The sequence below is a fragment of the Nyctereutes procyonoides genome, unplaced genomic scaffold (genome assembly GCF_905146905.1).
Source record: "Nyctereutes procyonoides isolate TBG_1078 unplaced genomic scaffold, NYPRO_anot_genome, whole genome shotgun sequence".
In the NCBI taxonomy this organism is placed as follows: Eukaryota; Metazoa; Chordata; class Mammalia; order Carnivora; family Canidae; genus Nyctereutes; species Nyctereutes procyonoides.
Window position 1 is genome coordinate 12,305,822 of NW_026575125.1, and position 72,089 is coordinate 12,377,910.

General features: G+C 39.6%; 1 protein-coding gene across 1 annotated transcript; it reads right to left on the bottom strand.

The window, feature by feature from the left end:
- Window positions 1–47,647: 47,647 nt before the first annotated feature.
- On the bottom strand, window positions 47,648–56,786 carry LOC129517823 (alpha-enolase-like). Its single transcript, XM_055337976.1, is given in 3 exon segments — window positions 47,648–48,441; window positions 48,443–48,722; window positions 56,774–56,786. Coding segments are annotated over 3 exon segments (894 nt in total). The 3' UTR covers window positions 47,648–47,840.
- Window positions 56,787–72,089: the final 15,303 nt, after the last annotated feature.

Genomic DNA, 72,089 nt, shown 5'->3' on the forward strand with positions numbered 1-72,089 from the left:
TCCCCTCTGGTATGCTTTAAGTACACTCAGTACACACCCTACACAGAGAAGAATCTCCCATTATAGTATTCTCTCATTTAACCCCTACCACAATCATGTGCCTTATAACCCCCCTTTGTGAAAAAGAATCAGAGATCAGAGAAGTTATATAACTTATGTGAGTTTACACAGCAAGCGGGTGGCAGGAGCAGGAAAGCAGAAGGCCCTGCTGTTTTGAAAGCCTACTCTTCTCCACGTGCCAGATTGCCTTTATAAACATGACATTAGCAGGATGGGATTGTACTGCAATGAGGTACATTCTTATTTACTTCAAAAACACTGTGGAAAATAAAAAAAGAGGTAAGCACAAAAATGAGAATTTTCTCTTAAGCTCTAGTGCTTCTTTCTATGGCTCTCTCCTTTATCTCCTCCTAGAGACCTGTACAGGAGAACAACCTGCCATTTACAGCAGTTAGCTTCATGCCTCTGCAGCGCTCACTTGAGTTTGTGAGATTCCTGCTGTGTCACATTAGATTGGTACTGCTGGGAAAGTTTCCCCGAGGAGGACTTGATTTCTCCAGGGATCACCTACCGTTTATCAATAGGTTAATGTATGTCTTATTCATGTACGTAGTCTCCTGGAGGAAAATTTGGCATGGCTTCTGTTTGCCTTTTAGGAAAGCCAATTTGTGTTGTTGTTAAGTTTTGTATATTCTTGTATGCTATATATGTGTCTGTGTGTTGAATATGCTAGCATATAACAAATTCTTCTTTGAAGCTAAAATAATTCTTCATGGTTACAATGTAGACTTAAACTCTCATAGCATAAAGGAACACTTTCTTGAAGCTAAGAAATACATCTCCTTGGGCTAGTGGATTAGTTTTTAATTTGGGATGTTTTCTTAAAAGATAAAATATTCTACATTTTTTTTGGTGAAGCAATAGTTTTAGAATGTGTTTCCAAATTGCATTGCCAATTCAAGTCTGGCAATAGTTCAAGTGGGCTGTAATAACCAGATGAAAAGGTTTGGAAGTGGGTGTGCCTGTTAAGGGCAATGGGACTGGAAGGGCTTTAAGTAAAGAGTGTTTCAGAACAGCTGTATGTCTGGGAGTAAAATCTTGGAATTCAAGGTGAAATGCTGACTAGACTGCTCATGTGATGCTGTATTGGATAAACACAGGCAGCCATGTACTTGGGAAGGTGAGTGTAGCTACATGCATCATTAACCTGACAACAGTCCTCTCTGGCAAGGTCGCCTTGGTGGGTTCACCGTGCAGCTAAAATAGGAATATGCAGTGAGTGCTGGAGGTGCAGGTTAGAATGTGGTTGCCAAACAGTTCATATCTTCGAGATGACCAGAAAAATGGTGCAATGATGGAAGATCCAGACAGATGTTCTTCTTATTTAAAAACTATTCTGTTTATCTATTGCTGGGTATCAAACCACCCCGCTATGGGGGCTTAAAAAATAGCCATCACTCATTTTGCCTACCAATATGAGAGTTGACAGGGCATAGCCAGGAAGTTTCTCTTGGGACCTATCAGGTGGTTTTGGTCACAGTGACTGAAGTTGGGGCCATCTCAAAGACTTCTTCACTCATGTCTGGTGCTTGTGCTGGGGAAATTCAAACAGCTAGGGACTGGAACAGATGGGGACCCCTGGGCATCTCTGTGTCTAAGTGGTCTCTCCAACATGGTGGTATAGGTGACCAGATTTATTGCAGTGTAGATGAAGGCCCTCCAAGAAAGTGTTTCAAGAGATAACATTTAAAAGGTGCCAGACATATAGTAGAGTACCTAATGGTAAATATTACATTCATCCAAAGGAATTTCGTGTTTAGAATTTCAGGCTAGCAGATTTCAAGTGAAACACATTATTCTCTTTATAGTAGAGTATATAAGGCTGGACTGTGGGATTAGGCAATGTGCGGTGTGTAGAGGTATGTTCGTGTTTGTGTGTGTGTATGTGTGTGTGTGTGTGTGTGTGTGTGTGTTGGGGGCACATAACCAATCTTATGATTCCTAGAACCTCCCAGAAGTTCCTCTTGCTCCTGGCTAGAGAAAAGAGAAATTCACAAGATCCTATCCCCCTCCACCTCCAGCCTCTTTGTAATCTGAAATTTTTGTGTGGCCTCTATCACCCTCAGTCCTTCATGAGAAAACATGTCTAACTACCAAGCTGTGGAGCAATAGTTGGATATACCATAGACAAGGCTATGCATTTTACTTGGGTCTAACCATGTGTAAGTGGCTCAGCCTTTAAAGCCTATGAACTTAGTTCAACTCAAACATAGGAAGGCATCTTATTTATTGCTAATTGGGATAAGATATAATTACTATAAAAGTAAAAAATATTTTGAGAGTCAAGCAAGGACTCCTTGGTCTAAATATGTTTTATTTGAAGGATAGGGGGATAGAATTCTTTTTTCAAGAAATATAAGAAAGATAAGCTAGGGAAATTGAACCTTGAGAGACCAGAGTTTAAATATATCATATACTCATTCAATTAACCCTTTTCATATCCAATTAAAGATTAACTTGTACATCCTGCTCTAGAAGCTTGTTTTATTTGCTCATCTTTAGTTTCAGTTGGTGTTTGTTTAGTTTTAAAAGCACCTTGGATGCTGTTCTTTGAACTTTCTTTGTGGTAATTATTAAGTTAATTGAGAGAAGTCAGGGCCTAAGTGTTTAAGAAATGAGATCATATGGTCATTAATTTGTGAAGTTCCTGATTATCTTCTCATTCAGGGAGTTTAAAGTTCATTTCAGGATCATAAATAAAGGAGAGATGACAAGTCTAGTTTTATGAACTAGGCACTGGCTTCAACCACTTAAGGAAATGATCCTAAGTCCAGTTTCTAACTGCCTTGATCCAGTTGCACAAATTACCCCCATTTATTTTTGATTTTTCATAATAATAATGGGCCACACATATCTTGTAAAGAATAGTTGACTTATTAAGAATATGGTTAGTGTTATTTGACCAAAGGTAATGTTCTGGAGAACTTATTTAGATAATTTCCTTGGTTTATTCCATCCTCTTGGCCTGGTATCTTCTTCCTGTTACTCTTTATCTCTTTGACTTTCATCTATCCTTGAAGATTCCACTTAGGCTCTGAAGGACACCCCCATTCCTCAGGTTGGGTTAGGTGCCTTGTTGCAGCAGGCATATGCCTGCAATGCACACATTCCTTTATGGTTTCTACCACTGGAAATGAAAGTTAATAGTTATCTGCTTTGATGTCTGTCACCTCACTAGATATTAGCCCTCGGATGGCAGGAACTTTCTTTTTCAACAGGGTACCCCCCCATACCCAAAGAAAATTATATATGCTAGAGAGAAATTGTGCCTCAAACTCAGGGCACATGATACATACCCAAAAATAAATGCTTATGGATTGAATGTGTACAAATATCCTGGATTTTCAAATGATGCTTTTCAGAAGCCCAAATCAATGCAACGTTGACTTGATAAAGGGAATTTTGAGCCATTTTGATGAGTGAAAAGCACAGTTTTGAATTCTGAAGAATAATTTGCTGATTCATATTGGAAACCAATCATTATGCTTAAAAATAAAGGAAACTATGCATTTTGTTATTGTTGGGTTTTATCATCTGCGAATCCTAGCTGATTGATAAATAATGTATGAGTTATCTATAGCTGTGTACAAATTACCCAACACTTAGTGGCTTACAACAATACATATTTATGACCCCACAGTTTCTGCAGGTCAGGAATCTGGGTATGGCTTAGCTGGATCCTCTGTTTCAGCATCTCACTGGCTGCAATCATCTCAAGGCCCCAACTGGAAAGGATCTACTTTCCAAGCTCAAACTCATGTGGTTGTTGGCAGGATTCAGTTCCTCATGAGTTGCTGGACTGAGCCCTCCATTCCTCACAAGGCCTGCCTTGGTTCCTTGCCATGTGGCCTCTCTATAGAGCATCTCATACATGGTGGCTGGCCTCATCAGAGGGAGTGAACAGGAGGACAGGAGAGGATGCTAGCAAGAGAACATGCACAAATCACAATGTTTTGTAAACTAATCTTGGAAGCAAGATCCTACTGCTTTTACTATATTCTGTTGGTTACTAGGTCCAACCTATGCTCAAAGGTAGGGGATTATATGAGAGTATGCATACCAGGAGGTAGAATCATTGGGAGCTGTATCAGAAGCTTCCTATTACAAATAATAAGTAAGGATTTAAGAAAATTACAAAATATATAACACAATATTGGGGAGTATAAAAAGAAAACACACTAGTGTGATTGAACTACTAACAGAATGGGTACATAGGCAAGACAAGGAAATTTAAACCCAAGTTTTTTAGTGTTTTATTCTTTAATCCATAAGCGTTAATTTACTGCCTACTTGGTGCCAAGCATCACAATACACTCGTGGCACCCCAGAAAGGAATAAAAGTTTGTTAATGACTGAAGGAGCTTAAAGATTCATGAAGGAAATAAGCGCAGAGGAAAAAATCATTAAGGAAAATTTCATAACACAAGTACTTCAATTCTGTTTTTGGAGCAAAGTACTAGAGTAGGTGTCAGGAAAATTTACTGTGTTCAGAGTTTCTGAAAGTTATCTGGGGAAGTGAGTGATGAGGAAGAAGTTCCTAAGCAGAGAGTAGTGGGAGGAAGAAGCACTTGTGTAAAGGAAGAAATACTGCTTATTTGAGATGAATGAAATCAAGATTTTGCTGATCATATAAGTACATGGAAACAAATCATTAAGAGTCTGGAAGAGAAATTATTCTAACAGTCCTCCAAGTCTCAACCTCAGTGCCAAGGGAAGCAGAGGTGGTTCAGTGCCCAGAGTGAGTAGAGATGACTTTGTGAGGAATAATCTTTGGCAAATGCTCTTGTCCCCTTAGAGATTAGTTGTGCTGAAATTTTCTGAATTCATAACTGGTCCTTTATGAAACTTTGAAACATGCACATTTTGTCATTTGGGACACAGTTGGAGCCCCTCTCCTGCTCTGTAGCTTTTCTCTACCCTCAGGAACTTGGTCAGTTCTGAGTAGCTTCTTGTCACCTGAGGTTCCACCAGGCAAATCTTGATAGGCAGTGTACCCACAGGGATCCCTAGAAAGTTCTCCCTCCTCTTACCCATTGGAACCTATTTAACATGTTTCCTCTCCAGACGGAAGTATAGGAGGAGACTTGGGGTCAGCATCCAAACTAGCAAAGAAGCTGATACCTATGTCACCTGATTTTAGGGCCAGCATCTAAGGCAGCAGCAGGAATTATCCATAGTGATGTGGGATGGGAGGTATGATTGACTGTAAAGTATATAGTTGACTGTTGAACAACATGGGTTTGAACTGTGCATGTCTACTTACATACAGTTTTTTTCCTGATAAATACAGTACATTACTGTAAATTTATTTTCTCTTCCTTGTGACTTCTTTCTTTCTTTCTTTCTTTCTTTCTTTCTTTCTTTCTTTCTTTCTTTCTCTTTCTTGAGAGCATGAGCTGGAGGGAAAAAGAGAAGGAGAGAGAATCTGAAGCAGACTCTGTGCTGAGCACAAAGCCCAACAGGGGGGTTGATCTCACAATTGCGAGATCATGACCTGAGATGAAACCAAGAGTCCGCCACTTAACTGACTGAGCCACCCAGGCACCCCTTCCTTGTGATTTTCTTAAGAACATTTTCTTTTCTGTAGTTTACTCTATTGTAAGACTATAGTATATAATGGATATACAATATGGGCAGAGTGCCTGGGTGGCTCAGTCGGTTAAGCATCGGACTCTTGATTTCAGCTCAGGTTATGATCTCAGGGTCATGAGATCAAGTCTTACATCAAGATCAGCATGGGGGGGGGGCGGGCAGCCCGCGTGGCTCAGCGATTTAGTGCTGCCTTCAGCCCGGGGCATGATCCTGGAGGCCCAGGATCGAGTCCCACGTCGGGCTCCCTGCATGGAGCCTGCTTCTCCCTCTGCCTGTGTCTCTGCGTCTTTCTCTGTGTGTGTCTCTCATGAATAGATAAATAAAACCTTAAAAAAAAAAAAGATCAGCATTGGGTTCCACACTGGGTGTGGAGCCTGCTTAAGATTCTCTCCCTCTCACCTCTGACCCTTGCTCTAATGCACACACTTTCTCTCTCTCAAAAAAAAAAAAAAAAGGAAAGAAACATACAAAATAGGTGTTAATTGATTGTTTCTATTATCAGTAAGGCTTCTGGTCAACAGTAGGCTATGAACAGTTAAGTTTGTGGGCAATCAAAAGTTATATGCCCATTTTCAACTGCACAGGGCATCAGTACCCCCAGCCCCCGTGTTGTTCAAGGGTCAACTATAATCGCATTGTTTTGCTTTTAATTATCTTATTTTTTGCTTTTGCTGCCACCTCAATTACATTTGTACAAATACACCTCTTTTCTTGTGACAGGAACATGTATTTATTTCTAAGTTTAATTGTTTTGGGCATCATTCAATTTTACATTCTTCAAAATAATAACTCTAGGATGCCATTATCTCATGATTGATGAATTTACTACTCTGCCAAGTCATTGTCTCATATTTAGGGTTTTGGCTTTTTTAAAGGTTAGGTTATATAAAAAAAATTCTGTCTACTAGAGAGAAACTATACATCAGACATGGTGACAGAACTGATATATGAACCTAAAGCCTGTGTTCTTTGCACCAAGCCAAGCAAAAGAGCCAGTAGATGAAATTATGGAATCCTTGAGGAATATGCAATGTCTGGGTGAGAACTTCTGGGTGGTAAGAGTTGGGCAAATGGTCTTTCTCTTTTCCAATCAGGAGGAACACTCTACAAACTATAGGTTGATTAGCTTGCTGTCAATCCTTGGAATGAGTAGATGAATAAAATAAGCTAGGAGAATTTATAAAAGGGAATGGCATTGACCTTCTGATCCTCTATACTCCCACAGCTATCAGCACTCTTTTCTGTAGCTTTTTGAATTTGCCTATTTATGACATCAGTATCCCCTTGCCTACTCAACAGTCATGAAAACCTTCTTCTGTGTCGATCACAACACAGTTCTCAGAAGCATCTTACTTTGTATATGAATATAAAGAAGGCCTTAAATTTCAGTGTTTTTAGCAGATAGGATTGATTACCCCAGCCTCTGATTGGTAAAATATTTCCCTTCTTTTTCCCCCACTAAATCTCTAAGGGCCATGGTCTGATTTTTAAATCCTCAGCCACAACAGCCACATGTGTGAAATTACACTATAAGTATATGCTTACATATCTATCATTCCTACTAAATTGGGAACTTTCTGGAAGTTGGAGTCCTGGGCCTTCATCTATGTGTACATTTATTTAATGCATTCATCTGCGTATTGAAATCTATGTAACAATGCTTGGCACCTAGCAAAGTGTAACAAATGCTTGTCCACATGAAGACATTCATTCAATCATATAGACTACTCAGTATCCCTGAACTTTACCTTCTTTATTCTTATTAGGAAAACAGTAAAAATAAATCACCTGGCAAATTGTCAGATACATAGTGGATACTCAATAGTGTGATATTCTTTCCTTCTATTCAAAGATGCAATCCATGAAACCTGAAGAGGTAGATATTTTTAGAGCAGTCAGGTGTTCTGGGCCATGTTCTTATCTGTTCTAAACTCATCCATGTTAGTTTCAAGTTTATCAGCCTATACTTAGCAGGAGAACAGAAGGAAAAAGGCTTCTTGGGCATCCTGCTTTCTCCATCTTACATGAACACAATTTGTGTACAGATTGTGAGTCTTGTTCCTTTTGCTGTGTGAACACAGCTATAAATAACCCCTAATCTTCCAGACATGATTTGATCTGGTCTGGGTCCCTTTTTTATTCATCCTTGATTAAACATCCTGCCTTCTAATTTTTTTAAAGATTTTATTTTATTTATTCATGAAAGACACACACAGAGAGAGAGAGAGAGAGAGAGAGAGAGAGAGAGAGGCAGAGACACAGGCAGAGGGAGAAGCAGGCTCCATGCACCGGAAGCCCGACATGGGACTTGATCCCAGGTCTCCAGGATCAGGCCCTTGGCTGAAGGCGGCGCTAAACCACTGAGCCACCTGGGCTGCCCCCCGCCCTTTTTTTAAAAGATTTTATTTTACCTGCCTTCTAATTTTTGTTTGTGACCTTTTTTTAATCTGAGTTCATCAATAACTTTATCGTTCATTTTCCACTTTGATCATGAGAGCTCAGAAATGTTTAATACTTACAAAATGGAGACATGATAAAATATCACACATCATTAATGTAGTCAAATTAGTACATGTGATTTGAAATCTTATCATTGCATTAAAGGACTTCATTTTGGCCCTATTTTTTAAAAGCAGACAGACTCATTAACAGAGGGACTTTGAAAAGGTGTTTTTTTGTTGTTGTTTTGTTTTTTTTAAGTGGTCCTGCTTATCAGGATACTGAGGGCCTAAATCTTGAACCTGATGAAAGAAGTTCAGGTCCAGGGCAGCCTGGATGGCTCAGTGGTTTAGTGCCGCCTTCAGCCCAGGGTATGATCCTAGAGACCTGGGATCGAGTCCCACATCAGGTTCCCTGCATGGAGCCTGCTTCTCCCTCTGCCTGTGTCTTTGCCTCTCTCTGTGTCTCTCTTGAATAAATAAATAAATAAATAAATAAATAAATAAATAAATAAATAAATAAATAATCTTTTTTAAAAAGTTCAGGTCCTTAGTTTCTTATCTGCAGTCCTGAAAATTCGTAACCTCTGAAAAGCAACAGTTTTTTGTAACATATTTGGTGACAAAGTTTGAAACTAAACCGGAGGAAGATTGTTATAGCCTCTACCCTACTTTGTGTGAATATTCATGTTTCATGGCAAAAATACCAACTTTTGCTTATTGTGAGCTGTCCCAAGCCCATTGCAAATATTATTTAATATATAGTTTATATTCTCTGTGACCTTCTTAAAATCTGAAAAGTCTAGATTTTGAAATATATTTAATCCCAAGAATTTCTTTGGAGGAAAGGACCATGGGCCTGTAGTTACCAAACTTGGTCCCTGGGTATTACTGTATGTATATAAACACTTGTGTGGAATTAAGTTCCATCATCTTTGATTATAATAGTTTCAAAGAATATTCAGAATAGTTTTATTTTATTTATGGATAAAATAACATAGTGTCTGGGATTTGTTCAAAATAATATGGGAAAGAGGAAGTGGATGTCAAGAACTCTGAAGAGTCTTAGGTTTTACCCTACTTGCAAGCTCATAAGTTAGTCTGCAAGTTTCATGGACACTGGCAGAAGATATGAAACCCTTGGGTCAGAGGTAAAGGACTTCATTAATCATTGAATAGCAAGCAGCACGACTTTCATGTTCACATCAGATCCCTCTTCCTTTCCAAGTCCCATGGGACAAAGTGAAGCAGCCCAGGTGGATGTTGGGCAAGCAGTGGGTTTGCATCACAGCTGGGGACCCCTGAATTTAGAGAGCCTGAATCTTTTATAATGGGAAGTAAGTACACCTGCCTGACCTTACCCCACAGGGAGATATCTTTGTTATAGTGGTCAGTTAAAAATATGCCCTCTGCAACGAAGAGATACACTATCTTTATCGTCCAATATTGTTTACTATACAAGCACCCTTGAAGAGTCCATAACAAGGCAGTCAGCATCTCTAATCACAAAATATGCAGAAACACAAGAGACCCGTGGAGAATTGTCCCCCAACAGTGGTGGTGGTAAGGGGGAGATGAAAAAAAATTAACTGAGTTGATGATTATTAAAACTGATTGATGGATATATTGAGATACAGTTTATTTTTGTATATTTTTGAAAATTTCAACAAACAAGTTAAAAATAGCAGCCACTATAAGTAAAGTGCTATGTGACACTCTCCATATAAATAACAATAGAAAAGACTGAGAGTGATTTTGTTAACTCTACACTCTCACAACTTTACTTCCCTAGCAAATGTCGGAGGTTTAGTAAATGTTCTTGGAGGCTAATTACATTATTGGTTTGTTAGAGTACTGACAAGTTCCATATAATTAACTGAAATCTCTATAGGTTAAATAACCGCCAACTGTGAAAGTTGGGAATATTGGGGAATGGTAGAAAATGATTTTTCAGGTTTCAATTTTTCAGAAGCACCATATACATATCATATACGTACACATCACGATATACATATAACATATACATATCACATGTATATCAGTGAGGTAGAGAAAACTTCATTTATTTACAAGGCCTTTTATTCACATGAATAGTAATCAGACTGTCAAAAAAGAAAATCTTGAAAATCATGCTAATGTAGATGTTTTTAGCAAATACATGTTTTAAATATATATGTATATATATATATATATATTTCACCAAAACATAAATAGATTCTTGTTCTAAAAACAGAGATGTCTAGACTAAAAAGTGAATGTCTTATTCCCCACAGAACAAGTACTATGCCCTCTCCATTTTCCCATTTGCCTCTAGAGAGGTAATTACTGTTAACAGTTCGGTGTATGTTCTTTCAAGGTAGTCTTTATAAATTTACATACATTAATATGTAGAAGTACAAATATAGTTTTAAGAAACATAGATGGAATTATACTATGCATACTTTAATATAGCCTGCTTTTTTCACATGAAAGTTTCTTGGAGATATTTCAATTTCAATATATATAAAACTATTTCCATTTTTGAAATGGTTGCATAGCATTCCATAGAAAGGATGTATCATTTGAAATATCCAATCTAAGCTCATCTTTCACTGCTGCTAAGTATTTTTCATTGTTATTATGAACACATATTACTATTACATTCTTACCAAGTAAGTTTCAGTCTAGTTCCTGCCCTCCTGAGTCTGTATAATCTAAGACAATTTCAATATAAACATGTGGCAAGAAGACAATTTCTGTACATGTCAAGAATTTTGAGACTGTTTTTTGTTAACACAGTGTTTATTAGTTTCAGATGTACAATATAGTGATTCAGCAATTCCATACATCACCCAGTGCTCATCAGATAAGTGCACTCCTTAATCCCTGTCACCTACTTAACCCATCCCCCTCCCACCCTGATCCCCTCTGGTGATCATCAGTTTGTTCTCTAGAATTAAGAGTCTATTTCTTGGCGCTCTCTCTCTCTCTCTCTCTTTCTTTTTTTCCTTTGTTTGTTTCTTAAATTCCACATATGAGTGAAATCGTATGATAATTGTCTTTCCCTGACTGACTTATCTTGCCTAGCATTATACTCTCTATCTCCATCTATGTCATCACAAATGGCAAGATTTCATTCTTTTTTTTTTTAAGATTTTATTTATTTATTCATGAGAGACACAGAGAAAGAGGCAGAGACATAGGCACAGGGAAAATCAAGCTCCCTCCGGGGAGCCTGGTATGGGACTCAATCCCAGGACCCCAGGATCATGACCTGAGCCAAAGGCAAGATGCTCAGCTACTGAGCCACCCAAGTGCCCCAATTTCATTCTTTTTTATGGCTAAATAATGTTCTACCATATATACATACCACTTCTTTATCCATTCATCTATTGATGGATGCTTAGGCTGCTTCCACAATTTGGCTACTGTAAATCATGCTGCTCTATACATAGGGATGCATGTATTTCTTTGAATTAGAGTTTTTGTATTTTGGGGTATATACCGAGTAGTGTGATTACTGAATCACAGAGTAGTTCTACTTTTAACTTTTTGAGGACACTCCATACTGTCTTCCACAGTGGCTACATGAGTTTGCATTCCCACCAATGGTGCGCCAGGGTTCCTTTTTCTCCACATCCTCACCAACACTTGTTGTCTTTTGTGTTTTTTATTTTAACCAGTCTGACAGGTATGAGGTGATATTTCATTGTGGTTTTGATTTGCATTTCCCTGCTGATGAGTGATGTTGAACATCTTTTCATGTGTCTGTTGGCCATCTGAATGTCTTCTTTGGAGAAATGCCTGTTCTTGTCTTCTGCCCATTTTTTATATTTTTCTTGGGTGCTGAGTTGTACAAGTTCTTTATATATTTTGGATACTAACCCTTTATCAGATATGTCACTTGTAAATATCTTCTCCCATTCTGTAGGTTGTCTTTTAGTTTTGTTGATTGTTTCCTTTGCTGTGCAGAAGCTTTTTATTTTGATATAATCCCAATAGTTTATTTTTGCTTTTACTTCTCTTGCCTCAAGAGACATATCTATTTTTTTTTTCAGAAGACATATCTAGAAAAATGTTGCTATGGCCCATGTCAAAGACTACCCCCTGGGTTCTCTTCTAGGATTTTTATGGTTTCAGGTCTCACACTTAGGTCTTTAATCCATTTTGAGTTCATCTTTGGGTATGGTGTAAGAAAGTGGTCCAGTTTCATTCTTCTGCATATAGTTGACCAGTTTTCCCAGACCCATTAGTTGGACAGACCATCTTTTTTCCATTGCATATTCTTTACTGCTTTGTTGAAGATTAATTGATCATATAATTGTATATTTATTTCTGGGTTTTCTATTCTGTTCCATTGATCTATGTGTCTATTTTTGTGCCAGTATCATATTGTTTTGATTACTACAAATTTGTAATATAACTTAAAGTCTGGAATTGTGATACCTCCAGTTTTGTTATTTTTCAAAATTGCTTTGGCTATTTGGGTCTTTTGTAGTTCCATATAAATTTTAGGATTTCTTGTTCTAGTAGTGTTAAAAATGCTGTTGGTATTTTGATAGAGATTGCATTAAATCTGTAGATTGCTTTGAGTAGTATAGACATCTTAACAATATTTGTTCTTCCAATTGATGAACATGGAATGTCTTTCCATGTCTTTGTGTTGTTGAGACTATTTTTTTTAATTGTGAGGCTTATTTTAAATTATCTTGCTAAATCAAGGAGGAAGAGAGCTTAATGAGGAATAGGATATTTACATAGTCTCAAAATATCTCCTCATTAATTCCTTATAAGTTACAAAAGAAAAAACCTATACACAGTGAAGGAAGCAGACTTTAACAAAATGGCTCAAATCAGCATCACCAATAAAGCCGAATGGGCATCATGTGTCTCTAGATATGAGACCCTGAGAAAGACACAACATCATTTGTGTAGTATTCCAGCCACATGTGTATTACTTGAATCAAATCATGAGAAAATATTAGATAAACCCATATCAAGGGATAGTCTATAAAATAACTGGCCCATACTCTTTACAAATACTGAATTAAATAAAAATATTTATGATCTTGATGAACACGGAGAAGTGTATAGAATTGTTGAATCATCACATTGTACACCTTAAACTAATATCATGCTGTAAGTTAATTATCCTTCAATAAAAAATAAAAATAAAAAATACTAAAAAAATATTGATGAAAGACAAAAGTAAAAATAAAAGGCTTAAGAATTGTTCCAGATAGGAGGAGACCAAATATACATGACAACTTAATGCAATGTATGATACTGGACTGGATGCTACACCAGGATGAAATTGCTGTAAAGTACATTGTTCAAACAATCGGTAAAATTAGAACATGGACTATAGATAAGATAAAATACTGCATCGGTGCTTATTTTTCCAGTTTCAACAACTGTAGTGTGACTATTTAAGATTATATGTTAGGAATATGTTAGGAAATATGGGAGATCCACACTGAAGGATTAAGGGGGTAAAAGGTTCGGGGGAAAAAAAGTGGAAGGTGGAGGGAGAGATTATGATAAAGCAAATGTGACAAATTATTTAATATTAGTGATATGGACATGGATAATGGGTACATGGAAATTCTTTTAATATTTTTCTTGCAACTTTTCTCTAAATATGAAATTATTTCAAACTGAAAATTGAAGAACATGTCTTGGTTTCCAGAATATACAGAGACCCGAAGTGGATAAATAACATGTTCAAGTGATGGTTATGTTGCCTGTTCAACTTCTTGCCTTCTTGGAGTGAGCTCTGGTTATAAGATTTTAGGCAATAGTTCTTTTTCAATAGATTTTCTTGAGGTATTTATTTCATATATCTCACAATTGGGAACTATCAAAACACTTTAGTTTCAAAAATACGAATAGCTGAATAGCTGTTAATTTTCAGAGACAAGATAGAAACTTGTATTTTAAAGCGTATGTTATTTTTAATAAAACATTGTCTTGCATCAACCTATTATACTAATTCTGCACCTGAGGCATTTCACTAAGCTGTGTTTATGCAGATAAAATCACTCTCACTTTTAATCTTTTACTTTTTGTAACACTAGTGGAGTTAGTGAGCAGTGGGTCATAGCTTTAAGTTTAGAGATGCATAAAAACATAGAAATTATTTTAACAGACCAGTAATCCTTCTTGCTTATCTGTCTCTGAATTGCTCCAAGGAGCTAGCAATAAAATTATTTTAACAGTTTTATTGAGATATAATTCACATACATACATTTTACCCATTTAAAATGTACAGTTCAATTTTTTTTATATATTCACAGAGGTGCAACCACCACCACAATATAATTTTAGAACATCTTCATCATCCCATAAAGAAATGCTGTGTCTATTAGCAGTCACTCCCCATTCCCTCCTCACTCGGTCCCTGGCAAACCACTAATGTATTTTCTGTGTCTATGGATTTGCCTATTCTGGATATTTCATATAAATGGAATCATACAATATGTGATCTCTTGTGACTGGCTTCTTTCACTTAGCATAATATTTGAAAGGTTTATCCCCATTATAGCATGTGTTAGTATTTCATTTCTTTTTGTTGCTAAATAATATTTTATTATGTTGATATACCACATTTTGTTTATCTATGCATCATTTGTCTCTTCGTGGACATCAGGGTTGTTTCTATTTTTAGCAACTTAGAACAATGCTGCTGTGAACATTTGTGTGGATATATGTTTTAATTTCTCTTGCATATGTATCTAAGAGTGCAGTTGCTGGGTCATGTGGTAACTCTGTGTTTAAGTTTTTGAGGAACAACAACAAAAAAAGATTTTAAGGAACTACCAAGTTTGTTTTCTAAAGTGACTGCACCATTTTACATTCCCTCCAGCAATATATGAGCGTTCCAATTTCTCCACTTGTTATTATCTGTCTTTTTGATTATAACCATCCTACTGGGTGTGAAGTGGAATCTCATTGTAATTTGGATTTGCATTTCCATAATGACTAATGATTTTGAACATATTTTCATGTGCTTATCAGCCATTTTTATGTCTTCTTGGGAGAAAAGTCTATTTAGATCCTTTGCCAATTTTTAAAATAGGGTTATTTGTCTTTTTATAAATGAGTTGTAAGACTTCTTTGTATATTCCAAATACAAATTACTCATTGGATATAAAATTGGCAATAGCAATTTACACAGGTTGACCATATTTGGCTGCTTTTTTTCACTTAAAATTCCTTGGATATATTTCAATTTCAGTATATGTGAGGAAGCCTCAATTCTTATTTTATTTTTTATTTTTTTTAGAGAGATAGCATGTACAAATGGGAGTGGGGAGGGGCAAGGGGAGAGGGAGAACATTAAGCAGACTCCACATTGAGTGTGGAGCCTGATAAAGGGCTTGATCTCACAATCCTGACATCATGACCCTGAGATCACAACCTAAGGTGAAACCAAGAGTTAGGCATTTAACCAACTTGCACCACTCAGGTGCCCCACAAGTCTCAATTTTTTTAAAAAAAACTGCCGAATAGGGATCCCTGGGTGGCGCAGCGGTTTAGCACCTGCCTTTGGCCCAGGGCGCGATCCTGGAGACCCGGGATTGAATCCCACGTCGGGCTCCCGGTGCATGGAGCCTGCTTCTCCCTCTGCCTATGTCTCTGCCTCTCTCTCTCTCTCTCTGTGTGTGTGACTATCATAAATAAATAAAAAAATTAAAAAAAATAATTTAAAAAAACTGCCGAATAGCTTTCCATATTTAAAATATCCCCTAATAATTGCCACCTGAATGAGGTCTTCTGTTTATATATTCTTATAGGACATATTCTGAACCACACTCTTCTCTCTTCCTCATTTTGAAGGTATTGGTCAAGTCCACCCTACTAGATTTATGCTAAGATTGAGGAACATGTATTCTGCATCTTTTTAAATGTATGTGTGGTTCCTCACCATAGCATTTAGCATATACTACTCTTCTGATTTGTAAATTTAGAATAGATGACTTCCACTGGTTCATTATTAACTCTCAAGGGAGAAGACTTTTCCCCCTTGGGTCCTACTTATAATGCTACAGAATACATAATCTTAAAATTGGAAGGGACCTCGTGGATCATGTAATCCAGTAGAACTCAAAGTGTGATCCACAGACTGGTGCCAGTCCACAATCTCTTACTAGGCCATAATGATTGAGTACAGAAATGGAGAGTAAATGCTTAGAAACTTTTATTGTATTTGATATTGCTGTGAAAACCAAGTATGTGGTATTGTATTAGACAAAAATGTGAGATTACAATTGATAGGAAATTTTTTAAAGTTCTAGTCAAAGACAACTGAGAAATACTTTTATAGTCCAATCTATCAGCCACAACCAAAATGCCTTTTGCATTCAATCAACTAGAATTTACTTAATTCATTTAGTTTATTAATTCAAAAAAGATTCATTTAGCCCTTACAACATGTTGTGAAGTGGTTGAGCTTGCATGTCCATATCCTGGTTTTTTATTTACTGGGTGTGTGAACATGGGGAGGGTTCTTAATCTTTCTGGGCCTTAGTTTCCCATTTTCCACCTATATAAAATGGGAGAAATTAGAGTACCTAATCTCAGAGTTGTTTTGAGGAATGTGTGTGTGTGTGTGTGTGTGTGTGTGTGTGTGTAGTTCTAGAATAGTTCCCAGTACATGGTAATATTTCCATAAATGTTAGTGAAGTTAAGGATGATGTTAACGATGTAATTGAAGCAGAAGTTGATGGTTTGAAATAAGGTAGTATCAGTGGGAATGGAAAAAATTAGATGGATCTGGAGAGTGTCCTCAGGACTTGCAGACTGACGGGGTAGGGAGAAATGGTAAGGATGAGGGAGAGGACCAGGATGACATCTTGCCAGCCATTTTCTGAAATGGGGAACCTGAAGGAGGAAGGTTTGGGTTGGGGGAGGGCCATGGTGGGGGATTATGATTTTATGATTTCAAGCTTGGCCACATTGAATTTCAGGTGACTCTGGGGTTTTCCAGTGAAGCCTTCCGGTTGGTTTTTGCAGATAGAGACTTAGATTTCAGAAGAAAGAAAGTTACCCTGGAAGTAAGATGTCACAATGCATAAGTGGCATTTAGAACACTAGAAGTCATAGAAAGAGCAGAGGATACCATGTAAAAAAAGGACAGAGTAGACCCAGGACAGAGCCTGGTGGAATATCAGTGAACATCAATGTGTGTTAGATGTGAGGGAGACCACAGGGAGGCTTAGAAGAGTGACTGGAGGAGTCTGAGAGGTGTCAAGAAAAAAGTGTAATACTGGAGAAACCAAGGAAAGATTATTTCAAAAAGGAGGATGTGGTCAATAGTGTCATGCAAGAGAAATTGCAAAGAGCATTTGTCCACAGTGACATTATAAAGATTTGTTTGGGTGGCTTGGGGTGGGGCAAAAGCCAGGCTGGGTGGACCGACGGGGAGTGAAGGCTATGGCAGGTAGATCACAAGCACATACCACTGTCTCAGAAGGCCAGGCTTCAAAGAGGATGGGAGAAAGAGGCAGTAGTTTGGTGGTATGTGAGGCCAAGGAAGTTTACTTCATGTACATGATGGGAAAAACCTATGCACGATCACCAATGAGAAGATGGGTTAGGCAAAGGTAAAAGTGAGAAAGGACATAATTAATGGAGGTAGAAAAGGAATCAAGAGCATCCATGGATAGGATTAGCTTTGAATATTAGTTCTCTTTCCCACAAGCTATTTCCTTTGTGTACAGCTCTACATATAAGAACTATATTTCTTATACTGAGGAGAAATATGTTTTCTTGTAACTCTCATCTATGAGTCTTATTTCTGTTCCTCAACTTGTACACAGTTGCAATTCTGTTTCCTCTTCAGTTTCTTTTATAAACATCCATAGTTCCTTCAACCATTTTTCATATGATTTGATTTCAAGGTTTCCTTTGAGTAATGTTCAGCTTAAAATGTCAAACCCGGAACTGCCAAAAAAATTTTCCAGATGCAGTTTGGCATGTGTGATACCAAGCTCACTGTTTACGTTTTCTTTCTCAATCTGGGTGCTATATATTTATTATTGCTCTGTAAATTACATTTTGATTTTTTAAAATTGCATTATACAAACATTACTTATTGTGCTTATAAACAATTAAAACCCAAGTCTTTTTTCCAGGAACTGCTTCTAAGCTAGTTCTCCTGTGTTAAAAGCTAAGTGTGGGTCTCAGGTTTCCTTCTGGTACTTTTGACTTATTATTCTAAGCTGTCATCCTTTTGGATAGGATATGAATTCTGACATCCAACATATATCCTCTTTTTCAGTCAGTGCAGTCAGCTTCAATATGCACAAGTTTGTTGTGAGAGGCAGTGTTCTTAGATGATTCCCATGATTCCCACCCCCCTGGAATCCATACCTTGGTGTAATCCTCTCCTTTGAGTGTGGGTAGAGCCTGTGACTTTCTTTGAACCAATATAATATGGCAAAGGTGAAGGGATTTTGCAGATGTAATGAAGGTCCCGAAGCAGTTATCTTTGAGTTAATCAGAAGGGAGAAAATCCAGGGTAGGCTTGATCTAACCAGGGGAGCTCTATAAACGAGAGTCCAGACCTTCCCTAAAAAAGGAGACTTGAAGCAGGCGAGATGCTCTCCTCCTAGCCTGGAAGAAGCAGATAGCCATATTGTGAACAACCCATGGAAAGGGATGGCCTCTAGGAGCTGAGAGCCTCTGTCCTCCAACTTCAAGGATCTGAATTCTGCCAACCACCTGAATGAGCCTGGAAGAAGTCCACGAGTCTCAGATGAGACCCCTCTTCCCACCAACACTTCCATTGCAGGGGACCCAGTTAAGGACCCATGGAAACTGTGGGATAATAAATGTACGTTGTTCTAAGCCACTTAGCTTGTGGTAATTTGTTCTGCATCATAAAAAATAAATGCACTTGTCTTCAGCATTTTACCTTCAATATATTGGATAGGACAGTTGGACTACACAGGGAGAAAGCACCATCTATCAAGACTCGATCCTCCACTCCTCACCTGTGGCTTCCATAGCATCCTTTCTGCTCCTTGCCCACCAGGTTAATGCACTTTGCTTAGTGAGAGGTAGAAAACATCAATACAGTGGGCCACATATCAGCTTCTGAACCAAAAGAAAACTGCCTTTGTAAAAATAGAGAACACATTGAAAGCCAGTATTGTTCATGCTGTGTACTATTGCAGTACTTATTAACAGCTCTGCTGATGCATTCTGTGACAAAGCATCTGAATCAGACATTAGTGGATCATCTCTGTTGTGAGAGAGCCATTTGCCTTGGAATAAAAACTGTCTGTTAATATTCTGGGCACGCTCGAGACTCTTGTGTAAGAGGCCAATCCTGCCCTCTCATTAGTACTTTGTGGGTGTCAGGGCCTTCATTAAGATTCCACTTCCTTTAATGTGGTCACCTTGGCATGTTTTTTGAATGACCTCAGTGGCTTAGGGAGGACTGGTTTTTCCAAACAATAGGAAGAATGCAGAAAGTAATTGGATTTGGCATACTTTGTAGCATCTTATTGGATTGCTTTTAGAAGAGCCCTTTTAAAAAGGCTTTATTTAAATCAGAACAAAGAGGAAGATTTGGCTGGAGACACTGATGAGCTTCTGTAAGATTCAGTGACTAATGCTGTATATCAACACCGGGCTTCCATGTAGAAGGATGTTATGACATCAATGTGTATAGATTTCTTAATGCTGAGGGAAGAGGGGAAGACAAAGCCACCTCACCCTATTCCAGAAAGTCAGTAAGAATATAGTGGGAATCTAGGAGGCTGAAAGGATTCTATGTTGGTTGATGGACAAATGAGCAGAAAATTTCAGTTTCTGGGGTGATTTTGGATCTCAGAGATGCCCTTAGGCAATAGCTCTGAACCTGACCTAAAGCAGGCTTTCTCAACCTTGGCGCTGTTGACATTTGGAACAGAATAATTCTTTGTTGGGTATGTGGCAGGGGATACTGTCCTGTGCATTGCAAGATGTTCAGCACCGTCACTGGCCTGTACTCACTAGATGCCAACAGCACCCTTCCTGGCCCCCACCCTCTCGAAGTTGTGACAACCACAAATGTCTCTCTGGACTTTAGCACATGTGGCCTCAGGACAAAAATCACTTCCAATTGAGAATCACTGACAAAATCACTTAGTTTTTTTGTCCAATGTCTGTTTCTTATGATGCTTTAATTTTCTAAAGTCAATTTAACCAAAATGGTTGCCATGAACTTGCCATGAACAAGTGCACAGAAGTGTACTGCATGCTGGGAAGAGGTTCTGCCCTCATATCTTTCTCACCTAGAACTGACTAACTGCAGGCCAGAGCTGTTTTAGTTTCTTTTTTCTCTTCTGCCAGAATGTTTAATGGGATAGTCAAGACTAACCTACAAATGCCCACCTAGAGAGGACAGGACCCCAAATTTAGAAATTACCACGTTGTGACCTTTTCCAATCCTGTTATTAAAACCATATTATACTGAATAACTACAGGAATATTTAAGTTTTTAAAGGAAAGGGGCACCCAATAAATGTTTAATTTCTATCACTTCTAAGAACTTGATCGGGATCCCTGGGTGGCTCAGCGGTTTAGCGTCTGCCTTCAGCCCAGGGCATGATCCTGGAGACCCGGGATCGAGTCCCACGTCAGGCTCCTTGTGTGGAGCCTGCTTCTCCCTCTGCCTGTGTCTCTGCCTCTCTGTTTCTCTCATGAATAAATAAATATATATATATATTTTTAAAGATGAATTGGTCAGAAAGCCACAGACTACCTCTTCTTGTTTAGGGGTATGAGTGGTATTTCAAAGTTTGAGAACAGTGTCCCATAAGGAATTACCTAATCACAGAATAATTTGCTTTTGAGTCCGTTCTCTTCCATAGAAAATCCCTTTTTTTTCTCAGTCATAAGCAAATACATGTTCACTAAAATGATATGAAAAATAGAGAAAAGTATAATAAAGAAAGTAAAAAATACTATGTTACCCTGTGTACCAGTCACTGCTTTTCCTTCCCTTCCAGGCACATGTTGGGTAGCATTTCCCCACCCCCTTGAAGTTAGGCACAGTCATGTGATTTGCAATGGCCAATGAATTATGAGTGGAAGTTCATGTGTCACTGATGAGTAAGAGCATTTAATTGCCAGTGTCTGAGTCCCCACCTCTCTCTCTCCCTGCCTCAGTGATCATGGAAACCCACACTGGTATGGCTATATAACAGTGAGCCTTCAGATAGAGGACAGGTGTCTAAGAGAGTCACCTACAACCATCAACAGATCCTGGATGATTAAGAGGAAACCTTTGCTGTTTAAAGCCCTTGAGATACTACAGTTATTTGTTACTGCAGCAAGACCTAGTCTGTCCTACCTGAAATAATATCCATAATCCTACAACTAAAAAATATTTTTTATTAATATTAAAACATTTTCTTCAAGGATATTTTATATAGTTGGGATCTTAATATTTTATAGTCTAACTTTTACTACTAAACAAATTATGAGGGCAGCCCCGGTAGCCCAGTGGTTTAGCGCCACCTTCAGCCCAGGGTGTGATCCTGGAGACCCTGAATCGAGTCCCATGTCAGGCTCCCTGCATGGAGCCTGCTTCTCCCTCTGCCTATGTCTCTGCCTCTCTCTCTCTCTTTCTCTCTCTCTCTCTCTGTCATGAATAAACAAATAAAATATTAAAAAAAAATAAAGTCTAAACAAATTATGAGAAGACATTTCTTTGCTTTCTAATGCTTCCAGTGCATCACATTTTCTCCTTCTTAGCACTTACCACTTTGTGAAATTATCTTTATTCGCTTGCCAATTTCCATGGCTTTTGCTGTTTCTCTCCTTTGGAATATAAATTCCAAGAGGGCAGGGATCAGGGATCCTTTTGGTCTTGTTCACTTTTGTTTTCCCTAGTATCTGGAAAGTGCTTGGCACATAGCAAGTGCCTAATAAACATTTGTTGACAGAATAATGAATGAATATTCCATATGAATTTGCCATGTTATCTAAAAATTTCCCTATTGCTGGACATTTTCATTATTTTCATTTTTTCCCTTCGAAGACCAAACTTTTACAGAAATCTTTTTTTTCAGCCTTATTATAGGAGAGATATGATTAAGAGCATGGTTGCTCAAGAGTCGCTACCACACCAAAAGACAGGGGATTGAATTGTCATTGAACCAATTAGTTTCTGCCAATAACTGGCAAGAGCCTGAGATATCAACAAATCAAATATACAGAGAGAAGGCTAGAAAGCAAGATCTGAAATTTCATCAGTTTGCCCATGGATGTTCAGTTAATTATTTGCTATGAGAGGTAATTTTAAGTTCTTCAAAAAGCACTATATATGTTCAAAAGGATATTCCTTTAGAGGAGGTAAAGTACCATGTTTTAACTGAGGGAAGCAGCCTGGCTAAGCTAGCAGATGGAAGTAAGAGGCCAAATCCATTTACAGAACTTAGTTTCCTACTGTTCATTCCATGTTGCCCAAGCTTCCTGATAGTAATGAAATTATCTTCAAGTGAAAGACCAAGACTTACAAGAGAAATTGAGCACAGAAAATCAATACTAAGTTTCAGTGGTTCCTGACCAGAACATTAAGCTTATTTTTACAGCACAGAGAGAAATGGATCCAAGGGACTCAGTCCTACCTCCTCCGTCGGTGGGCAACATCACAAACAATATTAGATTTGGGTTTCTTTAAAAGCTATATAAAAAAAATCATTCAAATCTGAGAGGTTAGCCTTTTTTCTTCAATGGTGTTAATACTAACTCAAGATTTTCATCTTTAATTGAGTTAGCATTTTAATTAGGTATTACCGTGCTCTGTGCAAATGAGGATGAAAGGAATTATTTGGGCTGCAGCCTTTTGAAAAGAGAATACTTGTCAATAACATCAGAGAATGCTGGCAATGAGGAAAGTCAGAAATGATCCCCTGGTCTTTTCTTACAGGGTGTGCTTTGAATCTGATGTTGTTAAATATAAAAGAGAAACGAATCTAGCATAGTTTAGAAAAGGTTTTATTTCAGTCAATCTTGTTAGAATATGATCTACGATCTCTTTTTCCTTCCTCAAAAATGCTGAAAGTGAGTTTTATAACTTGTACATATCTATGTTATTCACATGTGTATATTTGTGTGTATATATATATATATATATATACACATACTTACATGACTCTCTAGCTGAAGTTGGCAAACTATGCCCTGAGGGTCAAATATAGCCTGCTTCCTGTTATTGTAATAAGGTTTTATTGAAACATGACCATGTGATTTTTACATATTTATGTATTGTCTGTGGCTGCTTTTGTGCTACACTGACAGAGTTGAGTAGTTTTGACAGAGACTACATGGCCCTTTATAGAAAAACATTGGGATCCCTGGGTGGCGCAGTGGTTTGGCGCCTGCCTTTGGCCCAGGGCGCGGTCCTGGAGACCCGGGATCGAATCCCACATCGGGCTCCCGGTGCATGGAGCCTGCTTCTCCCTCTGCCTGTGTCTCTGCCTCTCTCTCTCTCACTGTGTGCCTATCATAAATAAATAAAAATTTAAAAAAAATATTTATAGAAAAACATTTACTGATCCCTATTCTAAAGCTGGATCTTTGTACTTGACACATATTTGATTCAGAAGGGAATAAATATTCCTATAAGAATACCTATTTATGAAGCATACTCTACACAAAGAAGGTGCTTGTTGACAGGGAGGGTAAAAATGTGTTGAAAATGTGTAGAAACTCAAGAAGAGGATCTCAGAATGTTATTAGAGACTTCTAAAGATTTGTCAACTTGGAATTAATTAAAACTTTACCAAAAAGCCTGTGAAAATGCATGTATCTGAAGATTCAATGTGATTCAATTAAAGAAATTAAGCAGTTATTATGTGGCAGGCATTGTACCAATCTACAGAGGTTACAAGATGGAGAACTAATGGGCCCACCACATGAAGAACAGAGAAATAGGGGCACCTGTGTGGTTCAGTTCAGTTTGTGAAGCGTCCCATTCGTGGTTTTGGCTCAGGTCATAATCTCAGGATTGTGAGATCGAGCCCAGTGTCAGGCTCAGCACTCAGGGGGGAAGTCTGCTTGAGATTTTCTCCCTCCCTCTGCCCCTCCTCCTGGTCATGCTCTCTCTCTCTCAAATAAATAAAATCTTAGAAAAAAAAGAACAAAGAAATATTTTGGGGGGTTTGGTTTTCCAGAGCTGTTATTAGCTAGAGCACTGATCAGTACCATTGACTGGTACATTGTACCAAGGCAGGAGAAATGATCAAAATTGAACTCCCTATCTCTCCCTTCAAACCCGTTTCCCTTCATGTACTCTCGGTTCAGAGAGCAACATCACCACCCAGCTGACCAACTTGGTTGTCAACTGGTCGGCTCTCTCTATTCTATACTAGAATTTGCTTTCCACTTTGCTTTACCTGGTTTACTGAAGTACCACCACCTCTCAGAAGATTCCCTGATCCCATCTCTTTTTTCCACAGCAGCGCCAGTTTGGGTTCTGTACTGCAACAAGTATTCCCATGGATTCCGATATGTCTTATGCCACTGTGTTTTAATGGTTTCTTTATTTGGGAAGAGTTCATTTTCACATCATGGAAAACTAGGAAATAATAATATTTATATGGAACTTGGGTAAAAGGATGTGGCCAGAGGTAGTGAACTCAGGCTTTCCAGGTGCCCCGGGGTCAGTGCATATGTAAATATATACACATTCACTTATTAATCAATTAATTAATTTTGTTAATACTTACTAAGCATTATCTTTTTTTAAAAGGTTTTATTGGGGGATCCCTGGGTGGCGCAACGGTATAGCGCCTGCCTTTGGCCCGGGGCGCAATCCTGGAGACCCGGGATCAAATCCCACATCGGGCTCCCGGTGCATGGAGCCTGCTTCTCCCTCTGCCTGTGTCTCTGCCTCTCTCTCTCTCTCTGTGTAACTATCATAAAAAAAAAAAAGGTTTTATTGGGCAGCCCCGGTGGCACAGCGGTTTGGCGTGATCCTGGGGTGTGATCCTGGGGTGTGATCCTGGAGACTCGGGGTCGAGTCCCATGTCAGGCTCCCTGCATGGAGCCTGCTTCTCCCTCTGCCTATGTCTCTGCCTCTCTCTCTGTGTCTATGAATAAATAAATGAAATCTTTAAAAAAAAAGGATTTTATTTATTCATGAGAGACACAGAGAAAGAGGCAGAGACATAGGCAGAGGGAGACACAGGCTCCCTGTGGGGAGCCTAATGCGGGACTTGATCCCAGGACCCCAGGATCACGCCCTAAGCTGAAGGCTGATGCTCAACCACTGAGCCACCCAGGTGTCACACATTATCTTTTTTAAAAATATTTTTTATTTATTATTTATTTGAGAGAGAGCATTAGTGGGGGGAGGAAAGGAAGAAGCAGACTCCCCACTGAGCAGGAAGCCTGATGTGGGACTTGATTCCAGGACCTCAAGATCATGACCTGAGCCAAAGGCAGATGCTTAACTGACTGAGCCACCCAGGTGCCTCTATTAAGCATTATCTTAACGCTGGACACTATTACATATATGGAGGATATAGAAGTGAACAAGACAGACAAAGTTTGTGTCCTCATAGAACTTGTATTCTTTTTGTAAACAATTTTTTTAAATTTTTATTTATTTATGATAGTCACAGAGAGAGAGAGAGGCAGAGACACAGGCAGAGGGAGAAGCAGGCTCCATGCACCGGGAGCCCGATGTGGGACTCCATCCCGGGTCTCCAGGATCGTGCCCTGGGCCAAAGGCAGGCGCCAAACCGCTGTGCCACCCAGGGATCCCAGAACTTGTATTCTAGTCAGGAAAGATAGACAATGAAGATTTTCAAACTAACCTCACCACCACCACTGCCATTTTGAAGATAAAAGAAAACTGAGACCTATTATTTTTTCTTCCACAATTTCTTTTTTTTCTAAGTAATCTCTGCATCCAACGTGGGGCCTAAACTCACAACCCCGAGATCAAGAGTTGCATGCTCTACCAACTGAGCCAGTCAGGCACCCCAAACTAAAACCCATTTTTTTACTTTAAACTCTTATTGGAACCATTACACCTTTATTTGTGTTTTAGAAAACACTATAAATAGACTTTTCTAAGCTGTCATACAATTAATAACCTTTACAACCAAGAACATAGTAATAGGGATGCCTGGGTGGCTCAGCAGTTGAGCATCTGCCTTTGGCTCAGGGTGTGATCCTGGAGTCCCAGGGTCGAGACCCACATCGGGCTCCCAGCATGGAGCCTGCTTCTCCCTCTGCCTGTGTCTCTGCTTCTCTCTCTCTCTCTCTCTCTCTCTCTCTCTCTGTCTATCATGAATAAATAAATAAAACCTTTTTCTTAAAACGAGAATATAGTAGTATATTCATGAGAAGAAAACCCACCATAAATATATAAAGTGAATGACAAGTATTATTTTAAAAAGAGGCAGGAAGAGATGGACACTGAGTGGGCATCTGGTAGCTGTTTTTGGTGAGGTGGCCAGGGACAGCATCTCTGAAGGCACAATATTTGACACTTAAAGAGACCACGATGGGGACTAGGTGGGTGTGGAGTAGCCAGAGCAGCATGAGAGAGTCAGAGAAAAACATGGACCAAATTACATAAAATTGTTCAGGCTTGGGAAGGAGTTTATTCTGAGTATGACAGGGTAGCCATTCAAGGATTATGAGCAGGAGAACTGACGTGTTTGATTTGGTTTTATAAAGTTCTTATAGTTAATCTATGGAGAACGGACCAGGGGGCTATAGGAAGAGAAAGTGGAAAAACGAGTTAGGAGGCTCTGGCAGTTGGGGGAGTTGATAGAATTGGACAATGATGTGGCAGGTGTACAATTTTGTGATTCAGCACTTATGTACAACACCTGGTGCTCATCACAGGTGCACTCCCTACCCCCTCATCAGCTATTTCACCCATCCCCCCATCCTCCTCCCCTCTGATGACCATTTGCAACAATGTGGATGGCGCTAAAGAGTATTACTCTAAGTGAATCACTTTTCAATGGTATGTATAAACTTTTTCCTCTATAGAATACCTTTCGCCTTAAGTTACAATCTTCAGCACACAGATGGAACAAAATGTCCCTGAATATATTAAATTTTCTTTCCTCAGAGATGAAGGGAAGAAGTTTAAACTATGAGGGTCTTCTTTTTTTTTTTTTTTTTGCTAAAGTGAACATAATGCGGCCTTATTAATAATTCTCTTCCTTGTCAGTCAGCACATCTTGTGAGACTGAACAGTCTTTTACAGTGTTTTTTGTTTTGTTTTGCGGATTTCTAATATTTTTACTGTATTCTCTAGTGTGAGGTCTATTAATTGTATAACAAGTTAGAAAAGACTACCTCTTTGTCATGTCTCCTATCACAAATAAAAGTTGAGTGATTCAAGTAGTACATTGTAAAAGGGCAATGGTGATGGTGGAGTTGATTTGAAAAATCTCTAAGGTTCTTCCTCACTTGAAGAAACTATGACTCTCATCTCTATGACATTTGGGTTGTTCTAGACTAGAATGAATATTATTTAGCACTAAAAGTTAAATGTTATGCCCTTGCATAAGACCCTGTATCTTTAATTGTGGCACTTAGGAAGATGCCCCCTCTCCCAAAATATAGACATTTGGATAAGTAAATTCTCCTCAGTTCTAAAAGAGTGAGATAAATATACTGTGTACCATCATTTTTTCTGAGATGTCTTCTCTTATTAATTAACCTGTAGTCACTGTTCAAAACTCAACCTCCATTGTTATTAAACAAGGATAATCACTCTTGTTGCCCAGATCAGCAACAAGTATATTTCTGAGATAAAGCTATTTAACAGTAGTCTCCATTTTTTTGTGATTTTGATTTTTTTTTAGATTGCTTATTTTATGAGCCCTGACACCTACCTATATTTCACTTGTTCCTACTTGAATCATCTCATTCTGATTTGATTTCCATTCTGGAATTCTTAGCCCACAACTCCATCAGACTCTGCCTGCCACACACACACACCCCAATGCAGTTTTAGTTGACATCTCCCCTTACTCAGGCAAGGCTGCTATCTAGACTCTAGAGACAGGACTACAAGCATTTGCATTTGTTTTGGGGACAGGCTCAGAGGAGACAGTTTACCATGATCCGATTTTTTTTTTAAATTAAATTTTGATTTTTCTTTTTTTAAATTTTTTTTTTTAATTTTATTTGTGATAGGCACACAGTGAGAGAGAGAGAGAGAGGCAGAGACACAGGCAGAGGGAGAAGCAGGCTCCATGCACCGGGAGCCCGACGTGGGATTCGATCCCGGGTCTCCAGGATGGCGCCCCGGGCCAAAGGCAGGCGCCAAACTGCTGCGCCACCCAGGGATCCCTGTGATCCGATTTTTATATTAAAATCCACCATTGGGGATCCCTGGGTGGCTTGGTGGTTTAGTGCCTGCCTTGGGCCCAGGGCACAATCCTGGAGACCTGGGATCGAGTCTCACATCAGGCTCCCTGCAAGGGGCCTGCTTTTCCCTCTGACTGTGTCTCTGCCTCTCTCTCTCTCTCTCTCTCTGTCTCTCTCTGTGTCTCATGAATAAATAGATAAAATCTTAAAAAAAATAAAATCCACCATCATAGCCTCTAATTGCTCACAAACAAACTGGGATATTTTTTATGTCCAACCCCATTCTCTCTGCCATTTCCCCTCCTAAACTTAGCTGGACCACCTGTTTGCAGTTCACTCCATGGTTTGTCTCTTTTTACTTGGCCCTTATTCTTTTCTATAACTATACCAAACAAGTCATTATTTCAAAAATAATTGTGTATTTAAAATAATATGAATTTTGTGAGAATATTGCATTATCAATTTCTATCTGACTTTGAAGAAACATGGGGAACATTTTAGGTTTTTTTTAAATCCTTTCTAACTAAGTAACTAATTCACTAAATGTTATTTGATCCTAATGACTAATAAAGATTTTTCATGATGTTGATTAGCTAAAAGGTTATTTAATGATATTTCAAATCAGCCCTAAGTAAATATACCTAGAGGCACCTGGGTGGCTCAGTCAGTTAAGCATCTGACTCTTGGTTTCAGCTCAGGTCATGATCTTGCAGTTGTGAGATTGAGCCCTGCATTGGGCTCCATGCTGAGTGCATATTCTGCTTAGGTTCTCCCTCTTCTCTGCATCTCCCCCTGCTCTCTCTCTCTCTCTCATAATAAATCAATCAATAAATCTTTAAAAAAGAGGGGCACCTGGGTTGTGCAGTCAGTTGAACATCCAACTCGTGTTTTTGGCTCAGGTCCTGATCTCAGGGTCACGAGACTGAGCCTTGTGTTGGGCTCTGTGCTCAGTGCAGAGTCTTCTTAAGTCTCTCTTTTCCTCTGCCCCCCCCACTAGCTCTCTCTAAAATAAATAAAAATAAATCTTAAAAAAATTAAAATAGAGGCGCCTGGGTGGCTCAGTTGGTTAAACATCTGCCTTCAGCTCAGGTCATAATCCCAGGGTCTTAGGATCGAGCCCCACATCAGGCTTCCTGCTCAATGTGGAGTCTGCTTCTCCCTCTCCCTTTGCCCCTCCCCCTGCTTGTGCTCTCTTGCTCGCTGTCTCTCAGATAAATAAATAAAATCTTTCAAAAAATTAAAATAAAATAAATATACCTAAAGCAACTGATCTGAGGGTCCCCATGTGGTTTGTCTATCTGTCCACCTGGAATTTACGAATATCCAGGAGAATGCTTGGCTTCTCCAAAGTACTTCTGGAGGACTGGTAAATGGAACATGGGAACCAGAAGCCAAATGAGAGGTAACAGCTGGTTTCCAATCTCAGGAACAAAAGGAAAACCACAAGTAGCAGAGAGTCAAAGGACTCATTCCCAATTCTTGGCAAGAAAATAGAACAGGTGACACCTAGGGTTGGTGGAATTTTTCATCTGTCTTAGATCAGAGTTCTCTGAGTTTGCCCTATTTAATAAACTGAGGCTTATGGAATTTGGGAGCTGGAGGGAACTTTGAGAGCATGTGTTAGGCAGAGCCATATCTTTGTGCTATCATTCATCACTAGAAGTAGGGAAAGACATCTCAAAAAACTTAAGGTTACACATTATGTTTAAAGGAGTTCGGGGCAGCCCTGGTGGCTCAGCGGTTTAGCGCTGCCTGCAGCCCAGGGTGTGATCCTGGAGTCCCGGGATCGAGTCCCACATCAGGCTCCCTGCATGGAGTCTGCTTCTCCCTCTGCCTGTGTCTCTGCTTCCCTCTCTCCTCTCTGTGTATTCTCATGAATAAATAAATAAAATCTTTCAAAAAAAATAAAGGAGTTCAAAATTTGTTACTTGATTTTAGATCTCTTAATCATGCCCCCCCAATGCCTTAAACTCAGTGAAAACAAACTCATTACTCACTGGCTCTCTACTCCCTGATCTTTACACACACGCACACGCACACACACTTATTGCTTCATGGAGAGTGTGAAATTTACATTAAACCAGACTCTGAAGGATAGAAAGGATTTTGATAGTTAGAGAGGGGAAGGAAAAAAGGTAGTGTGACAGAGATAGGTACTTGTCAGTCAATATTCAGTCTTTCAAATGAGTAGAATCTGCCCCTGGCATTTAGCCCATCACGTGACCTCCCAGAATGAAAACTACATTTGTCCCAGCCTTCCTAATTGCTAGTTGTGGTCACATGATTACACTTGGGCCAACGAGGTGGCCAAAAAGACAGAAACTTAGGCAACCCATCCATAAAAGGAGGGAGGCATGCCTTTATCCATGGCCCTATCCACCTTTCTTCATCTTATTGATTAGAATGTGATTATGGTATCAAACCATCTTATATCATGATGATAAGGACAGCATAGAGTGTCAGAGATGATAGCTGGAAGAGGCCTGGTTGTTGGATGCCCTCATGGATTACATCTGCTACACTCTCCTTGCACCTCCTGCCTACTTCTGGACTATTTCATGACTAGAGAAAAAACTATTGCATAAGCCACTACATGCATCCAAACCTATCTACTAAGTAATACAGGCATTTTAGGTATAGGGAATAATATGAACAAAAGCTCAGAACTATGAAAACAGGAGCTAGGTGAAAAGAAGAGTGAAAATTCTGTTCCAGGTTTTTCCTCGATACTTCATGTATTACCCAGGGTGATTTCTTAATCCAAATCTGAGCGGGCCATTCTCCTATTTAAAACCTTTTGGTCACTTCTCACTCCATAGCATGGATTCTGAAAAAGGGAAAATGGGCTTTCCTCCAAAGAAGAGCACAAAGATACCCAAAGGCCAAATCACCCTGGATAACAGAACAAATCTCCATAAATTGAGAATGAAAATTATGATAGTTGGGGAAAATATTAGTTTTAAGAATTGTAAAACTCTTGCTCTAGCTATTTGAGTTTGAACAGCTCAATACAGTTTGTGCATTCCAATCTTTTCCTTCCAAGAAACACTGTTTTTCATTTGATGGTCTGCTTGGCCATCTTCTGTCCTTTATACCAGAAGGCCTTCACTGCTGACTCTTTCATCAAGTTTATTGCATGTCTACTGTATGGGGACACTGTCCTAGGTCCCAGAAATACTGTGGTGAGCAGATCAGACATTGTCCTGTCATCATAGAACTTTTAGTCAGAGGGGCATGACAAATATGAAACATATAATTGCATAATCACTTCATTGATTCCACTTGGGATAAGTGCTTCAAAGGTGAAGTTGTGCGAGTATGCCTAACTCTCATTCTTACTTTTTCATTCTCGAATGACCTGTTGTATATTATTCTCATATATCTCCTTTGAAGGGCTATTTGGAAACTGTGGTTGTTGTCATGAGGGGCTCCTCTGGTATCTCTCTCTCTACAAACCCCATCTTCTGCACCACACACAGGACTTGGTACCAGTTCACTTCACAGAAGCCCTGAATTGCTTTTGGAAGGCAAGATGTAAAGGCTCTACTGCATGGAATGGGACATTAAAAAAAATGTTGGTTTCATAGGAGGTCTCCAGTGCCAAATGATAGACTTCTGTCCTACTCATCTTTAGAAATAGCCAAACCACTTAGGCCAGACCACTGACAAAAGGAACTTTTTCATGAGTCTGAGTATACATTGATTAATTTCTAACTTGATGTTAATCTCACCAGTAGCTTTAAGTATATATAAATATACATATAAGTATACATAAATATACCTGGGTGGCTCAGCGGTTAAGCCTCTGCCTTTGGCTCAGGGCATGACCCTGGAGACCTGGGATCGAGTCCCACGTCAGGCTCCCTGCATGGAGCTTGCTTCGCCCTCTGCCTGTGTCTCTGCCTCTCTCTCTGTGTCTCTCATGAATGAATAAATAAAATCTTTAAAATATATATGTATATATATAGTACCTCACCCCTAACACTCTTAAAATCATCAGCAAACTAAAAAAATCAGAGACAACCAGAAAACAATATTTTTTAAGTAATAAAAAAACTAAAGCAAATATAAAGATCAACCAGTGAAAATATACCAGACATTACATTTAAGCAGCTCTCACATGCAGTTTTGGATGGACAATTTTTATAAGGCCATCTTTCTAATAGTCATATTTCATGAATCACTAAAAATTAGGTCTTAAAATTGCATTAAATCCCAAGCCGAAAGCCTGTTTTTCCTGAAATGAGAATTCATAGTGCGGTTGCAATCAGGGTGCTAGTGCAGGCACTGGACACAGTAGAATGCAATTTCACCTTCACATATTCCAGAAATCATCCCATACCATTATAAGTAATTCCCAGCTATCCTTGGTTGTTATAATTCTCATGCATTCCTAGAAAATATCCAGAATCTTTTCAAAGCAAAGCAAAACTAGAAAATTATTGAGTTCTGATCCACTAACATGCATGCTTAATTCCATTTTCATCTAGGTACCAACTGTGAAAATTATTTGCATGAAATAAACAACCTATGTCAATGTCCTATATCTGCATCCCTAAGTGACATTCATGTTGACACTTACATTTCAAGAAGCAAGTAGATTTGTTTTCAAGAGATTAGAATTTCCTATCTTTTCCCCTAATGCTGCTATTCACCTTTTCCTCCCCATACTCTCAGCTTGTGACATCTCATACTTAATTGACAAAACTAAAGTCACTAGACAGAAAGACTTCTTTTCCATATTTGCCATTCTTCACCCTGTGTTGGAAATTATATGGCTTCTTCTATCAAAGGTGCTCTCTCTCCATCCCCAAGGACTGCTACCTCCTTTATCCTTTCTCTTGTACATCAGTTTTTTCTTCTCCACTGGATTTCTACAATAAGCATACAAACCCACCCTAGTATCCCCAACTTCCCCAAATTAGAATGTTCTCAACCCTGTAATCTCCCTTTACTCCTCCAACATTTTTGTGTAAGAGCTGTCTCTATGCTGTCTTCACTTTCTCACCTCCCATTCTCTTCCCAGCTTACTCGAAACAGGCTGCCAAACCCATAACCCCTTGAAATTGCTATTGTCAATGTCACCATTGGTCATAATTTATGAAATCCTATAGTTATTGTTTGGTCTTCATTTGACTAGATCTCACAGTAGCGCTTCAGAGAGTTGAATAGTGCTCAATTCTAGAAATAATTTGTCTTTCGGCTTCTGTGAACTCCAGTGAGTCTCAAGGTGCAGCCCCTAGACCAGCAGCAATAGCATTATTTGAGAACTTGTTAGAAATGAAAATTCTTAAACCTTAACCCAGATCAACTGAATTAGAAGCTCGGGGTAGGGCTCAGCAATATGTGTTTTAACAAGTCCTCCAGGTGATTCTGATCCAAGGTAAAGTTTGGGAACCACTGCTTTATTGATTTTCTACATACTTCAGTTATAGGTTTGGTTTTTTTTTTTGGTTCTTTTTATTTTTTTGGATTATATCAATTAGCTTTTGTTGCATAACAATAACACTCCAAAACTTAGTGACTTAAAACCGTCATTATTTATTTAGCTTATGTGTATAGATCTCCCAGTTGCTTTGTATATTTTCTTAGGTCAGGCTCCCCAGAAGTAGGCTATGAGGTAAAGATTTGAGTACAAGTGGTTTATTTGGGAGAATACTAGGAAGTATTGGTAGGGGTATAGGAAAGGAAGGGAGCTAATATGGCGTGTATTGATGAGCAGGTTATTCCCATGGACAACTGGGCTCTATGCCTCAGAGGGCTCCCAAGGCATTATTATGCCATCCAAGGGTGAAGAAGTTGGGATATTTATCCACAAGATCCCACTAGTTAAGGGCTGCTTCTCACAGTTGTAACTCCCGTGTTCTCCTGCACCTATCTGGTGTGAGGGACAAGCTTGCCCTTGTGGATTGAGAGGGCCCTGAAGCAGAAAGTCCAGGTACTTGCACAAAGAAACCATCTGCATAGGATGATGACTAATGGATGTGGGTGGGGTACCACGATAACTGCTTCAGGAATCCCTGTTTGGTCTCAAATCTTGGAAAGCTACCCCTGACACAAAGGCAGAGTTAGAGTCTCTCTTCTCTGCCTCCCTATTCTCTTAAGTGCATTTTACTAAGTTTCTATCCCTTTGCCCCCTTGGACTTGATTTAACAGTTCCTTGAGAGTAGGGATGGGATTCAGAACATACTACCACAAAATATGGTTCCTTGGCATATTAAATATTTTAAATTGAAAGAATTTGAGAAATGGTGGGTGCAAGGAGGACCGTCTGGTCTCTCCCTTCTACTCTGAGGCAGGCAATAAGACTCAAGTGAGAGGAGCCCTCCCAATACCTGGAGAAAAGGAGCATCCTTATCTCCAAGATGGAAGGACAGTAAGAGAAGTCTGAATGAAGAGGCCTTGCTAAGTCCCCCCCCCATCTCTACCCTTAGCTCATGCCCTTTTGTCCTATCACATTTTCTCACAACTTTCCACTCTTCATCAAACCTAGTACAAAAACACTCAACTTTAACTGTTTCTTCCTGTCTTCATTTCTTATGAAGGTTCTCATGTCATGTAAAACTTTTATTATATAAATTTATGTATTTTTCTTTTGTTAATCTGTCTTTCGTCAGTCCAGTTTATAGAGCCTGAGCCAGAGAACCTAGGCGGGTGATAGTAAGAAGAATTTTTCCTTTTCTTTTCTTTTCTTTTCTTTTCTTTTCTTTTCTTTTCTTTTCTTTTCTTTTCTTTCTTTCTTTCTTTTTTTTCTTTTATGATTTTATTTATCTTTTTTGATGGAGAAAGAACGAGCAGAGGGAGCGGCAGGCAGAGAGAGAGGGACAAGCAGACTCCCTGCAGAGCAGGAAGCCCAATGCAGGGCTTGATCCCAGGACCCTGGGATCATGATCTGAGCTGAAGGCAGATGCTTAACCAACTGAGCCACTCAGGCACCCCAGAATTGTTACCTTTCTACAGCAGATTATACATACTCCTTTTTTCACCTTTTATTCCTATCTCAGTGCCTGGCACAGAGACAATATATGTTGATCGGATGCATGACTGGGTGCCTTATCTTTTTATCCCTTAAAAGACCTCACACATAGAGGAGAGTAAAAAAAAAATGTATTGAATTGAATTAAAGAGGCCTTGTGATTGATGTGAGTATAAATTGGACCATTATTAACTTTAAGCTAATTCTACTATGTCATAAATAATGCCTGAAGTATTAAAAAGTCCCTTTTAAAAAAAATAGCCTTATCTAAAAAATTACATTAAATGAGTAGACTCTTACTCAAGTTTCCAGGAAAACAAATATTTTGCCTTCCATATTCTGTTCTTTCTTGTCACAGAAGAGCAGTATTTTATTAGACTCTTCTTTTTCAATGTATAGACTTGGTTGTGTGATTTAAATTTGTTATGTATTTGCCTTATACAAATCATGAGAAAGTTTAAATATAAATAAAGCATTGTTTTTTTGGAAATTTTATAATTCCAGTTTATTTAAAATCATGTGAAGATCCCTATATTATACCCTTGTCTTTCAAAACATTTGTATGTGTGTGTGGTCTTCTGACAGTAATATTTTTTAGTTCAATTCTCTTATTTTTAATGAAGTACATTTTGATGATTGAAGGGAATTCCATTGGTGCACTTAACTTTGAAGGAATATGCAATCAGTGTCATGTTGAAGGAGTTATGTTGGGTAGAAAATAAAATTTTCCACGAATAAGCAGACATTCTTCATGGAAAAAGGCAATATGCTATATTCTTCCATTTTAAAACTAGAAAAATGGGCTGCTGTTTGCATTTAGATACTGCTCTTTCCAGTGGAAAGAACATTGGGTTGTATGATAGATCTGTGTTCTGATCATGGCCTCTTTCCTTACAAGCCCTGGGAATGATCTGGACACAAAACTCCCCACAGCCAAGTTTCTTCTCCTGTACTCTGAGGGGTTGGAAAAGAGGTCTTAATTAGCTTTGAAACTCTGTGATTCTATATTTCACACCACCACTGTAGCTCTAACTAAAAAATGAAAATACTAAGTTTTATTACACTTTTACTAATATCCTCAGCTTTCCTGTTTAAAAAATTATATTTTGGGGCAGCTCAGGTGGCTGAGTGGTTTAGCGCAGCCTTCGGCCCAGGGAGTGATCCTGGGGACTCGGGATCGAGTCCCACGTCGGGCTCCCTGCATGGAGCCTGCTTCTCCCTCTGCTTGTGTCTCTCCCTCCCTCTCTCTCTCGCTCTCGCTCTTGCTCTTGCTTTCTCTGTGTCTCTCATAAATAAACACATTTAAAAATAAATTAAAAAATAAAAAAAAATTTTTGTTTGTAATTGTAAATAAAAGACATCACTAGATAAATGGTTTCATAGTATTGCTGTCAACGGTTGAATGTAGCTTGCCCTCAGGAATAATCATCCTTTGATGATACAGAGACTGGAAGATGTATAAGGACTCAGCTGTTGTTCTCATCTGCCCATGATCCTTTCATATTCCCTTCTGGTTCAGCATTCTCTTCCCTTTGGGAGATTTCTCCTCCACACCCACCACTTCCCCATTCCATGTATTCTGGTAGGATTTTCAATTACAGTGCCTTGTTTTCCCTTGCCACAGGAATGGGCACTTGACACAGTGGCCACAGTGATTGGTCCAGGGGATAGCCATGTGACCCAAGCTAGGCCAATTAGAGTTGCTTTGATGTTGTTTTAGAATTCTCTAGATTCATAGTGCGTGTGCTTGGGAGATGACTCCTCTTCTTGGATTTTGTGTTGGGATGTATGCCAGGAACTGTTGAAAGGTGTTTAGTTTACCACATATAGCAAGATTGTTTCTAACAGAGAATGAGAATACACAAGTAGAAGCAGAGATCAACAGAGATGAGGGATAGATGGAAAGCTAGAGGGCATTGAGTTCCTCATTCTAGCCCCTGATTCTGGACTCCTTCCAGACTCTTACTGCCTGTTGGATCATGTTCCTTTTCATTTCATCATCCCTGGTTCTTTGACTTTGTAACTCTCAATCCTTGTTTTACATTCCCTGTGTGTGACAGCCCACCTTGGCTTTTGTATCCCTTCATTCAGTTCTGTGACCTATCTTCAGAATTTTCTTAGCTAGCTGAGCTAATAAATCCCTTTCTTTGTTTATAACAGTTTGATTTGGATTTTAGTTTTTTGCAGTAAAGGGAGTTTGGACTAGTACCCAATATGGATGCATAAATGGTCTTGGAATAACTGAAACTTTTTTATGAGCTACTAATTAGGAGACTAGTTTGTTTAGCCACCGCTACATAGCTTCTCATGTATTCATGAAATTACCTTATCATCATGTTTGGGAAATAAAGAGCATGGAGGGACCTTGTTCCTAGATTGATTCATTAATACAGGTTGTTATAAAAGGGACAACAGGCCCAAAATGGAGTCAACTTATGCTAAGGTCATGTCACCAAGGCAAGATTTAGTATCTAACCTAACTACAGTTTCAAACTTTTTCAGGAATGTAATCTTTTTTTTTTTTTTTTTTAGAAACAGGTTTTTTTTATTTTTTTTTAAATTTATTTATTTATGATAGTCACAGAGAGAGAAAGAGAGAGGAAGAGACATGGGCAGAGGGAGAAGCAGGCTCCATGCACCGGGAGCCCGATATGGGATTCGATCGCGGGTCTCCAGGATCGCGCCCCGGGCCAAAGGCAGGCGCCAAACCGCTGCGCCACCCAGGGATCCCAGGAATGTAATCTTAAATCAGTAAATCTGGAATTTCCTGGTGATGTAATTCACCTGATGGATCCCTTTCATCCTCCAAAGAAAGAAGAGGTTATCCAATCTTTCCTTGTCTGTACCCTCTTCTGCCTATAAGTTTTCCATTTTGTTTAGCTCTTCAGTGTTCCTTTCTATTAGATTGGAGGCTGCATGATTCATGAATCACTGAATAAAGCCAATAAGATCTTTAAAGTTTACTCATTTGAATTCTGTTTTGTAACAGTCTCTTGATATTGTTGATACTCTCAATTCCTTAAGTTCCATGGTCTTTTTATGTCATCTTTTGAACCCAACTAGAATGAGCAATTATCCACATAGACTTTCAAAGTTCCCTTAGGTTTTCTATTTATCCATCTAATGGAGCTGTTCTACCCATTCAAATAGAAGGGCCCAACTATGGCATTCTACTCCTCTTTCTGGACTTCCAGACTCTTCTTGTTTGCCTGATGGGAGGAACTTTTCCTCATATTTTCAACATCCCTGCTTCCTGAGTTCTTGCTTTTGGTATCCTGGCTTTGACAAATTATTCTGGACATGTTTCTCTAGACTGAAACTGACATTTACCTCACCTACTAGCCTCATAATAGATAAGAAACATTCCCTTTTTCCATTAGCCATTGCACTAGAGGAGGGTCATCTAACAGTAGAAGGGATGGTACCTTATTGGATTGGACTTTACTGGCCTAAATTAACTTTCTCTGGCCTTCCAGAAAATATTAAGTAATCCTTAAGATCATGCCATGAAACCATTTATCTACTCTCTTATGCTGTCTTTTCACCCAAGAACTCAGCCTGGCTTATGATTCCTTCAACATCTTATATTTTTCTGTTCCCATGCTGAGGGTGACCTTATTTCTGGCCCATAAGTGCCCTGACTCAGGGCCAAAGTAAAAATGGACAGATAGGTGGTGAAATAAACAATGAGGAAAAAAGTAGAGAGAAAGTAAACCTATCTGTAAAATGAGTTCAGGTAAGACATGGCATCTTTTACTTGGGGATGGAGGGAAGGCTCTTGATTATGAGATTCTTAATTATGGAATTTTTTTCCAATGTGGAAGCTTTTTAAAGAGAGTTGCAAAACCTAAATAAAAGATCTCAAACATAACACCTGAAACTAATGTAACATTGCGTGTCAACTGTACTTCAGTTAAGGAAAAAAAAAAAGATCTCAAACATGTTCAACAGAGTTGAAAGATCCTAAATTGGTCTTTCAGTTTTCTGTGAGGTAAAAAGAAAACAAAACCCAAAAAACATTGGTTGTAGAACTTTGTGGAAGGAGGTGGTTTGTAAATGTTCTTTTCTTCTCCCAAATTAATTCAGATGTTAATCCATTGATCCATTGGTTAAAAACAGCCTTTCACTTTCAAAACAGAAGGTGTTAGTAATTTGAGATTGTCATATTAGTTCTTTTGATCTTTCAAATCCCTCCCAAGGCTCTCTCCTAACTCTTCCTAAATTAAGCAGAATAGTGCCAATCTGGTGGCTGTGAGTATGTTTTGGAAACCTGATAGGCTACCCACTTTGCTAAAGCTTCTTGAGTTTAAGGATATTGCTTATTAGTGAAGGGGAGCAAAATATACCACCCCAAAATATGCCTTTTGGCATAAGAATTATTTTAGGCTGATTATATTTAAGAAACACCTGACATAGGACAAGCTCTGAAAGCAGTAGATGTTACTCCTTTGTGAAAGACATTGACATTTGTAAGGCAAATTCTTATTTGTAAGGTGTTTCCCTCTCTGTACCAGGAAGAGAAGGTTGACTTTAAATCTCCTGAAACTCTTATCAATGGAGAAAGTAAGGAATTAAATTTGAATAACAAACATACCCTTGTTTACTGTGCTTTACCTGATAACCTCCCTTAACAGGCTGCCTCACCCCCAATGTCTTCTTTGTCTTTAGCTGGCGATGATATTTAAGGTGACAGCTTGGAACATTTTGGGGAGACACTCAGTTTTCCTGGGTGTTCCCCATGTATACGGGAGGTATATATGTTGTTAAACTTTTGTTTTTTTTCCTGTTAATTTGTCTTTTTATTACAGAGATGTCTCAGCCAAGAACCCAGAAGGGTGAAGGGAAAATTATTTTTCCTTCCCCACATTAGCCAAAAAAGAAAAAATAAAATTCTTAAACGTTGGCTAGATTCCCAGCCAGTGATATATAAGAGATACTCAGGAGAATCAGTAAGCCAATTAAGAATATTTCAAAATGAAGCTTAAACAAAAATCTGTGCTAGAAAATAACATGATTATTTGAGTACAGAGAATTCTCATATAAACTATAGTAATTTAAGGAACTAACTTTATGGGTATTCTGAAACATGTAGAACATATCACTTGCAAAGTTGTCTTTTATACTCACAATTCCTCTGTATAATGTTTTGAGAAAGCAGTTATGAAATTTCCAACTGGGATCCCCATGGTCCCAGCAGTTGTTCCGGGAACAACTTTTGATTATCCATCTTAATGAATCTGATGGTACTGTTAAGGAGGAAGAATTTCCTCTGCCTTTCAAGATCCTTCTAGCTGGACTAACAATTGAATTGATATGAAACACATTAACAGGAGAAAATAAAATTTCCTTCCATAAGTATGCAGAACCCACACAGAAATGAAATTCTAAAGACACTGAGGCAGCAAGAGGCTTACATGGGCTAAAAAGAAGGGTGAGAGTGAGGATTGCAAGGAGAGAAAATCCATCGTCAGGAAGGTGAAAGGAGATGTTTGAAAAACAAAGGTTGCCCTGTTTTGCAGATGAGTTCCCTTGTTAAAGAGAAATCTCTCTGTGAGTAGCTGTCTTCTTGGTACAAGCTGGCTGTTGAGAGGGAGGTTAAGAGCTTTTTCTGAATCTGTTGGGTTTGGATTGCTTTTTTTTTTTTTTTTTAAGATTTTTACTTACTTATTCATGAGAGACAGAGAGAGAGAGAGAGAGAGAGAGAGAGAGAGGCAGAGACATAGGCAGAGGGAGAAGCAGGCTCCATGCAGGGAGCTCAATGTGGGACTCCATCCGGGACCCCAGGATCACGACCTGAGCCGAAAGCAGATGCTCAACCACTGAACCACCCAGGTGTCCCTGGATTGCTTTTTTTTTTTTTTTTTTAAGATTTTACTTATTTATTCATGAGAGATACAGAGAGAGAGGCAGAGACACAGGCAGAGGGAGAAGCAGGCTCCATGCAGGGAGCCCGACGTGGGACTCGATCCCGGCTCTACAGGATCACGCCCTGGGCCAAAGGCAGACACCAAACCGCTGAACCACCCGGGCGCCCCCTTGGATTGCTTTTAACTCAAAATCTTCATGCCAAAGTGGCCCATCTTAGGGTGGCCTGCCTTTGGTTCTGACAGTGCAATGAGGGAAAAAAACCTTTTCTTCTGCTTGGCACCTCAGAAAATATATTCGCTTTTATTGCATATATATTTTATTTACATTTTATCTTTTAATTTCTATAATTGCCCTCTCAGAAAAGAATAAGGCTTTTTAAATTAAAAAATAATATACTATTAAAAGGAATGTTATTGAAAATTTAAGAAACTCCTTATAAATCACCATAGTAACAAAACAGTCTGGCTCACCTTTGTGAATTTTTGTTTTTGTTGTGTTCATATTTATACACACATATTTACACAGTCCTTCGGAATGCACTTGAAATTTGCATATCTACCTTTTTTTATTTAACCTTCTATTGTACATTTTAGAAATAATAGTTAATATGCAGATCTATAGTGAACATTTTTAAATCTCTGTTGTTAGACATTTTGGATGTTTGTAATTTTACTGTACTAGATATGTTTAGTAGATGCCCTTAAAGATCTGGCGCCAGCCCAGATGGAGGGAGAGCTAGGATCCAGCATCCTTGATATTTCTGCTGAACTAACACTGCTTCTAACCTGCATCTTTCCTCTAAATATTTTAGACAATGTCTCGTGATGATTTGTGATCATCTGTGGTAACTTTGTATGGGCTACTGCTACAGATCATGGCCATGCTAACTGTAAATATTTATTATATCGTAGTGGTTTTCAAACTGGGCTCCAAATCCCCCAGTTTCAACCAGAGCAGTTGGGTTTTGTTGGAGTCTAATATTAAACAAAAGTTTGAATACAACTAGACTAGATCAATGAGGGGTAGTGTAGTAACAAGTACAGACAAGTGGACATCACTAAATGTTTGAAGATTCAAAGACCTTGGTGGTAAGTTAGGGTGTGCATCACAAAGGCAACCTTAGATGTCTGTGATCTTCATGGTCTTTCCTAAAGATCCAAGGCCCTGAGGAGACTTTATGTCTCAGAGTCTCAGAGATATAGAGCTTCTCCACATGTCCTGAGTTGGAGAGAGAGCATGGTCACTACTCTCTCATTTTTGCTTCCCTCCAAGCTGTTCTCCAAAGTGCAGACAGGCAGATCTTACTGAAGACAGGACACAACAGCTATTTATAAAAGTCACAATATCCATGGGCAGCCTGGGTGGCTCAGCAGTTTAGCGCTACCTTCAGCCCAGGGCATGATCCTGGAGACCTGGGATTGAGTCCCTCATCGGGCTCCCTGCATGGAGCCTGCTTCTCCCTCTACCTGTGTCTCTGCCTCTCTTTCTCTCTGTGTCTTTCACAAATAAATAAATAAAATCTTAAAAAAAAAAAAAAGGAGTCACAATATCCAAAGAACTAGTTCTAACCCCAAATTTTCCCTTGTAAATCCGAATTTTGGAAAAATCTCTTCTAGAAAAGAAAAGGAGAGGCTCTTGCTGCCCTCACTTTGACTGGACCTGAGCAGAGATTTGGGAGAAAAGTGGACAGTTTTGGGGTGCCTGGGTGGCTAAGTGGTTGAGCGTCTGCCTATGGCTCAGGTCATGATCCCAGGGTCCTGGTATCAAGCTCCATATCAGGCTCCTCACAGGGAGCCTGCTTCTCCCTCTGCCTATCTCACCGCCTCTCTCTGTGTCTCTCATGAATAAATAAATAAAATCTTTAAAAGAAAAAGAAAGTGCACAGTTTTATAAATTATTACAAAGTGCATACACTCATGTAACCACATCCAAGTCGAGAAATAGAGCATTAAACAATATCATTGAGAAAGTGAAAAGACAACCCACAGAATGGTGAAAAATAGCAAATCACTTATCTGATAAGGAACTTGTATGTAGAATATATAAAGAATATACATATATATTTATATATAAGGAATATATAAAGAACACAACAATAATAAAAAGTACAATTAAAATATGGGCAAAGGATTTGTATAGACATTTCTCCAAAGAAGATAAACAAATGGCCAATAATAACACAAAAGATGTTTAACAGCATTAGTCATTAGCTAAGTGCACATCAAAACACAGTCAGATACTACTTCACTCCACTAGGATGGTTGTAATAATTTAAAAAGTGAACAATAACAAGTGTTGGTAAGAATGTGGGGAAATCAGAGCCCCAACACGTGGCTGCTGGGAATGTAAATTGGTACAGCCATTTTGGAAAAAAAGTTTGAGAGTTCCTCAAAAAATTTAAAGTTAGTTACCATGTGACACAGCAATTCCATTCTTAGGTATATACCCATGTACCTAATGAAAACATGTGTCCACATAAGGGGCTTGTAAATGAATGTTTAGAGCAGCATCATTTCTAATAATTAAAAACTAAAAACAACCCAGATGTCTAATATCAGATGAATGGATAAATAAAATATGGTATATGAATAGAATAGAATATTATTCAGCAATAAAAAGAAATGAAGTGCTGATATGTGCTACAGCATAGATGAACCTTGACAATTGTTATTGTCAACAACATCATTATCCACTTTTTTTTTATTGTAGCCATTATGCTCTGTGGAAGAAGGCAGTCACAAAAGAACATATTATAATGACACTTACATAAAATGTCCAGAATAGGCAAATCAGTAGAGATACAAAGAGATTAGTGGTTGCTTAGGGCTGACTGAAGGAGGGGTGTTTGGGAATGAGGAGTGACAGCTAATGGGTACCAGGTTTCTTTTAGGGGGGAAGAAAATGTTTCAAAGGGAAATGCTGATGATGGCTGCACAACTCTCTGAAAATGCTAAAAAATACTAAATTATACACTTCACATACATGAATTGTATGGTGCTTAAATTATATCTCAGAAAGCTGTTAAATGAGAAAAAAGGGGAATAGAACATTACCAACATTCAAAAAGCTCTTCTGGGATGCCTGGGTGGCTCAGCGGTTGAGCATCTGCCTTTGGCTCAGGGCGTGATCCTGGAGTCCCACATCAGGCTTCCTGCATGGAGTCTGCTTCTCCCTCTTCCTGTGTCCCTGCCTCTATCTCTGTGTGTCTTTTGTGAATAAATAAATAAAATGAAATAAAATAAAGCTCTTCTGTCTTAGATTAGGTTTCCTGGAAACAGAACCTGAGGTGATTCTTGTGCAAGCAATTTCCTGAAGGAGTGCTCTTAGAAAAAGATAAGTGGAGAAAGCAGGAAAAAACTAACTGGGGTCTCAGCTGAGGACCAGCCTTAGCCTGATCCAGTGGGGACCTCTGGAACATGAGTAGTACCAGTGTGGCCCTGCATACCCATATGGTAGTGAAGAGCTTGCCTTTTTAAAAATAGATCCATATCAGTGACTATCATTGGCTGTGAGCTGCCTCTCCTTTATGTGTGTGTGTGTTTATCAGTGTCTGATGTGTCTGTGTCTGTGTGACTATGTGTATGTGTAAAATGTCCTGAGTAAGTTAGCTTCGTTTTGACCAAACCCAATTCTAGCCTTCTAGAGGGAGGCTATGACCAATTAGCACCTGACAGTCATAACTGCTGGAAGACTGATGCCTCAGCCAGTACCCAGGATCTGGGCAGGGCACTAATAGTGCCCACTCCTTACCTTCATGCCCCCTCGTGCTATTACAATCTTGATCCTCCAAAAGTTCTGTCTTTGGCTGGATTATTACTTCAGCACATGATTTATGGGCAATCTGATTTATCTCATTGTTTTATTTCTTAGAAAACTCTGCGCTTCATACTGGGGGTATTATATGCCTGTTCTGTGTCAAACAGTGTATCAGATAAACTCTAGTCTTCATTGAAAATGAATAACACTGGCCTGTTTACCTAGTGTCAACATAAGTGATTTCAGACATGATTTCCTTTAAGAAAACCAAGAAAGCCATCAAAGCAGAGAGCATGAAGATAAGAAAGAAAAAAAGAATATTTGCATAGAAGAATGCTGAAAGGTAGATACTGTCTCCCACTTCTATCATCAGTGTTCCTTGATGACAATACCTCTGTGGCAGTAGGAATATTCACTAGAAAACTGGAAGTTATGAGAAGCCAAGAGGGTTTTTGATGCTGAGTTGGTTAATGTTCCTGAGCTCATGAACAGGCCCCAAGAAAGAACTAGCTCCAGGAAGGTTGGAAAAACAGTTTTATTTAAACTTAAGGAGAAAACCAAGGTTAGAGTGTATATTCACTTTCTATTGCTGTAGCAAAATACCACAAACATAGGGACTTAAAACAAGTCACATTTATTATCTCAGTTCCTAAGAATCAGTAGTCCAGGTCCTAACTAGTTTTTCTGCTCAGAGTCTTACTAGGCTGCAATTCAGGTGTCAGTTGGTGCAGAACTCCTTGGTAAGAAAAACCCCTGGAGTTTGGGGTCCTGTTCCAAGCTCATGTATTGTTGTCAGAATTCAGATCCTTGTGGTTGTAGGACTGAGACCCTCAGCTTCTTCCTGACTATCAGCCGGGGACTGGCTTCAGTTCCTACAGGCCTCGTGCAGTTCCCAGCCCCGTGCCCTCTCCACAGGCAGTTTACAAGGTGACTGCTTCTTCAAGGCCAGCAGGAGAGTCTCTCTCTCTCCAGTCTGCTGAGATGGGCTCTTAGGTAACAAAAAGTAGTCATAAGAGTGACATCCCAGCACATTCATCATACTCAGTTTATTAGAAGCAAGGGACAGTTCCCACTCATACTCAATGGGGTGGTGGTAAAGGGATTATACAAGGGTGGGAGTCACCTTGGGGTGTGTGGACACAGATGAAAAATACTGTGGATTTCTTCAGTTCATTTAAAACTTTGTCTAAACATTATTATCTTAAAAATAATCATTTTATGTTTTACCTTTAAAATAAGTTTTTTTTTTCTTTTTTTGTAAAAAGGTAATTGAATATGGCCTCTTATCCCACTCTGAATACCCATGGACTGGAAGGAGGCCCTACATGCTTTGGCTTCCTGGTACTTTCTGTACTTTCTGGAATCAACATGGCATGATTCCAGGTGCATCGTAGGTGCTCAGTAAATACAGGTTGACTAAATGAATAAATACATGAAAAAGAACATTTTCCATGCATATAGTAGATACCTGGCCTTTTTTTTATATATGCCAAAAATATCTTAAGTGTGTGCTCTCAGCTTACCATCCCTGGTGATAGAGGATCCAAGAGAAAGGCAATAGCCCCTTGAGTGCAAAAGTGGCAGTAGCATCAAGAATCATATCTTAGTTGTAGTCTGTGGCATGCATAGTGGGATTCAAGGTCAACTACCTACTCTTCTAAAAAAAGTAACATTTGGTTTACAAAAGCATAGGCAACACAAGTGCCCAGAATGTTACCTCTCTGAGTCCCCACTTCTTAGATTAAGAGCTCTGTGTGGTTTATATCAGGTTGATTGCTGTTGGAATGTAACATGCACATATGAGTACACTCCTGCTAGGGCCACCTGAAAACATAGATGAACCTCTTAGGTCAGTGAGCACATTTCCAAGTTATTACTCAAGGCAAAATATATTTGAACTCAATTAATTTTTAGCTTTTGTGGAAAGGATGGCCAACGTGAATGAAAGAAAAAAAATGTTATCATCAGACTCTGTCAGTGACCATATCCAAGAGTTTTATTACTCATAGTATCTCACTATGAGTGAAACAAAGTAATGGGGCCTTCAACTATCTATTCTGATGAGTTACTCCTTGGTAAGAAAGATTTGTATGTTCATAATTGTGATGGTTAATTGTATGTGTCACTTTGGGCTACAAGGTGCCCAGATATTTGGGTGTGTCTGTGAAGAGACTTCTTGATGAGATTAACTTTTGAACTGGCAGACTGACTGAAGCAGATTGTGCTTCAGATGTGAGTGGGCCTCATCCAATCAGCTGAAGATCTGAATAGAACAAAGAGGCTGACTCTCACACAAGAGGAAATGCCAACCAACTGTTTTGAGCTGGGAAGTTCCTTCTGGCCTTTGGACTTGAATGAAAACATCCAGTTTTTTGGGCTCTTGAGTATGTCAGCTTTCAGACTGCAATTTATACCATCAACTGTACTGGTTCTTGGGCTTTCTTTTTTTTCTTTTTCTTTTCTTTTTTTTTTTTTATGGGTCACTGAGGCCTTTTTATTCTGCACATAAAACCACTGGGGATCTTGCCTGTGGACACCTTGAGATTATTACATAGACAGACCTGGCTCCAGACGCTTGGTGGAAGTGAGGTGAGAAAGCAATGATTTGGACCAATCACGTTTACAGAGCTAGGGTTCCCAGCAGGGTTCCAGATGGTCAAGTCTGGCTTCTGTAGCAACTCTAAGGAAGCTTTGAGAACATCACGGGGAAAGGAGAGGGCAGCTAACTAGCACAGGGCCCTGCCACTTTGGGCTGGGGGCCTCGAGCTGCCCGGGGGAGCAGAGGTCTAACGAGCCGACTCAGGACCACAGGGTGCGCCACCTGGACCTTACTTGGCAAGGGGGTTTCTGAAGCTTCTGCCGGCGAACTTGGCCTTGCTACCCAGTTCCTCTTCAATTCTGAGGATCTGGTTGTAGTTGGCCAAGCCCTCGGATCTGCATGGTGCACCCGTCTTGATCTGCCCAGTGCAGAGTCCCACCACCAGGTCAGCGATGAAGGTATCTTCGGTCTCCCCGGAGCAATGCGACACCATGACGCCCCACCCATTGGACTGGGCCAGCTTGCACACCTGAAGAGACTCGGTCACAGAGCCAATCTGGTTCACTTTAAGCAGGAGGCAGTTGCACGATTTCTTGCCCACAGCCTTGGAAATCCGCTTCGGGTTGGTCACGGTGAGATCGTCCCCCACCACTTGGATTCCAGCGCTGGCAGTGAACTTCTGCCAAGCTTCCCAGTCATCCTGGTTGAAGGGGTCTTCGATAGATACCACTGGGTAGTCCCTGATGAAGGACTTGTAGAGGTCAGCCAGCTGGTCAGGCGTGATGTACCTGCTGGGGTCATCAGGGGACTTGAAGTCCAGGTCATACTTCCCAGACCTGAAGAACTCGGAAGCAGCTGCGTCCATGCCGATGACCACCTTATCGGTGTACAGCCTTCCCGATGGCATTCTTCAGCAGTTCCAGAGCTTCTTTGTTCTCCAGGATATTAGAAGCAAATCCACCTTCATCGCCCACATTGGTGGCATCTTTTCCATATTTCTCCTTGATGACATTCTTCAGGTTGTGATAAACCTCTGCTCCGATGCGCATGGCCTCCTTGAAGTTCGCTGCACCAACGGGAAGGATCATGAACTCCTGCATGGCCAGCTTGTTGCCAGCATGGGAACCACCGTTGATGACATAGAAAGCTGGAACCCGAAGCTCGTCCAGTTCTCAGGCTTTCAAACTTAGACTGGAACCAAGACATTGGTCTCCAGTTTGCCAACTACAGATCTTGGGACTTCTCAAACTCCAGAATCACATGAGCCAATTCCCTATAATAAATCTTTCTATATGTGCATATATCCTATTGAATCTGTTTCTCTGAAAAGTCCCAGCTAATACAATCATATGATGCTCGTGAGATTCATTATTACTTAAAAGATGATAACAAATGTTTTTGGTAATTATTTACTTTTCCCAGATTAACTCCTTGTAAAATCTTACCCTGCCTCATGAATTTCCTTCCAGTGGCTATTCCAGACTTTACAATTCCTCTCATGCCCTCAGACTAATTTTGCTCAATTTCAGACAATGAGCCAAGGCCCACTTTCAATGAATTCCATATCTTAGACCACTTGGCATCCCTTGTCTCAAGGTCACAGCGCCCTCAGATAGCTCTTTTCATACAGCTTCTTTTCATTCTCTCTCTCTCTCTCTCTCTCTCTCTCTCTCTCTTCACTTCCCTCCCTCCCCAACCCCAGCAACTCTTATTTCAGGCCTGGGAGTGGGAAACTGGGCCCAATTGTTGAGTTCTGAGTTGCTACAACATCCCTTGTGTGATTTTCCTGCTCCTCACTCACATCTTCATAAACGGTCTCTCTTTTTAACTCTCTATTTTGGAAAAATTAGGACTCACAAGAACTTGCAAAAATAATACAGAGAGATTCTGTGTACCTTCACCCAGCTTTCCCCAACAATAATGATGTAGGCAAAGACATTAGGATTCGAAGCCGATGGCCAAGAAAGAATTTTTTTAATAATAAATTTATTTTTTATTGGTGTTCAATTTGCCATCATACAGAATGACACCCAGTGCTCATCCCGTCAAGTGCCCCCCTCAGTGCCCGTCACCCACTCACCCCCACCCCCCGCCCTCCTCCCCTTCCACCACCCCTAGTTTGTTTCCCAGAGTTAGGAGTCTTCATGTTCTGTCTCCCTTTCTGATATTTCCTACCCCTTCAAGAAAGAATTCTTGAGACAACTTTGGTGCAAAAAAGATGATTTTATTAAAGCACAGGGACAGGACCTGTGGGCAGAAAGAGCTGCACTGGGGTCATGAGGAGTGGCTCATTATATCCTTTCAAGTTGGGAGGAGGTTAGGAACAGCATAAGTCATAAGGAATTTTGGATTCCAGGACCTTGAGGGGGCTAGCTATTGTTGGGAAAGGGTCATTTATTACCGTCTAATAAAATCTTAGTCACGAGATCCTTCAGATGTGTATCAGTGGGCCATATGCTTGGGGGATGATTGCCAACACATATCTTGAGGGGTTTAGAGATAAAGGAAATTTCTAAAGGAATTTGTATATGTTAAAGCTTACAGAATCATGAAGATCGGGCTAAGATTGCCTTTTGCCCTTGGCAAAGTATTAACATTGAGGCTGTTAAGTCCCTAGAGGAAGGTCACTCTGCCTGTTTCAAGAACTTGTCAATGGGCTGTAGGTAATAAGGAGATTTATTTTTTTGGGACGCCTGGGTGGCTCAGCGGTTGAGTGCGTCTGCCTTCAGCTCAGGGCGTGATTCTGGGGTCCCAGGATTGAGTCCCACATAGGGCTTCCTTCATGCAGCCTGCTTCTCCCTCTGCCTGTGTCTCTGCCTCTCTCTCTCTTTCCCTCACGAATAAATACATAAAATCTTAAAAAAATAATAATTTTTCTTCTGCCTTTGTTTCCCACATCAATAACATTGTACAAAGGAAAGAGTATCAAAATAAGAAAACTTACATTGATATTATACTATTGACTGGACTGTATACCTTACTGGGATTACATCAGTTTTCAAATTCACTGCTTTTTTTTTATATAGTCCTACAAAATTCTATCACATATGTAGATTCTCATGTAATCACCACTGCAACCAAGATATGAATGGTTCCATCTGTATACAACCTCTTTATTAAACTTTTCTCATTACCTAATTTGAAAATGCCTTCTGTTTTCTGCCAGCATCCCTGCTGAGGGACCCTTAAAAGATTTTCAACATTCTGAAAATGGAAAGGATCTGTCCTTTTGTTTGTGGGTGAAAGCCAAGAAGGCAGCAAGCCTCTGAGAGAAGAGGGTGGCAGCTGCAAAATAAAAATGGCAATTGAGCCACTCTTGGCAAAGAATATCTGAGATAGTTTCCAGAGTGATATGGGAATAATCTGAAGGTTTTATTTTGTGGCAATTTTCTCAAGTCTAACCGTGTATCAGAATCACCCGCAGAACATTAAAAAAAAATTAATCAATCAACCAAACGAAAAACAAAAGAAAAACAGAGATTTAGGCCCCATCCCCAGAGGTCCTGAATCATTTTTTTCTGGGATGAAGTTCAAGGATTGAAACTTTTTACAAGTTCCTCAGCCAATTCTAATGTGCAGCCAAGGTTGAGAGACACTGTTTTTTGACATCTAGGTTTTTGCATCTTAATTAGAAAATCCATTCCTACTCACGATTATGATTTTTAAAAGACAACTTTGATTTTTATGTATATTTTTTAAAATTTTTATTAAATTTAATGTATCTTTATGTATCTTTAATGTATCTTGGATTTATATTTGTTGTAGGAAATGAGACATGAATTCATTTTATTTTTTTCCCCAGACAGGTATTTTGTTGTTCTAATACTTATTGAATAATCCATATTCTCTCCACTGATATAAAATATTACTTCTATGGTTTAGTAAATCTGTGAATTGCTTTACTCTATTTCCATATTCTATTTTGTTACATTGATCTTTCTATTAAGTGCCAGAATCAAACTGTTTTCATTATAGTAATTTTGTCATGCTTTAATTTCTGGTAGAAGTAGTAGAGAATTGATATTTTTAAGATATTGATTTTTTTAAAGATTTGAGAGAGAAAGAAAGAGAGTGCATGAGGGGGGAGAGGACAGAGGGAAAGGGAGAAGCAGACTCCCCACTGAGCAGGGAGCCTGAAGCAAGGCTGGATCCCAGGACCCCAGGGATCAAGACCCCAGCAGAAGGCAGAGACTCAACTGACTGAGCCACGCAGGCACCCCCATATTGACTCTTTCCATTGAAAAAAACATATATTTTAAAGTTGATTCCAATTTTCTCTTTTTTTTTTGTGCTCTGCAGTGTAGTTTTAAAGTTTTCTTCATATAGACTCTGTACTACATATAAGTTAAAACTATATTTAAAGAAATGGATCAGCTCCTCATCCACTAAAACTAATTTTGAGCCAGAGTCAAAAAAAAATATTTAGTCTGTATAAATTACCCTTGATCATACATGATGGAAATGAGTGCTGTCTTGTGTAATTTCTTATGGGAATAGAACATTCCTTTATTATCTGGCATGATTAGCAAATGTGTGCCACATTATCATTATCAAGAATTCTGGTATACATAGAATAGTAATTTTCAAAGCCTAGAATCCAATAGAACACTAAACACCTAACACAGTAAAATTAAAATTTTTTTTGAAGACTCAGAAGCTATGTGTCTTTGTAATGAGCATGATACACTGTAGATGTTAATGGAAAGTTTAAATAAGAAAATGCCAGATAAAAATGACTTTTCAGAAAGCAGGGACTCCTTGCTCAAGTCAGACCCAGGATAAAAGCTACTCATTCTTACTAGCTTCTTTCCTGTAAGATAAAAGTTCATTAGGATGGCCAACCATGAGATACATAGAAACTTGGATTTCTAAAATAAATGATGGGACAAATCCATCTCAAGGTCTAAATGCTTCAATATTTTCTAAAATTTTAAATATTCAAAGCCAACTGATTTAAATCCATTTGCTGAGAGTCTTCCTCCATATCCAAAGCTATACAAAAGGAAATTCTAGACTAATTACCTTTCATCAGCTAAGGCTTTTAATTAGTTAAGTGGGCATTATTTGTGCATTCACAAAGAATTAACATTTTAAGGTAAATGGTAAAAATTCTGGAATAGGAAGAAGAGAAACACCCATATAAATTTTAGAAATGCTACTTATGGATATGCATATGGCAAGCAGCAGAAATATTATGAATTGTAAAGAAACAGCCATAACTGAGAAATGCTTTTTATATAACATGGTCAGGAAAAATTAAAATATTCACAGCTACTATGTGTGTGCATCTGTGTGTGTATATTTTATGAATGTGTGTGTATACATGTGCATTTATGCATATGTACATATTTATATACAATGGCTGTAATTAAGTTAGATCATTCTTCTCATAAATAACCCAGAGTGAATCTTGGGTTAATGTTTCTGGGGCTACATCACAAGCAAATATTGGCTTACCTAACTGTAGAAACTTAATTTTAAACAACTTTTGTTATTGGATAGAACACTATTGAAGTCCTATTGTTTTGTCTTCCTTTGACTTGTGAGCTACTTACAAAAAGTGGATTGGCTCATTGTATCTAAATACGCTTCCTTTGAGGAAAGAACATTTTATCCCCATTATAAATAAATAAAGAAGTAGCCCTCCTTTATTTTTTTTTAAGATTTTATTTATTGGGGATCCCTGGGTGGCTCAGCGGTTTAGCACCTGCCTTCAGCCCAGGCTGTGATCCTGGAGTCCCGGGATCGAGTCCCACGTCGGGCTTCCTGCATGGAGCCTGCTTCTCCCTCTGCCTCTCTCTCTCTCCCTGTGTCTCTCATGAATGAATAAATAATAATTAAAAAAAGATTTTATTTATTCATGAAAGAGAGAGAGAGAGAGAGGCAGAGACACAGGCAGAGAGAGAAGCAGGCCCCATGCAGGGAGCCCGACGTGGGACTTGATCCTGGGACTCGATCCCGGGACTCGATCCCGGGACTCCAGGATCATGCCCTGGGCTGAAGGCAGGCACCAAACTGCTGAGCCACCCAGGGATCCCTAAGAAGTAGCCCTCCTTTAAAGGAAACAATGCAGTTCTTCTCCATTTACTTTGAATATCTAATTGTAGAGTGCTGGAATCAGTGTGATTTGGAAACCAAAGGCAGATCACTGAATCACTGAAACCTTGCTGCTACTCTTAGGCAATGCCTATGTCCCACTAGCAGCTTCCTCTCTTCTAAAAGAGAACCAGTCATTGAACACTTACTTTCTGGGCAAACATAATCAACTGAGGCTCCTCTGTGTGCCAGACAGTATCAGTAAAATACTGAAGCTTTGTTGGGGAGGAAAAATTTTTCCCTTACCCTCCTAGATTTTTGTCTGGTATATTGATGTAAAACAGATTAACAGGAGAAAAACTAATTGCATATGTATAGGAGCTCCATAAGAATATGAGAGCCAAGTGATGAGGTTTTGGAATATAGGTGAGGTCTGGAGCCCACAACGACCAAGAAAGAGTTCTTGAGATGTCTTTGGTGCAAAATGGTGGTGGTTTTATTAAAGCACAGGGACAGGACCCGTGGGCAGGAAGGGCTGCTGCCCCGGGCCTGTGAGGGGTGGCTGATTATATTCCTGGGAGTTGGGAGGGGTTTGAGAATAGCTTACTCTCCAAGGAACTTTGAAAGCAAGGTTTCCAGGACCTTGAGGGGGCTAGCTATTGTTGGGAAAAGGTCACTTATTGCCATCTAATAAAACCTGAGTCATGAGACCCTTCAGATGTGTTTTGGTGGGCCATGTGCTTGGAGGATGATTGCCAACATGTATCTTGAGGGGATAGACATAAAGGAAATTTCTAAAGGAATTTTTATATGTTAAAGTAGACTTACAGGATCCTGGAGGTTGGGCTAAGATTGCCTCCTGCCCTTAGCAAAGTATGAACACTGAGGCAGTTGAGTCTGTAGAGGAATGTCACTCTCCTGTTTCAAGGACTTGTCAATGTGCTTTGTCCTCAGCTAGTCCTCTGTTCCCCCATCACAAGGACAAGTCAGCACCTTGAGTATTAAATGTTTCAGGCAGGAGCTATGTCTTCTTTAGCAAAGTCTTCTAGTACCTAGCATGACATTTGCTACATAGTACACGCTGATTCAATATTAGTTTGATGAATAAATGAATGTTGTTGAGGTTTAGAATGAGGCTCAGTCAGGTGAGCTAAAGAATGGCATAGAGGCCTGGAGCTTCAAAGGGGAGGAGGATAATTCAAAGACCAATAAGAGCAGATGTTTGTTAAGTGTTTGCTCTGCCATACAGATCTTTCAGGTAAAAAGTTGGTAATAGTTCTTTCCAGGGCAGGCCCCCTATCTAAATTCTTTTAGGTAGCTAAGGAAGAGGTAAAAGTTTCTTGAGTCTTCTGGATTTTGATTGCCTTAAACTCAGTATAATCCACATGCCAAAATGGCATATTTTAGGGTTACGTATGTTGGGAAGCAAGAATTCTTGTCCCCTCAAAGGTCCTTCTGGCTGGACTAAGAAACAAATTGACATGAGACAGATTAACAGGAGAAAAATCAAATTTAATAGGTGTATTGTTGAGAAATCTACCTAGACATGGAAATTCCAAAGACAGGCAAAATGAGGTACATATGTCATTCTGAACTAAGGAGAAGGGGATAGGGCCTGGGATTTCAAAGGAAAGGAATGCACCTCATAGGATGATAAAAACAAAAAAAGGCAGATGTTTGGTAATTAGATGTTTGCCCAATCATACAGATGGGTCACTCAGATAAAATTGATCTCTGTTAATAACCCTTATTCTGGGAAAAAAAACCCAATCTAGCTTCTGTGTGGTTAAGAGAGTGCAAAAGTTCCTCTTGAGCCTGTAGAGTCTTAAGTGTCTTCCGACTTCAAGATAATCCACATGCCAACGTGGCACATTTTGGGAGAGCAGTCTGTTCTGAACCCCTACATGTATTTTGCTGCCTCTCACATTCAAACCAGCACCCTCTTGTTTTCTATCTTAATAGCAAAGTGAGTTCCTAGGAAAAGTTTAATTTAGTATTTTAAAAGTATGTATTTGCATTTTGACCACAAAATAGCTAAGTTATTTATAGCTATGCAAATAGTATATAATTATGACTTGATTTTAAATTCAAATACTATCATAACAGTAAAAAATATTTATTAAGATTACTTTCGTGGATCAAGTATTTTTATATTTCCAGTAAGAAAACAAAAATAACCTTTAATATTTATAGCTAAGCATCTGTAATCTATTATTTTATTTCTGCCAATTTGGTGAGTTCCATAAACCTAACATAATTTAAAGAGTTTTCCTTCTTTTCTTTGAGGCAGATTAGACTCAAGAGATAAAAGAATACAGGAAATATTTCTGTAGAGTTACATACATAGGTATAGAGGTCATTTAAGTTTTCTTATCATCAAACATTTTGTGGCTTGAAAGTTTTTTTTTATTTTATTTTACTTATTTATTCATGAGAGACACACAGAGAGAGGCAGAGACAGGCAGAGGGAGAAGCAGGCTCCATGAAGAGAGCCTGATGTGGGATTCAATCCTGAGACTCCAGGAACACGCCCAAGGCTAAAGGCAGGCACTAAACCTCTGAGCCACCCAGGCATCCTTTGAAGGTGTTACAAATGTGGAATGGGAAGTTAGTTTTTCTTCCTGGTGTGTATGAGCAGGACTAGCTACATAGTTTGTGAAAATGCAGGGCCCCTTGTTCAAAAACCAAGGATTGATTTATTTTTTTTAAAGATTTTATTCATCCATTCATGAGAGACACACAGAGAGAGGCAGAGACACAGGCAGAGGGAGAAGCAGGCCCCCTGCAGGGAGCCTGATGTGGGACTCGATCCCGGGACTCCAGGATCACACCCTGGGCCGAAGGCAGGCACTAAACCGCTGAGCCACCGGGCGTCCCCAAAACCAAGAATTTAAAGACAGTAACAATATAACATTAAACCAGTGAAGGGTGTAGAATTTGCCACCTGCAAATATGCCTCTTTGGCATAAAGATTATCTTCAGCTGATTATTTTCAACAAACAAAAATTCAGGAGAAGCTCTGAAACTGAGTAAAAGTTACCCTTTTGTAAGATATATTTATATTTATAAGGTAAATTTCCATTTGTAAGGGTATCTCTCTGCCTGTACCAGGAAGAAGATGACCTAATCTCTAGAAACTCTTATCAATGGAGAAGGCAAGGATTTAGATCTGTATAATGACCTTACCTTTGATGACCATCCTTTGCCTGGTCACCTCCTGAAACCAGCCTCCTTTTCCCTTTGTCTTTAGCTGGAGATGATGTTTAAAGTGGTGACTTGAGCCATTTTGGGGAGTTACTCAATTTTTCTGGGTCTCATATATACAGGAAGTATACATGATATTAAATTTCTATTTGTTTTTCTCTTGTTAATCTGTCTTTTAATTTGGGGGATCTGGACAAAGAACCTGTAGGGTAGAGAAAAAATTATTTTTCCTCTCCCATACCAGACATGGCGTCCTTCTAAGCATAAGAATCTGTATGATTGCATAGCTCTACAAATTATAAAAATGGGAATACTCCAGGAATGATCTGAAGAGGATGACTTTTAAATAAGACTTTGATTAAACTCATGGCCACAAGACTGTGAACAGAGACCAGCATTGAGTAGAATGATTTGTGAATGTTTAACACACTTCTCAGGCAGATAAAAGCATATCAAACACCTTCAGAGGCAGGTCACAAGGATGGAGTGAAGTAAATGTAATGATAAAAACACTTGGAAATGATAAAAGCAAGCTATATTTTTATGCCATTTAGTGGCTAATTTGTACTCACATATGCTATTTAATCCTCACGATAATAAGATGAAATAGGATAGAAGAAATAAGTTATCCAAGACTAAGTAACTGATTGCAGAACCAGAACTTATAAAGATCTCCTTCTCTTCCAGAATTAAGGGTAGACAAACCATAGCCATGGGCCAGATCCAGCCTGCTACCTGTTTTTTTTTAATATTTATTTATTTATTTATTTATTTATTTATTTATTTATTTATTTATGATATTTATTTATTCATGAGAGAGAGAGAGAGAGAGAGAGAGAGAGAGAGGCAGAGACACAGGCAGAGGGAGAAGCAGGCTCCATGCCAGGAGCCCGACGCGGAACTCGATCCCGGGACTCCAGGATCGCGCCCTGGGCCAAAGGCAGGTGCTAAACCGCTGAGCCACCCAGGGATCCCCCTCTACCTGTTTTTTTTTTTTTTTTTTTTATAAATAATGTTTTATTGGAAATAAATGTCTATTTATTTATGTATTATTTGTGGCTGCTTTCATACTACAATGGCAAAGTTGAGTGCTTGTGATAGAGACCATATGCCTGCAAAGCCTGGAATATGTATTTTCTGTTTCTTTACAAAAAAAATTTGGTGACTCCTGCCACAGTTATACCATAACTAAAATGTGGGAATCTGGACTGGTCAAATTGCTTTGACTAAGTTGTGCTTTCACATTCAAGCTAAATGTATTTTTTTGTTTATGAGTACTTTATAATTAACAGGTGCCCGTTGATGGACATTTAAGGCTTTACTAATTTTCTATTATAAATGATGCTGTAGTGACTATTCTTAAATCACAACTTTTAACACTTGTTAGGTTCTTACTTCCTCCACAGAATTATTCCTGAAGAGTAATGTATGAGCCAAATAGTATGCACTTCATAGTAGTCTTGATTAGTTGAGTAGTCTTATACAAGTTGACTAAATTGTATAATTTGGCAAAGTTCTGCTGGATGGCCATAGAAAATAGGTTCACCATAGAAAATAGGTTCACCACCGTCACGCTATCGACGGTGCATGAGGATCCCTGTGTCTCTGTATCCTACTTTTCTGGGCATTATCCAGCTTTTTTATTGTTGCCAATGATTGTCAAGCCATAGAGCAATGTTGTATTGATTTGCGTTTCTCTGGTTACTAATGGGTTTATACATCCCTTCATATTATTAATTGGGCCTTGGCTTTTGATATCTATAAGTTATTGCCTTTTTCTAATTCATTTTTGGGAATTTCTTGAAAATGTTGGATATTCCTTGTCAGTTTTCAACACTGCACATATCTTCCATTTCGTTATTTGTTCATTGATGTTGTTCATGCTGTTCTTCATTGGATAGATGCCCTTAAATGAAATTAATCAACTTGCTTTGTCTTATGGTTTATGCTTTTGAGGTTTTCTTTAAGAAGCTCTCTACTCTTAATTCATAGAGATTTCCTCTTACTTTTTCTTTTTTTTTTTTTTTTAGGGTTTTTTTTTTAAATTTTTTTTTATTATTATTTATTTATGATAGTCACACACAGAGAGAGAGAGAGAGAGAGGCAGAGACACAGGCAGAGGGAGAAGCAGGCTCCATGCACCGGGAGCCCGACGTGGGATTCGATCCCGGGTCTCCAGGATCGCGCCCCGGGCCAAAGGCAGGCGCCAAACCGCTGCGCCACCCAGGGATCCCTCCTCTTACTTTTTCATCTGTTAAGTTTATAGTTGAACATTTCATGTTTATTTATCAATCTTTGTGTATGTATTAGTACAGTTTTATTTTTCTTCATCAGTGAGCCATTTTCCCCCTAATATGATCATTAAACAGCTTTCAGTTTCCCATTTACTTGTGGTGCCATCTTTATTGTATATTGTCTTTATATATGTCTCTGTTGAGTATTATATTCCATCCTTAGCCTATTTTCCTTCTTTTTAAAAATATTTTATTTATTTGACAGAGAGAGAACTTAAGTAGGACAAGTGGGAGAGGGAGAAGCAGGCTCCCCGCTGAGCAGGCTCCCCGCTGATGCGGGGCTCGATCCCAGGACCCTGGGATCACGACCTGAGTCAAAGGCAGATGCTTAACTAACTGAGCCACCCAGGCATCCCTGCCCATTTTCCTTCTCATTCTGAAATTTCTACCTTGGAAATCTTAGCTACTCCTACAGTTTTGACTCCTTTTAATATCCTGATGTGTTATACATCTGTATTTCTAACCTTGATCCTTTCTTCAAATTTCATGCTTGTGTATTTATACCTGCCTGCTGGCTACCTCTCCTACATGTACCACAGGTACCACAAACTCAAAATATTATAAAATAAACTCACAATCATCTGTACTGCAAACCAGCTCCTATATTCTCTGTTTCAATGGGTGACATTACCATCATTCATCACACATTCTGGTAGATGGCCTTGATTCTTCCCTTTCCTAATCCCCAATATTCCATGAATTGTCTCATTCTGCCTCTTTTATTCCTTGATCCCATACTCTCCTCTCTGAATCTATGATGACTGTCCTAGTTCAAGACCTAATTGTTCTTGCCTGAATCACAAATGCATCCTAATTAGCTTTCTGCCTCCAAACTGCCCTTAATTCTGCTTGCCGGGTGAGTTGTTCTAAGAGGAAAATGTGGCCATGTGACTCCCCTGCTTAAACCCTGAAATGGCTCCACAGAACCAACAAGAAAAGGCCCAATTCACTGGGATGGCTTTCATAGCTGTCCTTGATCTAGCCCCTGCCTACTGCTTTAGCCTCTGCTTTTGCTTCCCCTTGCCTTGCATTTTACAGTCCAACACCGCCAAATTGCTTATAGCTTTCTCCACATGGCATTGCCCTGATTTCCCCTTCTATGTCTTTATTCTAGCTGTTCTCTGGAGTGAAGCCTCCTCCTCCTCCCTTGCCTGTCTACACTTGATCCCTTGGAAACCTTCTCTAACCAACCCAACCCCCTCCTCCAGTCCACTCTGGGATTCCCTTTGGCCTCCTGCTGCTTCATGAACTTATCTCAGTCATTAACTTACTACCTGTATTGACAACTATGGTGTATGTATCTGCATGTAAAACTTAAATGAATCCCCAGGGGCAATATCTTAGTTCTGGCTTTCCTTATTTCTGAACTTTATTACTCATTGATTTTCTAATTCTCCCTCCTATCTCCAGTTTCAGTTTTACTTTCAATATATACCCCTGTAATGGGTTGAAATGTGTGTCCCCCCAACCCTGTCAATTCATGTTCATCTGGAACCTTAGAATGTGACCTTTCTTGGAAATAGGGTTGAGGATCTTGAGATAACCTCGTACTAGATTTGAAGTGAGCCCTAAGTCTAATGACTGGTGTCCTTATAAGAAGAGAAGAGGGCACAAAAACAGTGGGCAAGATGATAAGAGACAGAGGTAGAGACTGGAGTCATGTGTCCACAAGCCAAGGAATATCTGGAGTCACTGGGAACTGGAAGAGGCAAGGAAGGATTTTTTTCTAAACCCTTTGGAGTGAGTGTGGCCCTGCTGGTACCTTGGTTTGGACTTGTGGCCTCAAGAACCATGAAAGAATAGATGTGTGTTGTTTTAAGTTGTGAAGGTAGTGCTAATTTTTTTATGGCAGCCCTAGGAAGCTAATACAACCCCCAACATGCACAAAATTGATCCATACTGCAACAAGGGTATTTTCTTTCTTTTTTTTCTTTATTTTCCTCCTTCCTTTTTATAGTTTCCTTTTCTGTATGTGTTTATTTTTATTTTTTATTATGGCAAGTTAAAAACATATACAAAAGAAGACAGCATGTCTAATGAACCCCATGTACCCATGGCCCCAGGTTCAACAGTGGTGAGACTCATTGCCAGTCTCATTTCATCTCTGCTTCCATCAATTGCCCCTATCCATGGCCTTATGTTGAAGAAGATTATATAGACATTGTATCATTTCATCCATAAATATTTGAGAATCTCTCTCTAAAAGACAAACACTCTTTTCGTTTTAAGTGAGCCACAAGAAAAGGTGGTTTTTCCGAGTTTCCCACTATTATTCTTCTTACAAGACTTAATGTCTCCTCCAGTATGAAAAGCAACCTAATTAGCTTGACATCATGGAATCTTGGGTTTTGTTTTTGAATCTGAAATGGCCCCCTTTATCTTTCCAACCTTATTGTCCAACATTCTCCCCGTTCATACTGTGTCCTAGATATACCAAACTATGAGGTGAAACTGTAAGAAATGACCATATTTGTAGATCAAAGCCAGTTGAACATTGACAACTTCCTATCATTCGACCCAATTTAATGGACACTAGACTCTGTTCTTTCATCTTGCTTTACTGGGCCCACACTTTGATTTTTGGATTTATTACATAGTAATGTAATTGTTACCTGCCTGTCTCTTCACCTAGCAGGTAAACAAACTCCTTGAAGGCAGGAGTAGGGGTCTTTTTGGTGTGTGTCTCTAATTTTCTGGCACAAGGTCTAGACCCAATAAATATCGTTAAACATATCAATGGCTCTGTCTATGCCAACCTTCCACAGGGTTGTGGTTTTTTTTTTTTCCTTAGGCCATCTCTGAAGTTATATAATTCTGACACTTCAACACGTGCCCTCTTCTTTTTGTCAGTGAAACCTAATAAGGGCTCTTGGGGCTGTGCCTTTCTTGCCAGTGCTGCTGTCAACCAGCCCTGCAGCAGTGCTATGATAATATGTTCTCTGCTAGGGGCTAAGATTTAGTGTCTTCATTTACTAGATTAGAGAAGATAAGGAAAAGTGAAGTCAAATTTAGGTAAAAAGGCAATAATTCTCAAAAAAAAAGGCAATAATTCTCATAATATTAATGCACTAGTCTACAGGAAAAAAAATCCAACTTATGCTTAATTTCCCCTCACTTTAAAAGTTAATTTAAAGCTGAGCTTTCAATAATGTAAAAGGAATCATCTTTTAGTTTATCCATTTGTTTTAGCAAACCACTCTAAAACTTAGAGGTTTAAAACAACCATTTGATTTTGATGATGATTTTATGAGTCAGGAATTGAGAAAGGGTTTAACAGGATAACTCCTTTGTGCTTTTGGGGTCCAGTGAATGAGACAGAAAGGAGTGGAGAGGAGAGAGGGGGTGGAGGATAGAGAGTCTACTTCCAAGAGAGCTGCTTCATTCACATATCTGGTACATTGGGGCTCATTTGGCCCCTTTTTTATATAGTGTCTCATCCTTTGGGGTTTCTCTGTGTGGCAGGGGATTATCAGAGCATGATGGGCTCAGGGTGGTCGTACTTCTTACATGGCAGCTAGCTTTCAAGAGAGATAGTGAAGCTGCCAAGTGTCTTAAATGTTTAAGTCTGGAATGGGTACAGCATCATTTCTGTGATACTCTTGTTATTCTGTTGGTAAAGCAGTTCCGGCCCAGTGCAGATCCAGAGGGTGGCAAAATAAGCTCTGCTTCTAGATGGAAGTGGTAGAAAGAATGCATGTCCATTGCGAATTTGACGCATCATCTGTCAGTTATTGTTTGGACATATGAGGCCTGAATCACATTTCCAGAGCCATTATGAGTCCATGATGAGACCCTACTGAGCTTATATTTGTTGGCTGGGTAATTATCTTATTTTGGTTTAAGATCCTTGCTGAGTTCACACAAATATTGATCATTTTGTAAATAATAACTAATGAAAATTATATCACCTTTTATTTGATTGAAAAATGTCCATTTTTTGGGCACCTGAGTGGCTCAGTGGTTGAGTGTCTGCCTTTGGCTCAGGTCATGATCCCGGGTTGCTGGGATCGAGTCCCACATCAGGCTCCCTGCATGGAGCCTGTTTCTCCCTCTGCCTGTATCTCTGCCTCTCTCTGTGTGTGTCTCATGAATAAATAAAATATTAAAAAAAAGAAAAATGTCCAGTTTTTAATTGTGCAAAAACCATTTTCCCTCTCTTAGTACACCACAATATTCACCGGAAGAAGACCAGAAAATAACTATTTAGTAGAAGTGTTGATTTAAGAATTAGTAGTGGGACGCCTGGGTGGCTCAGCAGTTAAGCGCCTGCCTTCCGGCTCAGGGAGTGATCCTGGAGATCTGGGATTGAGTCCCACATCGGGCTCCCTGCATGGAGCCTGCTTCTCCCTCTGCCTGTGTCTCTGCCTCTCTCTCTGTGTCTCTCATGAATAAATAAATAAATAAAATCTTTTTTTAAAAAAAATAAGAATTAGTAGTATGAAATCTTACAAGAAGCAAAATTTAGCAGAAACCAAGTTCTTCTTGGGAGATGTATATATGTCATATGTATCATATATACATGTATATATTTTTCTTTTAACCCAGGGGTACCATGGGATGCTATGGTAAGTCTGTTTCATCTGTGAATTATCTTTCTATATACCTTAGGTCTGTAGGAAAGCCTTAGGAGTATTTGATATCATATACAATGGAAAATAAAAGTGACTATTTAATTTTGGCATTTTTACATCTCTGGGTAAAAGCAAAGATTGCTTGAAGCTAAGGCAAGTCCCCATTTATATCAGAACTTGGGAGATTAAAGGAGACCTACCATGCCTGCCTATTATTCTGATATTTAACATTTGGAATATTATTTAATATTAAAACCCTTTTGCTATTCCTAATTATTTTTCGACAATTGCAATCTCATTGTCAGTTCATTTCCTCCAGATAGTCAATGTGATTATAACATCATGCCTCAGTTTTAGGGATTTCAGTCCACAGAGGGTAGAACAGTGTTAGAACTTTCAACACCCAATTACATATATATTGAGTTTGTTTTTTGTTTTTACTTTTGTTTTCTTTTTAGTCTACAAGATCTTGAATAAATCAGTATCTATTCCTACTACAGAGGAAAAGGTAGGATTTTTTCCCTTTTTCTTTTCTACCATATTTTAATTTTTTTAAAACAGATTTTCTTTAGTCATGAGAGAGACAGAGAGAGAGAGAGAGAGAGAGAGAGGCACAGACACAGGCAGAGGGAGAAGCAGGCTCCATGCAGGGAGCTCGACGTGGGACTCGATCCTGGGTCCCCAGGATCACATCCTGGGCCGAAGGCAGGCACCAAACCACTGAGCCACCCGGGCTGCCCATATTTTAATTTTTTAAAAAAGATTTTGTTTATTCGTGAGAAACAGAGGGGGGGGAGAGAGAGAGAGGGGGGCAGAGACAAAGGGAGAAGCAGACTCCCCACTGAGCAGGGGGCTGAACATGGGACTTGATCCCAGGACCTCAGGATCATGACCTGAGCTGAAGGCAGATGCTTAATTGACTGAGCCACCCAGGCACCCCTACCATATTTTAATTTAATTTGATGGATGCACTACCTTCAAAATAAACACATCCAACCACGTGTAGGTTAAACCAAAGTTAATTCCGTTTGCTAATTTCTTTTTTTTTTTTTTATTTTTATAAATTAATTTTTATTGGTGTTCAATTTACCAACATACAGAATAACACCCAGTGCTCATCCCGTCAAGTGTCCCCCTCAGTGCCCGTCACCCATTCACCCCCACCCCCCGCCCTCCTCCCCCTCCACCACCCCTAGTTCATTTCCCAGAGTTAGAAGTCTTTATGTTCTGTCTCCCTTTCTGATATTTCTCACACATTTCTTCTCCCTTCCCTTATATTCCCTTTCACTATTATTCATATTCCCCAAATGAATGAGAACATACACTGTCCTTCTCCGGTTACTGTGGCCAAGTTCAAAAAGGGTGTTGCCTGAGTTCTCCTCTGGGATTTTGATGGAATCTTGTCTCACATTTAGATCTTTCATCTATTTTGAGTTTATCTTTGTGTATGGTGCAAGAGAGTGGTCCAGTTTCATTCTTCTGCATGTGGATGTCCAATTTTCCCAGCACCATTTATTGAAGAGACTGTCTTTCTTCCAGTGGATCGTCTTTCCTCCTTTATCGTATATTAGTTGACCATAAAGTTCAGGGTCCACTTCTGGGTTCTCTATTCTGTTCCATTGATCTATGTGTCTGTTTTTGTGCCAGTACCACACTGTCTTGATGAACACAGCTTTGTAGTACAACCTGAAATCTGGCATTGTGATGCCCCCAGATACGGTTTTCTTTTTTAAAATTCCCCTGGCTGTTTGGGGTTTTTTCTGATTCCACACAAATCTTAAAATAATTTGTTCTAAGTCTCTGAAGAAAGTCCATGGTATTTTGATAGGGATTGCATTATACGTGTAAATTGCCCTGGGTAACATTGACATTTTCACAATATTAATTCTGCCAATCCATGAGCATGGAATATTTTTCCATCTCTTTGTGTCTTCCTCAATTTCTTTCAGAAGTGTTCTATAGTTTTTAGGGTATTTTTTGAGAACCATTTGAATGGTAAATGGTTCTCTAACCTTTTATTTTCAGGTTGTAGGTGTCCTTCTGTCTAAAATGAGTCTCTTGTAGACAGCAAATAGATGGGTCCTGCTTTTTTATCCAGTCTGAAACCCTGCGCCTTTTGATGGGGTCATTAAGCCCATTCACGTTCAGAGTTACTATTGACAGATATGAGTTTTGTGTCATCATGATATCTATTTAGTCCTTGTTTTTGTGGATTGTTCCACTGAACTTCTTCTTAAAGGGGAATTTTAAGAGTCCCCCTTAAAATTTCTTGCAGAGCTGGTTTGGAGGTCACATATTCTTTCAGTTCCTGCCTGTCTTGGAAGCTCTTTATCTCTCCTTCCATTTTGAATGAGAGCCTTGCTGGATAAAGTATTCTTGGTTGCAGGTTCTTCTCATTTAGGACCCTGAATATATCCTGCCAGCCCTTTCTGGCCTGCCAGGTCTCTGTGGAGAGGTCTGCTGTTACCCTAATATTCCTCCCCATGAAAGTCAGGGACTTCTTGTCTCTTGCTGCTTTAAGGATCTTCTCTTTATCTTTGGAATTTGCAAGCTTCACTATTAGATGTCGAGGTGTTGAACGGTTTTTATTGATTTTAGGGGGGGATCTCTCTATTTCCTGGATCTGAATGCCTGTTTCCCTTCCAAGATTGGGAAAGTTTTCAGCTAGGATTTGTTCAAATACATATTCTGGCCCTCTGTCCCTTTCGGCGCCCTCGGGAACCCCAATTAAACGTAGGTTTTTCCTCCTTAGAGTGTCATTTATTTGCCTTAATCTGTCTTCATGGTTCTTTAATTGTTTATCTCTTTTTTCCTCAGTTTCCCTCTTTGCCATTAACTTGTCTTCTATGTCACTCACTCGTTCTTCCACCTCGTTAACCCTCGTCGTTAGGACTTCTAGTTTGGATTGCATCTCATTCAATTGATTTTTAATTTCTGCCTGATTGGATCTAAATTCTGCAGTCATGAAGTCTCGTGAGGCCTTAATGCTTTTTTCTAGAGCCACCAGTAGCTGTATAATGGTGCTTCTGAATTGGCTTTCTGACATTGAAGTGTAATCCAGATTTTGTAACTCTGTGGGAGAGAGGGCTGTTTCTGATTCTTTCTTTTGAGGTGAGGTTTTCCTTCTAGTCATTTTGCTCAGTGCAGAGTGGCCAAAAACAAGTTGTATTGGAACACGGGGGAGTATCACTGGTCCGTCCAGCTGGTCTTCTGGGGGAGGGGCCTGCTGCGCTGATTCTCAGGTGTTAGCACTTGGGGGAGCTGCTCTGCCCCTGCCTGCTGCAGGGCTCAGCGGGGGTTGTTCACCCCGTGGGGCCCCGGGAGGATCAGCCGCAGTTGCTATGGCAACTCTGGAAGCCTGGATTCAGCCTCCGCAGGAACAACGGGGCTCGGGGCTCTCGGTTCTCCGTCCGCAGGGCCTGGAGGCTCCGGGGCGGGGCCGCTGATCTGCTCAGCTCGGGGCAGGAGCGTCCTCGCTGTCCTGGGCCCTCCCGGCCTCTGCCTGTCCCAGGGGGAGGCCGGATCCTGGGCTGTGTCCCGGCGCCCTGTGCTCCGGGGCCTGCGCTGTTGGATTCGCGCTCCCGCCCCGCAGCTCCCTCCCTGGAGCCGCCGCCCGAGCCCCTCCGAGCTGCTCCGGGTCCCGCCGTGCGCGCTGCAGCCCTTAGGGAGCTCGGCGCACTCTCCCGGGGCGCAGGTGCCTGTTAGTGTCCCCGGGAGCCCGAGGGCATCCCCGCTCTCCTGGGTCCTGCTCCACCTCCCTGCGAGCCCCTTTCCGCCCGCCCGGGAAGGTTGGTGCAGCTCCTGCTCCTCCGGGACGGGACGGGGCTCTCCTGTCCTGGGGACACTCGCCCCGGCCCTAGCCCGGCTCCTCGCGGTGCCCCTCCCCCTCCGAGGCCTTTTGTTTCTTTATTTCTTTTTCCCCGTCTTCCTACCTTGATAGAAGCGCGGACTCTTCTCACTGTAGCATTCCAGCTGGTCTCTCTTTACATCTCAGGCCGAATTCGTAGATTTTCAGGATGATTTGAAGGTTATCTAGGTAATTTGGTGGGGACAGGTGATTTGGGGACCCTGCTCTTCCGCCATCTTGCCCCTCCCCCCCGTTTGCTAATTTCTTAAAAGCTTTCATGACACACCTCGAAGCAGTTGGAGAAAAATAGGAAGATTCAAAAATCAAGGACTAAGAATCACTGAGTTAAGTCTCCTTATTAGAAAAGGCAAAGTTCTATGGTAGAAAGTTTTATAGATCACTTATCTTTTCTTGAAGACAGCAAATGGACACAGCCTGCTCCTTTGATGTCAGCTGGCTAACAGGCACATCTGTTTATCAGAATGGTACTATTTGGCAGGACAATATATATGTATTATATATACGTATTGATGGGGAATCAATAACATGGTATTGAAAACCAATTGCATCTTTTGTAGGTGCTATAGTTAGCTGTCTTGGATTTTTTTTTTAAAGATTTTATTTATCTTGGAGAGAGAGTGAGCAGGGAGAGGGGCAAAGGGGAGAAGGAGAGAATCCCAAGCAGATTCTTTGCTGAGGGGGGAAACCCCATGTGGGGCTCAATCTGAAAACCCTGAGATCATGACCTGAGCTGAGATCAAGAGTCAGATGCTTAACCGACTGAGCAACCCAGGTGTCCCTGTCTTGGATATTTCTGGCATATGGGGACTTAGCAACGGAAGATACAAATAATCCCTTAACAAAAGACAAGCAACACCTGGTGTTCATCTGCAGTAACATGAAATTATATGTAATTTCCTATTGGGATTCTTTGCTTATAATCAAACTAAATGCTTTCTTTTACATAAAACATCTTTGTGTTTTATGTGTGTTGAGAAGTGAGGGTCCTTGGCAAGAAAGAAATATCCTATCCATAAAGGGAAAGGGAAAAGAAATCTAGGGAAAAAAATCTAAAGAAGTCTGTGGAAGAAGTGGATGCATTCCTAATAGGTAACAAGTCTGAAAGATGAACCTGCCTTGTCAATTGATACATTTTAAAATTAAAGCAACTAAGAAGATTTTGGCTCTAAGATATAAGAATATCACATTAAAAGATGTAAAAAAAAATTAACAGCAAAATTTGTGTTTTAGGGAAAAAAGAGTAACTTGATAAATTATTAATAGTTCTATAAATTTCAACTACTGCTAGAGTATTTTGCTCATTTAGTACAACAGTTAAATGTTAAATGGAATCTAGACAAACTTCATGGGACTAAAACTAATTTGGTTTCTATCAACCTGCTTTCTCCAATATTCTACAACAGCTACACCTGTTAGGACCTATTTCATTGCGTGGGTGGGAACACTGGCATTTAGCAATGATCTAAGAAATGAATTAATGAAGAAAAGCAGAGCAACCATTGAAAAGGAAATAAATGATAAATAATGGTAGCAGAGCAACAGAGCAGCTATGCAGGGTGTCTGAGGATACATGCTTTTATAACACACAGTTAAGAGACTCACATGAGCACCCAGCTATGCAAGTCATTATGTGTCATGAGGTCTGTTCCTTGATAAAATGATGCCATAGTGAGGCTTATGAAAGAGAGGGTCTTGGAAAAAGGCAGGATCTAGCTGGTATAGAAGGCAAAAATCTTCAGGAGGAAAAAAAAAAAGAATATGGCTAGGGTGGCAAGACTCAGCCTACAAATCTTGTCTCCCTCCAATTACTTACTGAGATGTATATATATATATACATATATATATAAAAGCCAGCAATTTTGACTTCCACTACATACTTTTGGTGAGATGTTACCCAAATAGAGATAATTCCTATTCTTGGGAAATATTATCTTATGTGGCTGACTGGCCATTTTTAGTCAGCACAATGAATGGATCACCCACTAGGAAAATTGAATTACTTTCGGAAGATACTCAGCACTCTTTATTGAACACTTGTACTCACAAGCTTTTCTGTTATTGAACTTAAAGACACACACTATGATACATGTCAGTGCAGCTGTGCTAGAACCAAAGCAAGTTAATTATGCCTACTCCCAACACATGCCAATTGCTACCCTTAGTGTAGCTTTGCAAAATTGTTGACTGCCTTTGAAACCCTATCTGTTTGCCTGAAGAGGAGCAGCTAATCCAGCTTCCAGCTTATTTCTCCATTTTTTTTATCCCATTTTAAAACATCTCAGTGTGGGTCTAGTCATGAACAAGGACGATGATTGACTCACCTGCAACTTCCCTGATTCAGTTCATTTTATTATACACTTCATCTATGCCGGCCACTTTTCTGCATGCTTTACAAATATCTGCTCATTTAATCCTTATAAGGACCTTCAGGTGGGGTGTCTCTCTTTATTTGCATTTTACAGGGAGGTTAAGTAACTTTCTCAAGGTCCCACCACTAGTGGGTTCTGAAGGCAGGATTTGAGCTCAGGAAGTCTAGTTCTAGGGTCTGAGCCTACACACTGTGTCCATTCTCCTTTTCTTGTCTCTTCATTCCTTTACTCTCTTTCTCACTAACTCACTTGATTGAGCCAGTCTGCCTTTCATAACACTGTCATTAGTTTACTATTTTAGTTAGAGCAGGTTCATCTGCATGTTGGCTCTTGGCTTCTGGCCAGAATGGAAGGGTGGAGGTAAGGTAGTGAGATTGTGGTGGGAGAGACACATGTTAAATGTGAAGTCCTGGAAGAGCCACGGTCATGTGGTCATCACAACAGGTTTTCCTTCTAGATTTCTCTTCCATATGGAGTCAGAGGCCTGCATCCAAATCCTGGTGCCTCCACTTCCAAACTCTGTGACCCTTTCTTTGTTGCTTATCTCTTCATTTCACAGACTCCTTTTCTACAAATGGAAATAAACTGTAGTGCTTACCTCACAGGGCTGTCTTAGGGACTGAAGGGGGCAATACACATAAGCTATTTAGAATATGCCTGGCACATAATAATTGCTTAGTAAACCTCAGTTAGGATTGTGAGTATTGTGGTGGCTATGTGAGTTTGGGGCGTGATCTGTCATGTAAGACCCAAGCATCAGAATAGGTTATGTTTTATTTTCAGCTGATGCTACTCTCAATTTTTCTAGAAAATCTGGCATCCGATGGTGGCTTATTGATAAGGAAAATGGAAGGCATATAGTTTTAGAAGAAGGAATACTCTGCCTCAATATTTTAATTTTTGAAGGTCTCTAACATGTTGACTTGGGGAATAAGGAATAATATTTGTTTTTTTTCAGATTTTATTTATCCATGAGACACACACACACACAAGAGAGAGAGAGAGAGAGAGAGAGAGAGAGAGAGGCAGAGACACAGGCAGAGGGAGAAGCAAACTCCATGCAGGGAGCCCGATGCGGGACTCGATCCCGGGACTCAAGGATCACACCCTGGGCCAATGGCAGGTGCTAAACCGCTGAGCCACCCAGGGATCCCCAAGGAATAATATTTGAAATTGGCATTGCAAAATGAGTCTCAAAAGTGTCCAACACATAGTAGGTACTTAACAAATGTCACCTTCTACTTACATCATATAACCCCAGCCCCTTGCTTGTCACTCTTAATTCTCACATCCCAAAACCTTGGTTCTAGTCAAACCATGGCATCCTTGTTCTCACGTATGCCTTTGCTCACTTTATTATTCCTGCATGGAATGCCCTCAACTCTTCTTTCCATGCTTCTAAGTCCTACACATACTCCAAGAGCCAGGTCAAGTTTGGCCTCCTCCATGAAGTATTTCTGAACCACAGAAACCTACTTGGGGTATGAAGGTGAATTGGGAGAAGGCACTATGCAAGCAGAAAATGTACAACCTTCTACAGCCCCCAAGGTCAGTTGTCCTTTCAGGAAGAACAACTGACAAGACATCAACAATGAACACAAAGTTAAGGCAGGGTGACTCTAAGGGAGATCGTATCCTCCCTCTGAAGACACATGGCTGTAGTGTTTCCACCGTGTCCTTCAAGCTTTGGATTTGGTGGCAGGAAAGAGAGGGGAGGGAGCTCGGGGTTGACCTGGATTTAGTTAATACCAAATTTGATGACAGAATCACAGGATTGGAGTGAGTTTAGCTGACACCATCTAGAATAAGTTGATTGCCAGGAGTTGGGTTGGAAGTCCAGAGTCATAAATCAAAGTAGGTTCTCCCAAGAATATTTTGCTGGTGAGAATTTTGAAGACTGAAATTCCATGCCTATCATTAATGAAATACTTTTTATTTTTTTATTTTTATTTTTATTTATTTATGATAGAGAGAGAGAGAGAGAGGCAGAGACATAGGCAGAGGGAGAAGCAGGCTCCATGCACCTGGAGCCCGACGTGGGATTCGATCCCGGGTCTCCAGGATCGCGCCCTGGGCCAAAGGCAGGCGCCAAACCACTGCGCCACCCAGGGATCCCAATGAAATACTTTTTAAATATAAAATTTGCTTGGAAAAATTATCAAAAACTTGGACATAAGGCAAAATTTAAGTGACATA